This window comes from Artemia franciscana, chromosome 11, assembly GCF_032884065.1.
Source record: "Artemia franciscana chromosome 11, ASM3288406v1, whole genome shotgun sequence".
Lineage (NCBI taxonomy): Eukaryota > Metazoa > Arthropoda > Branchiopoda > Anostraca > Artemiidae > Artemia > Artemia franciscana.
In genome coordinates this window covers 33,682,381-33,745,894 of record NC_088873.1, presented here as the reverse complement: position 1 = coordinate 33,745,894, position 63,514 = coordinate 33,682,381, and the positions used below count along the sequence as shown (strand labels likewise).

The 63,514-nt window shown below is 35.0% G+C and overlaps 1 protein-coding gene across 1 annotated transcript; it reads right to left on the bottom strand.

Annotated features, from left to right (window-relative positions):
* Positions 1-16,418: 16,418 nt before the first annotated feature.
* On the bottom strand, positions 16,419-46,101 carry LOC136032601 (uncharacterized). Its single transcript, XM_065712870.1, has 7 exons — positions 46,053-46,101; positions 41,992-42,153; positions 35,117-35,291; positions 32,865-32,995; positions 25,118-25,284; positions 22,213-22,434; positions 16,419-16,551 (listed from the first exon to the last, which is right to left on the bottom strand). The coding sequence occupies exons 1-7, from the start codon at positions 46,099-46,101 to the stop codon at positions 16,471-16,473; spliced, it is 987 nt and encodes a 328-aa protein (XP_065568942.1). The 3' UTR covers positions 16,419-16,470.
* Between the last annotated feature and the right edge of the window lie 17,413 nt (positions 46,102-63,514).

Genomic DNA, 63,514 nt, shown 5'->3' with positions numbered 1-63,514 from the left:
AGTTAAATTTTAAGAAAAACTATTTTTTCAGTTGAAAGTGAGGAGAAGCGCTAAAACCTGAAAAGTTTATATGTGGGTTGCCTCTTCCTCGATACCCCACTCTTTATACTAAAGTTAGACCTTCATTCAAAATTCTTAAAGAGATACTTTTTTTGAAGTGTTTAAAACCTGAGCATGAAGAGAGATGTATTGAAAAGGAGGCTGCAAATTAAAGGAATAATATCTGTTCTCTTAAAGTTGTAATATTACTTCTTACTTTTAATAGACAAAAATTGTAGCTTTTTATGTTTAATTATCATAAAGATTGATAACTTACAACTTCTTGAAAATACATTTCTAAACTCCTTCCGAAATCCCAAGGCTATAATCAAATTCTCCAATTAATAGTGTGTGACATGTAAAAATATGCTAAACATTCCTGATTTTTAGTGCAAGTTTATTCAATTTTCCAAATAAGAAATACATTTTAACCCACCCTCTAGATTAAGCAAATACCGTTTGCAAGTAATTTTATGGAAATATTACCTGTTTTGGTATTTAATTTATAAAAAGGACAGTAAGTGAAAAATATTCCCCACCCGAATTTCCATATATTAGATCTACTGTCCACTGATTTCCACTGCGAAGGACATATATTAAAACCCGGTATACGGGGTAATCTCCAGTACCTGCAACTATTTATCAAGACCTGTTAAAGTTTTGACACATTGATATTAGACTTCAAAATACTACTTAAACATCAGATATTCATCTCTCATACGCCATCTTCTATTCGAAGTAGCCTACCTACTACCTGTATATTCGATAGACACGCTTTTATATCCATGCTAAAAGCTAAAACAAGAGACATCCATGGCTACCACTTTATTCTTATTAACAAAACAAGTCTTTTGACGTATTTTCTGATTATCCCATCACCTTCCTATTAGCTTATGAAGCAAAACAAGTTTTGTGATGTCAGGGGTTAAACCTGCCTGGATTCCATATTTGTATCTTTTTTAATCAAATTGGCATGGCTGCAAGAAACCTGTTTTGTTACATGCCATGAACGGCTTGGCCTGTTTTCGAGAGACCCAACGAAATTAGCTGCCAAGAAAGCAGTGTCCCTACTATCTTCAACTGTACCTTTTGCTACTTGTTGATTTTTACCTTTAATTAGTTATCTTGTTTTGTATGCTCTATCTTGACATAGTTCTTCATCCTTCTGGCAACAGAAATTTTTTTTTACTAGATTATATATTTTCATTGGTATTACCAAAAATAAAATTGTTAAACGTTTAAGAAAATGAAGGAAGAGCAGCAATAGAGACCTGCGTCTTCAAATAGAAGGAGATCACACTCGATCTTTTTGGGTCGAATCTTTGGTAGCGGTGACCAGTCCTTCAAGGGTGACCTCCAAAGTCTTTTGACATCATGCGTCTTGATTGACTCCATCAACTTTTCAACAACAGACACAGGTTGCGGTGGCCTATCTCTTAATGATCGCTCCGATGCCTTGAAGAGATATAGATGATAAAAGAGACGCAAAATAGTTATTCTGAAAAATGTGTTGGATCTGACTGGATAGATGTTTATAAAATTTTGGATTGTTGTTAGCTTTTCTTTTAATGAACGCTCGGACAGCTTCAAGAGAGGTTATTACACGTTTAAAGCTTGGATCTTTGGAGATGGAAAACAGTGAGAAAAAAAAGAAGAAATACAAAAAGTAAAAAAAACTTCTCCAATAATGGTTTTTGATCTGGCGTGAAAAATTTTCATAAGGCATAGAAAGAAGAACAAAATTTTAAAGAAGGGTTCTCAACCAAACTTTGATTAATTCTATAATTACTTAAATATACAAATGTTTCCCTATCGAAAATAATAGTCAGTCATTTTACTTTGAAGACGACGTGAACATTTCGGGCTCCTGTAAGACTGATTTATTGTCGAGTTACAAAAAATCGGTATATTTGAAGTTAAACTTCAAATACAACCACACTGTGACAGTTACGACAAACTTGAAATGATTTCAGTGTAAGTGATTAACGTTTCTTCATAGATTATAGGATGTTTAATAGATTAGATTAGAGAGGCATACATCCTCTGCTTTCAACCTTTGTGTGTAACAGCGGCTGAGCTTACAGAGTCCCACCACCGACTCCTACCCTAAGCCACAGGATTTTAACCTACATCAAGATCTTAACTCTTGTCCCAGAGGATATAGGATTCTAACCCCAGTTTGTAATCCACTCGGCTAAAATAGCTTTATAAAACTTAGTCTAAAAGCAGTACCTCTCCGCAACAGGAATTCTAATAGATTTGCAGGTCAGATAATCAAAGGACTGTAGCTTTATATTGGAGTGAGACTGCAGAGACAGGAAAAAATATAAGAATAGTATAAGAAAATAAGGATAAAAATGCACAAAAGAAAATAAGGTAGATGCATTAAATCTGCTGCCTTGAGAGGAGAATATTGTTAAAAATTCTCTTTTCCACCGGAAACACGTGTATTTACCTCCACTACATACTAAATAGAATCTTATCAAATTTTCCTTGAAAGCTATGAATAAGACATACCACGGACACATGTATTTGAGCGATAAGTTTGTATAGATCATTGAAGAAAAAAACTAAAAATATTTATTCATCATAGAAGAGAAAAAAATGGCTGACGAAAGTTTCCATTATTTGTTGAGAGCCGTAAAAGACCAGCATTGGTATCTTCCATAAATGTTTATAAGAGCTTTTTAGGCAACCATAATGTAGTAATTAGTACAATATTGTACAACAACTATTGACACGAAACCCAATATGGATGTAACATTTCACGTAAGATACGTTCCTTGAACGTCTATTTGGACTTTTCAACGGATATCCCTACATCCGTTGGTGACAAACATGTAAAACGGTTCCATCACAACATTTTCAAAAATGAGAAGCTTAATCAAGACAAATAAAGTACTGCGATGGCGTCTGGATACAATCACACCTAATTTACGTAAAACAGTAATAAATGGACTATCAGGCATATACAGAAATGCTGAAATTAGATCTGTATTCAGGGAGGAAACATTTTTTAGCAAAAGTATGTTTTATTTCGATAACTGAAATTTCTACTTGTTTTTCCAAACAAGTGATTATAGGACTAACTAAACATTAAATAAAAAAAACAAGTTTTTTTAACTGAAAGTAAGGAGCGACATTAAAACTTAAAACGACCAAAAATTACTTCGTATATGAAAGAGGCTGCTTCCTCATCAACGCCCCGCTCTTTACGCTAAAGTTTGACTCTTTCTCTCAATTCTTCTTTTTAAAACAGTAAAAAACTTTAGCGTAAAGAGCGGGGCGTTGATGAGGAAGCAGCCTCTTTCATATACGAAGTAATTTCTGGTCGTTTTAAGTTTTAATGTCGCTCCTTACTTTCAGTTAAAAAAACTTGTTTTTTTTTATTTAATTTCTGGACGTTTTTGAATCAATGCATGTTTTGATTTTGGCTCTCCGCAGAGGAATAATTAAAACAAAATTTGCATTTTTTTTTTTTTGGCTAAATGGCTTTCTCATAATTTTGATCGAATGATTTTGAGACAAAAAAAAGAGCGGGGGAGGAAGCCTAGTTGCCCTCCGGTTTTTTGGTTAATTAAAAAGGCAACTAGAATTTTTGATTTTTTACGAATATTTTTATTAGTAAAAGATTTACGTAACTTATAAATTAGCTTAAGTAAAGAACTTTTGTATTCTCATATTTTTATTACATATATGAGGGGGTTCCCCCCTTGTCAGATCCTCGCTCTTTACATTAAAGCTTAAATTTTGTCCCAATTCATTAAGAATGACCCCAGAATCACAAAAGCTGTAGAATAAATAGTTGAAATTACTAAAAATACTTTAGCGTAAAGAGCGAGGTATTAGGAGGAGGTGAGCCCCTCAAATGGGTAATAATTTCTGTTTGTTTTAAGTTTTAATGCTGCTCCTTACTTCCAGCTGAAAGAACTTTTTCATATTTATTTTTTCATTTTTTTTTAAATAATGCTAGTAAATCCTGCACTCCCTTCATGGAGATTTTCTTCCGCCATGACAAACTATCGATGGAAAGTTCCCCCAGCATATCCCCCTCTTCTCAACCCCTCCCCCAACCAGAAAAATCCTCCTGAAAACGCCTGTACACTTCCCAATAACCATTACTATATGTAAGCACTGGTCAAAGTTTGTAACTTGTTGCCCCTCCCACGGGGACTGTGGGGGAATAAGTCGTCCCCAAAGACATAGTTATAAGGTTTTTTGACTACGCTGAATAAAATGGCTATCTCAGAATTTTGATTTGTTGACTTTGGTAAAATAATTAGCTTTGGAGGGGGCCTAGGTGCCCTCCAATTTTTTTGGTCACTTAAAAAGGGCACTAGAACTTTTCATTTCCGTTAAAATGAGCCCTCTTGCAACATTCTAGGACAACTGGGTCGATACGATCACCCCTGGGAAAAAGAGAAAAAAAAACAAAAAAACAAAAAAACAAATAAACACGCATCCGTGATCTGCCTTCTGGCAAAAAATACAAAATTCCACATTTTTGTAGATAGGAGCTTGAAACTTCTACAGTAGGGTTCTCTGATACGGTGAATCTGATGGTGTGATTTTCGTAAAGATTCTATGACTTCTAGGGGACGTTTCCCCCTATTTTCTAAAATAACGCAAATTTTCTCAGGCTCGTAATTTTAATGGGTAAGACTAAACTTGATGAAACTTACATATTTAAAATCAGCATTAAAATGCGATTCTTTTGATGTATGTATTGGCATCAAAATTCTATTTTTTAGAGTTTTGGTTACTATTGAGCCGGGTCGCTCCTTACTACAGTTCGTTACCACGAACTGTTTGATACTTTGACATTTCCTTTTTCACTTAGAGGCTGCTAAAACTTTACGTTTTGTTTCACAGATATCATTGAATTTCAGCACAAATAAATTTGTGAGTTGCCAGAATGCACAAAACCTGGCAGAATATATGGAGAAGAGAATATATGGAAAGGTGGATGAATAGATAAAACACATCAGCAAAACAATATATTTTACACTTATCCAAGCATGTATAGGCTATTGAGTCTTATTTTAATAGTTTATTTGAGCAATTAAGATTACACACTTATATGTAATTACAATTGTTTTTGACTAAACTTTAAAATTCTTTAATTAAAAAAGAAGGAAAAAAACAAATCAAATTAAAAACATTCCGTTTGAAATAATACAAGAATTGAAAAATCGGTGACGCTAATACTGCTCGTTGATGAAAAAAAGTTTTCCATAAATCGAGATGCCGTTCTGACATTAGCTGACAAGTCAAAGCTGCTCACAGACATTCTTGCCCACAAAACTAAAATACAATTATTTTTTTTTCTAGTGTATTCCTTTGAGTGAGAGATTAAACAAGATTCAATACTAGACCTACGTTGCCTGAGGAACGTGAAGTGTTGCGGCAACCTTTGTCCGGCTTCGCTGGGTAAAATGTTGCGAGAGCAATACTTTGGTTTTGTTTCTTTGCTATCAATCAGTAATCACATGATCAAAGGCAGTTCCTCAGCGTTGAAAAAGCAACAACAAAATAGTATCGAAAGAAGGAACTAAATTGACTTTGCAGACAGTTGAATTTTATCCTTTTCAATCGTAAACATCGTGACGGATAAAACTTGGAACAATATCTTGTATAATCTAGTTGGTATTATAAAGCGATCTGTAACTTTTCAGGATCACAATACCGTAGATGATGCTCTATTAATTATTACGAAAATGCCACGTTGTTTTACGTTATCACTTGTACCCGTTGCGTAAACACTTAATTCTAGGTTACAGTGAGTATGGGTAGGCTACACCAACTAGCAAAAGTTACAAACCCCTCTTCACTAAAGATGATTATAGCCTAACAGAAGACTGTTACTTACATGTATTACCACTGGAACCAACTCGGTCTTACCATCAAATACACTGGAAACAAATAATAGGTACACCAAATAGCAAAAGTGGTAAACCCCTCATTACCGAAGATTATTCTGATCTAACAGCCGATTTTTCCTTACAAGTACCCTAAATGTCTCATAATTGGTATCGGCTTACTTTTGGTTTCAGTGTTTACCCTACTACTGAAGTTGTCAGCCCCTTGAAACTTTCAAACTAGTATATCTTATGAAGGAATTTTGTACCCAAAAATGGATGACATATATTTTGATCAGCTCATCGAGATCTATCGATTGCCGTCGAAAAAAAAATTATATCTGTCTTAGTTCAAAAGTTGATTTTTTTTGCCGTAGGCCAACTTTCTAACGTCACCACTGCGAAAAGAGCCAAGCATAAGCTCCAATTTCCTTTGCAACGATAGGACTTTTAAAGTTTAAGATGTACATCTGATAACATTTCTCTATCTCAATCCCATGTCCGAAAAAAAACAAATGATAAACTCAACCAAAATCACGAAAGTACTTTCGGAATCGTGGGAAAATGCCGCTTTTTAGCTTCTGTAAATTTTTCTATTCATCACTCAAAAATGATATATTGGCTTTGGGGCTGGGTAACTGCCACATGTATCTAATAATTATAGATTTTAGTCCATTTTCAATTTGAAAGTGGTGCCTGTCTGCTTGCCTGCTAGAACGGAGCTTTCCACTCGAATGCAGAAACATGGTTTAATGAAACGAAAGGTTGGCTGCACAACTTCAGATAATCTTCTCTGATATAGGCTATATAACTCCACTTCACTTTGCACACCATAGGCTCTGGCTCGTGGACAAGCAAAAACCATCCTTTTAGCAGGATATGCTAATTGATTTCTCCACTGTTCTCTTAAAAAATATTCAAATATCCGAGCATCCAAAATACTCGTGCCTATAATCACACGTCACTAATTATCAGAGCTAGCAAAATACGACTGCATTGAATGAATGCTTGATGCGAACTAAACTCGTTTTGTAACTGGTTCAATACTATTAATAAATAAATAAAACAAGTTGTTTTTAAATGAAAGTAAGGAGCAACATTAAAAATTAAAACGAACAGAAATTACTCCGTATATGAAAGGGGCTTTTCCTCCTCAACGCCTCGCTCTTTACGCTAAAGTTTGACTCTTTCTCTTAACTTTATTTTTAAAATAGTAACAAACTTTAGCGTAAAGAGCGGGGCGTTGAGGAGGAAAAGCCCCTTTCATATACGGAGTAATTTCTGCTCGTTTTAAGTTTTAATGCTGCTCCTTACTTTCATTTAAAAAAAAAACTTTTTTTTAAATTTAATTTCTGGACGTTTCTGAATTAATGCATGTTTTGATCTTGGCTCTTCGCACATAATTAATTAAAACAAAATTTGCATATTAAATAATTGCAATTAATCGGAAGGTTTTGAGATAAAAGGAGCGAGGGAGGAGGCCTAGTTGCCCTCCTAGTTTTTAATTAGTTAAAAAAGCAACTATAACTTTTAATTTATTACAAACGTTTTCATTGGTAAAAGATATACGTAACTTACGAATTAACTTATGCAACGAACTTCTATATTCGTATGTTTTTATTGCGAATATGAGGGGGTTCAACCCTCGTCGATACCTCGCTCTTTACGGTAAAGCTTAGATTTAGTCCCAATTTCTTAAGAATGACCTCTGAATCACAAAGGCTGTAGAATAAATAGTTGAAATAACTAAAAATACGTTAGCGTAAAGAGTTAGGTATAACGAGGAGGTAAACCCCTCATATACGTAATAATTTTGTTTGTTTTAAGTTTCAATGCTGCTCCTTACTTTCAGTAGAAAAAACTTTTAATATTTATTTTTTTTTCCAAATAATTCTAGAAAATCCTGCGCGCCCTTGAAAACATCTGAAAATATCTAAAAACCCCCCTTGAAAACATCTGTACACTTCCTAGTAACCATTACTATATGTAAACACAGGTCAAGGTTTGTAACTTGCAGCCCCTCCCACGGGGACTGTTGGGGAGTAAATCGTCCCTAAAGACATAGTTATTAGGTATTTCGACTATGGTGAATAAAATAGCTGTCTCAGAATTTTTTGGTACAAAAAAAAAAAAAAAAAAAAAAAAAAAAATTTTTGGTAAAAAAAAAACAAAAAACAAACAAAAGAAAAAAAAAAAAAAAAACAAATAAAGACGCACCCGTCATCTGTCTTCTGGCAAAAACTGCGAAATTCTACATTTTTTTAGATAGGAGCTTTCAATTTCTACTATTAAGTTCTCTGATACGCTGAATCTGATGGTGTGATTTTCTCTAAGATTGTAAGACTTTTAGGGGGTGTTTCCCCTGTTTTCAGAAATGAGGCAAATTTTCTCAGGCTCGTAACTTTTGATGAGTATAACTGACCTTAATGAAACTTATATATTTAAAATCAGCATTAAAATGCGATCCTTTTGATGTAACTATTGGTATCAAAATTTCATTTTTTAGAGTTTCAGTTATATATTGAGCCGGGTCGCTCCTATAATACAGTTCGTTACCACGAACTGTTTGATAAATCGGTTTAGTAAAACATTTTGTTAGATAATTTTTAATTAAATTTGAGCGTAAATAATTTAGTGAGTATTCCCCCAAGTCTCTGTTCAAAGAAATATTTTTATTTTTTAGATTACTTTCGATTGATTCCCGAACCCACCTGTTTTATCCCCAAATGATTAGTGATGAGTGAAAAATTATCAAAAAGTATCAAGTGGGAGGTATTATTAAATATATGCCAACCTAAAGCAGAATCAAAAGAGTTGTTGGAACTATTTGAAATTAATGCCTTGTCTATGTCTTTTTTATGCTAGTACAGCCGTTTTTCTAGATTCTGATGGGTCATGCCAACATAGTAATTTCCACAGTCGTAAGGTATTTGATAGATCTCCCTCTGGGCGAGTAACTTTATGGTAGAATATAATATTTTTATTCATTTACAAGATACATTTTCAAACAGTTCGTGGTAACGGACTGTAGTAAGCAGTGACCCGGCTCAATATTAACCAAAACTCTAAAAAAAAACAGAGTTTTGATACAAATAGTTACATAAAATGAATCGCATTTTAATGCTGATTTTAAATATATAAGTTTTATCAAGTTTAGTTATACCGGTCAAAAGTTACGAGCCTGAGAAAATGTGCCTTATTTTCGAAAATAGGGGGAAATACCCTCTAAAAGTCATAGAGTCCTAACAAAATTACAGAGAACCCTACTGTAGAAGTTTCAAGCCCCTATCATAAAAAAAGTTAAATTTTGTATTTTTTGCAAGAAGACAGATAAAGGATGTGTGTTATTTTTTTGTTTTGTTTTTTTGTTGTTTTTATGGTACTTGGTAATAACCAAGTGACATATAGCGATCGCAAATTCTTTCGGTCTGTCTGCCCGGGTTTCGCTACTTTAGGCACTTCCAGGTAAGCTAGGACGATGAAATTTGGCAGGCGTACTAGGGACAGGACCAGATTAAATTAGAAATAGTCGTTTTCACGATTTGACCCTCTGGGAGAGTGGGGGGTCGGTTAATTTGGAAAAAATAAAGTATTTTTAACTTACGGACGGTTGATGGGATCTTAATGAAATTTGATGTTTAGAAGGAGATTATGTCCCAGAGCTTTTTTTAAAATCCCGACCAGATCCGGTAATATTGGGGGGAGTCGGGGGAGCCTAAAATCTTGGAAAACGCTTAGAATGGAGGGATCGGGATGAAACTTGGTGGTAAAAATAAGCAGAAGTCCTAGATACGTGATTGACATAGCTGGAATGGATCTGCTCTGGTTTGGGGAATTGGGGGTATGGGGTCAATTCTGAAAATGAGAAAAAATGAGGTATTTTTAACTTACGAAGGAATGATCGGATCTTAACGAAATTTGAAGTTTGGGAGAATATTGCGTCTCAGAGCACTTATTTTAAATCCCAACCGGATCCGGTAACGTTAAGGGGAGTTTGGAGGAGTCTAAAATCTTGGAAAACGCTTAAAATGGAGGGATCGGGATGAAACTTGGTGGAAAAAATAAGCAGAAGTCCTAGATACGTGATTGACATAACTGGAACGGATTTTTTCTGAAAATTAGAAAAAATGAGATATTTTTAGCTTACGAAGGAATGATTGTATCTTAATGAAATTTAAAGTTTGGGAGAATATTGTGTCTCAGAACACTTATTTTAAATCCCTACCGGATCTGGTAACATTGAGGGGAGTTGGAGAGGAGCCTAAAATATTGGAAAACGCTTAGAATGGAGGGATCGGGATGAAACTTGGTGGGAAAAATGAATACAAATCCTAGATATATGATTGATATGACCAGAACGGGTCCGCTCTCTTTGAGGAAGTTGAGGGGAGGGTTAATTCTGAAAAATTTGAAAAAAATGAGCACCAGACCAGATTAAATTAGAAATAGTCATTTTTCCGATTCGACCATCCGTGGGGGGAGTGGAGGGACGGTTAATTAAAAAAATTAGAAAAAAATGAGGTATTTTTAACTTGCGAGTGGGAGATCGGATCTTAACGAATTTTGATATTTAGAAGGACCCCGTGACTCAGAGCTCTTATTTTAAATCCCAATTGGCATTTAGCCTCTGATTTTCCTTTTGAAGCAATCTATTGATTCTTAGAATTTTGATAGAGCTCATACCGTATGAGCTCATGGCTCTCGGCTCTTCTTGACCTCTTCACAAGTGCCATATGAGCTATTAGCTCTTGTTTTTGGTGAATAGTACATAAATATAAGTAGTTTAAAAAGTTTATTAAATATTCCTAAGGGGTTTCCTTCCTCTATTAGCTGTTTTTATGACCCCAGGGCAAGGGTGCCCAATGTTTATTATGTAACTTCAGAAACATATCACTTTAAATGGCATTAATTTAATAGTATATGCATTTCTCTGCAAAGCAAAGTATATGATTACCCCCGTTCCAAACCAGGGTAATCAGTCATTTATGTACGAGCCTATTAATCATCAACTATATGAGATAATGGGGAAAACCCAAAATATTCTAAGATACGGCACTATTAGGAATAAAACACAATTCCGTGGAACTAAAATGGACAGATAGCCTACAACTTTAGATTAAAAGAAATAATGTTCATGCATTTTATAGACCTACTATAGGTGTTTCTTTACTTTTATCAATATAATGTTTAAAATAGTGTGTTTTTAAGAATAATGTTATTTAAAAAAATAATATTCATATATTTTATTAGCCTACAATTAAACTCTAGTTTCGATACAAATAGTTACAGAAATAGAATCGCATTTTTAATGCTGATTTTATATTTTATTATAATATTATAATATTCATATATTTTATTAGCCTACAATTAAACTCTAAACTTATTTATTTTACTTACTTATTTATTTCTACTTATTTTATTAAACTCTAAAAAAAAAACGGAGTTTCGATACAAATAGTTACATAAAAAGAATCACATTTTAATGCTGATTTTAAATATATAAGTTTTACCAAGTTTAGTCTTACTGGTCAAAAGTTACGAGCCTGAGAAAATGTGCCTTATACTTTTAGATTAATCAAGCCTACAATCATTGTTTCTTTACTTTTAAAGGCCAATGATGTTTAAAATAATGTGTTCTTAAGAATAATGTTCTTTTTAAAAATGATGTTCTTATATTTTACAGGCCTACAATCGTTGTTTTTATACTTTTAAAGACCAATAATGTTTAAAATAATGTTTTTTTAAGAATAATGTTTTTTTTAATAATATTCATACATTTAATAGGCGTACAATCGGTGTTTCTTTACTTTTAAAGGCCAATAATGTTTTTTTAAGAATAATTTTATTTAAAAAAATAATGTTCAAACATTTTACAGGCCTACAATCGGCATTTCTTTCAAACAGTTCGTGGTAACGAACTGTAGTAAGGAGCGACCCGGCTTAATAGTAATCAAAACTCTAAAAAATGGAATTTTGATACCAATAGCTACATTAGAAGAATTACATTTTAATGCTGATTTTAAATATATTAGTTTCATCAAGTTTAGTCTTAACCATCAAAAGTTACGAGCCTGAGAAAATTTGCGTTATTTTAGAAAATAGGGGAAACACCTCCTAAAAGTCATAGAATCTTAACGAAAATCACACCATCAGATTCAGCGTATCAGAGAACCCTACTGTAGAAGTTTCAAGCTCCTATCTACAAAAATGTGGAATTTTGTATTTTTTGCCAGAAGGCAGATCACGGATGCGTGTTTATTTTTTATTTTTTTATTTTTATTTTTTTTTCTTTTCCCCAGGTGTGATCGTATCGACCCAGTTGTCCTAGAATGTTGCAAGAGGGCTCATTCTAACGGAAATGAAAGGTTCTAGTGCCCTTTGCAAGTGACCAAAAAAATTGGAGGGCACCTAGGCCCCCTCCCACGCTAATTATTTTCCCAATGTCAACGGATCAAAATTCTGAGATAGCCATTTTATTCAAAGTAGTCGAAAAACCTTATAAATGTATCTTTAGGGACGACTTACTCCCCCACAGTCCCCTTGGGAGGGGCTACAAGTTACAAACTTTGACCAGTGCTTACATATAGTAATGGTTATTGGGAAGTGTGCAGGCGTTTTCAGTAGGAATTTTTTGGTTGGGGGGAGGGGTTGAGAATAGGGGGATAGGCTGGGTGAGCTTTCCATCGAGGAATTTGTCATGGTGGAAGAAAATTTCCATGAAGGGAGCGCAGGATTTACTAGCATTATTTAAAAAAAAAACATTGAAAAAAGAAATATGAAAAAGTTTTTTTTCAGCTAGAAGTAAAGAGCAGCATTAAAACTTAAAACGAACAGAAATTATTACCTATATGATTGAAAAACGTTCAGAAATTAAATTAAAAAAAACGAGTTTTTTTAACTGAAAGTAAGGAGCAAAATTAAAACTTAAAACGAACAGAAATTACTTCTTATATGAAAGGGGCTGCTTCCTCACCAACGCCCCGCTCCTTACGCTAAAGTTGTTTACTGTTTTAAAAAGAAGAGTTGAGAGAAAGAGTCAAACTTTAGCGTCAAGAGCGGGGCGTTGGTGAGCAGGCAGCCCCTTCCATATACGAAGTAATTTCTGTTCGTTTTAATTTTGCTCCTTACTTTCAGTTAAAAAAACTTGTTTTTTTTTAATACATATAAAGCCAAACTGTTATTTGCTTTGTAACAGCTTTGTAACCTAACAAATTCCAATTCATATGAAGTGTAAAAATGATATTGCCTCAAGGTGTTGTTACCAATTATACACGTTTTCGACTTCCTTTTAAATCTAGTCGTAATACTAGGGAGATGCCAACATTCTTAATGATATTCTGGGAAACCCCTCAAGGAGGGCTAAAGCCAATGAGAAAGGAGGAAATCTTGAATATTAAGAATTATTGCTAAAAATCATCTCTTATAACTACAAACTTAAGAATCTTAGGTATTATTTATCGGTATAAGATCTACAAAATGACACAAAATTAAGGCTGTATGATTAGTAAAACCCTTTTAAATAGTAAAGAAAGAATTTCTTAAATAGCCAATTTTAAAGGAAACTGACGATGTTAAAAAACAATTCACGACCAAAAATTGTGGAATCTTGTGGCAAATCGAGAGACTACTTTACAATGTTCTACGTCTTCTAAAAGTGGTTTTATTACTACTTTTAAACATTAGAGGTGTCCCCACTAATTAATTTCTTATGAAGCTCTAAAGAAAAAAAAAATGCAAATTTGTTCGGCCTATTCATGTTACAGCTTTCAATGAAGCCAAAGTAATTTTTTCATTAAAGAATCTGCTCGTGTCTGTTGTTAATATGCATTTCACTGCTATAGGAAAATAGTATTGACTTCAAACCTGGGAGATTGACCTTAAAGGATGTGTAAGATTGCCGGTATCCCCACCTCTAGACATTCCATTCTGTTTATCACTACCAATCTTCAAAACATAATCACCAATCTAATTTGGCATTTCCAATTTATCATTAATAATTCAATGATTAATCTTTAATTCGGTTATACTCGTATCTTTTTTTTCACATGCTATAGCTTCACGGACAATGCCGCAAGTATCTTTAATATTACCATCCTTAATCTTTAAACGGTTTAAATAATACTCGTTCTTTGCATTTCTTCTTAATTTATTTACATAACTTCTCAACTCTTTAAACTCATTTAAAACCACTTTAGATTGGTTATCAAGATATTTACAATAAAAATTATTTCTTTGGCTTATTAAACTCAAAATTTTATCATTAATCCACGGTTTTCTCGGTTTCGCTTTCTTACAATTAATTTCTTTCAATAGGCAATTTTTCTCAAACACAGGGTAAAGGATATCTGAAAAAATATTAAAAACTTTTGAAGCATCATCCTTTTCACTGTAAACCACCTCCCATTCCAACGAACTAACTTCATTTTTAATTTAGCCAGATTAGAAGAGCTCACAACACATGTTGAAATGAGATTCCTCCAGAATTTCTACGATTGCTTGTTTGATACACTAGCAAAAACAAAAAAAAAACAAAAAAATTGCATTTCTTAGTTAGGAACTTGGAAATTCTGTTTAGAGAATGTTAGGAGGCCAGAATTAGACAGAACAGTTTCCACTAAGATCAGATCAATTTTGGTTGGGCAGGGGGCTTTTTTTATAAAATAATAAAAGTTTAACATTCTACTAACTTTTAACGGGTACCATTAAGCTTAATACATTTAACAGTATTAGAATCACCGTAAAGTGAATATTCTAGGATCTATATGTTGCCATCAAACTTACTTAATTTTTGTTTCTTTAGATTTTCCATTACTATTGTCACCGATGGTTCTTTATTTACAGGTCGTTACCAAATGTGAAAATGTCGAAATAACAGCAAAGTTTTCTCGAGCTTTGGAGCAAAAAAGGACGAATTAGTGATGTTGAATCAGAAAGAGATGGCAATAGCGAAATTGATACTGACGTCGGTAATGAACCTTCGTCTCCACCTCACGAAAACGTAACCTTCGGATCTGAACCTAGGACTTCAGCTCAGCAAATATCAGCAAATGCTTAAATAAATACTGACATTGAGCTTGACATAGGAAGTTTTTGACAGAAGAGGCTCGCCTTCTGATTAAACAAAGTACAATTTACTCAAAAGGCCTTTTAAACCCAATAGTAACTATCCATTCCCAGTTCAAGTCATAGGAACGAAAACAAGGAAGTTTCAGATTAGCTGGATGAATAGGTAAGTCTGGCTAGTTTTTTTGGCAGTAAAAAAAGAGGTATTTCTGTAAATGTTGTACTGTGTTTGCTTCTGTACAAGCCGGACGAGGTTTCCATAAAATTAGGTCAGCTTGTTTTAGAGCCATATGTTAACTGGAAAAATGCACTGGAAGACTTTTCCAAACATCAGTCTAACTCTTGACATAGAGAAGTTCCTATTTGGGGAAAAAATTTTCTGGCGACATTGAACAGGCAGAAAACCTCTATCGTGGAAGTTCTATGATGAAGACAAAATACTTTAGTAACAGAATTATGGAAAATACAGCAGAGAATTATGGAAATCAGGCCCCTTAGAGTTTATTATATTAAATGGTTTCTAACCTAACCAAAATACCCACTAAAACAATTAATCGAAATATACCTACATTATATTGTATATACACTATCCCACACTAAGCTGGTTATTGTCACTAATAGTTTTGACTCTTCTTTTGTTTAAGTTATGTTTTTCACTTCAAGTCAAATTGAATGTAGATAGACGGAACCGTGTTTGAATTTATTCATGTTTTTTTTTCTAGGAAATAAACCACAATAGTGTTAAATAATGCAACCACTCCCCTACCTGCCAAGGCTTAGAACCACCGATTTATTTCATTGGAATAGTGAGTGACACCATGGCTTAGACAAAAAAAAATTCCTAAATAAAATTCTTTTTATGTGCTTTCTTTCCGCCGACTCAATTTTACATGTGGAGTTGATCTGGGGAATTTTCAACCGGGTTGGAATTGTAAAGAAAGACGGAGGACATTTTATATGGGAAGGGGGATTATCCGTGGGAAAAATTATCCTTGGTGAAATTGTCTGCAGAAATAGTTATCAACTGGGAGGGGGATTCCGTTTTGTTTGAATTTAGAATTTAATTTAGTATTTGATGAGTGATAATCTCAGGCCTCGTAGGAGAGGGACATACTAAGCTGATTATCACCGAGTAAATATTGAAAAAAGGAAATAAACCGTTTCTATCAGACCAAGAACTAAGTTCATAGTAAGTAAGTGAGATAGTAAGTAATAGTTAATAGTAATTATTAGTAATTATTATAATGTTTATAATATTATTATATAGATTATTATCAATTATTATAAATTATTAGAAATTATTAGAAATTAGTAATAAAATAGTAGTAAGAAAATAGTTAATAAGTAATATTTAATTAAGAGATGAGTTAAAAAAAAACACATAGTTTAAGCTCGACAGGGATTTTCTATTCTCAATGCCATTAAAATTTCCATTACACTGCATAAAGTCATCAGATTTCTATTTTATTGAAAAGACATAAGATGGAAATATAAGCAATTATCCAAGAAACTATAAACCAAAAACCGAGACATCAGCGTTTCTAACAGCTTTCAAATAATTTGATTTTACTCTTTCCATATCTGACAAGGCCTAAAATTAGAAAAAAAAAAGTTTAAAAGTAATAGGCAAAAATATAACACATCAATAATATATTCTAGCAATTTCCATATCATATTATTGTTTAATAATACTAAAGTATAAAATATTTACTTTTCCCCATCTGACTATGGCTAGAAAAAACACCAAACAGAAGACTAAACTATAACACAATAAGAAAAAATCAACAATTTCCGTCATTCGCAAATATCTCTCACCAATAGAGCCAGTTAGTATAAGTAATTTCACAGAGCCACTTCTAAAGCTAAAAAAATGGGAGTTGGTTCCAAATACATTTTAAGTGAACAGCAAATATTTGCAAATACCTTTTATATGTCTCTCAGATATCTTTAAATTAGATGTCTCTTGTGGTGACAGTCATTTAACAGAATTTTCCACATTTTTTTTTTCAAGTTGTATCATTTATCTATAGCAGTGGTTTTCCAACTGAGGTCCAAGGATCCAGATCGAAATCCAGGAAACATTCATAAGGAGTCCGTGATGACTCCAAGCGTTTCTGATTGTATCCCTGTACGTTGGGCCGTGCTGTTTTTAAAGTTACATATATCTTATCTTTTATGCCGGCGATTTATCTCTTTCTTTCTGCAATCGGTACAAACGTTACCAACACTGCAGCCTTGTATCGTTTTTGAAACAATTTAGAGGTCCTGCAACAATGTGAAATATTGGAAATTTCGTATAATCCAGTATATCCACTATAATTCAGAGTATTCAGTACACTCCTTTTCGGAGAACGTGAGTCGCTCTTATGAATTGGGACAAAATTCAAACTTTAGCGTAAAGAGCAAGGCTTAAAGCGTAAAGAGGTGTTCAGTTTTATAAATTAAACTGAAAGTACGGAGCGACATTAAAACTTAAAACAAACAAAAAACTTAAATTATGTAAATGCAAGGGATTGCCTCGTCGCCAACACCTCACTCTTTACACTAAAGTTTTTATCAATCTTGAAAGACGCTTTTTATTGTTCCAATTAAACGAAATAGTGTTTCAGAAGTCGTTCTTAAAGAATTCGGACAAAATTCAAACTTTAGCGTAAAGAGCGAAGTCAGTATAATAATTTGATTCTTTTGATATATGTATTGGGATTAGGATCCTGTTTTTAGAGTTTTGGTTACTATTGAGTGGGTTGCTCCTTACTTACGGTTTGTTGCCACATACTGTTTGAAAAATCTTATAGACAAGAAAATGATTCAAAATCAAATTTTCCTAAGCGTAATGAAGCGGCAAAACCATTTTAGTTATCAATGCCTCAGTTTGAAGTGGATTTTTACGGAAAACTAAAATTTGGGGATAGAAAAGGGATTCACTGACACGCCACTCGATCGACTCCGATTCCATCTGAAAAACTGCCACCATAGATCTATTATTTCTATCTCTGCTACTTAATCTTATTTCTGGGTTGCCAAATAAGGATTCAGGGAAAACCTTGTTTTGTTTCTTTCTAATTGCAGGTGATTCTTTGCTTCTGACTTGTTTTGCAAGCTGTTTCAAGACTTGATTTAAGCTTGCAACAAAGCAAAAGCTGGGGAGCTAGCAGGCTTGAAGCAAGCTTGTTTGAGGGCTTTCGTTTGATTTGAAATTAGGAGAATTTTGTATGTATTTTAAACCACCATACCCATTCTTCTTAGATCTGTCAAACTTTGGGATTTTTCCCAGAATCTTTAGACTTCTATCCTGAATTTGGGATCTTAGAAAAGGCACATATTAAACATTACTTTAAAAATATGTTAATTCTTTATGTTGTCATTATTTAATACAATAGGATGTTTGGACCTAGTTTCAGCAGCTACGAAAGTACCCTTGAGCTCTTGAATTTGCCCACCTTATTTGATCAAAGACATGAGCTAATAATGAAATTTGGGAAATCACTATTAATAAACGGGGAGCACCGATCCATACTTCCAACATCCACATCAATCAGCAGACATACTAGGCATTACAACAAACTAGAACCAGTCAAGTGCCGTACGAACAGATTCGCAAACTCCTTTGTACCATATTTCGTAAGTGTATTTAATTAGTGACCATTATGTGACTGTGAAAGTAGCGTAATTTAGCGTTCACTTTTGAGTGCTATAATAGCTATTTCAATAGACGAATACAAATTTCCAAATGTAGAATAGTTTGTTCGCTAGCGAACCTTGGGTCGTTCAATTTTTAGTTAAAGCCGTAATTCTACATACCCCAAAAATTACTAGAGGCATATGTCTGCCAAAAAACAGCTCCATCTGTTAGTGAACAAATACCGCCGGATATATCAAGATAATATCAAACAGTTTGTGTTAGCGAACTGTAAGTACGGAGTGACCCGGCTCAATAGTAACCAAAGCTCTTAAAAATAGAATTTGATACCAACAGATATATCAAAGGAATTGGATTTTTATACAAGTTTTAAATATATAAGTTTTATTAAGTTTACTTATTTTCATCAAAGGTTACGAGCCTCAGAAAATTTGCCTAATTTTTGAAAAAGGGTGAAAGACCCCCTAAGATTCATACAATCTTTCTGAAAATCACACCATCAGATTCAGTGTATCTGAAAACCCTAACGTAGAGGTATCAAGCTCCTATCTGTAAAAATGTGAAATTTATACGTTTTGCCTAAAAAAAGATCACGAATGTGTGTTTATTTGTTTTTTTTGTTTGTTTTTGTTTTTCCCCAGTAGTGATCGCATCGATCCCCCAGTGGACCTAGAACATCAGGAGGAACTTTATTCTTACGATAATTAAAAGTTCTAGCGCCCTTTTTAAGTGACCAAAAAACTGGAGGGCAACTAGGCCCCTTCCCAGGCCAAATTTTTTCCAAAAATCGTCCGATCAAAATTATGGTTTTGTTCAGCATGGTTGAAAGGTCTAATAACAATGTTTTTGGAGATAAAATGATCCCCCACAGCCCATGGGTAAAGGTCTTTAATTTATAAAATTTGCCCATTGTTTACGTATAATATTCGTATAATATTAATATTTTGGGAAGTATGCATACATTTTTTGGGTGGGGAGGGGAGGAAAATTTTTTTGCTGGGGGGGGGACTTTGCACGGGTAGAATTTTTCATGGAGAGGGAATTTTCCAGGGGTAGAACTTTTCAGGGGAAATTATATACTGAGGGAATTTGCAATAATTCCCATACGAAATTTCTTTATTTGTCTTGATTTCTCTTTACCGACTCAATTTCACGCGTGGAGGTGTTGTGGGTAATCGTTTGGGGTAAATTTCCACCAGGATTGAATGGTCCAGAGGATATTTCCGTGAAGACGGGTGTTTTTCTGTGGGGGTAGAGCCAAATTTCCTGGCGTTATTTAAAAACAAGCAGAAATTAAATCTAAAACAAAACAAACAAGTTTGTTTTTAAACAAACAAAACAAACAAGGAGGGCAACTAGACCCCCCACTCTGTTTTCCACAATCGCATCCGGTTAAAATTTTGAGATAACCGTTTCGTTAAAAATAGTCCTAAGATCATAAGACAATGCTTCCGGGATCGGCACCCCCCCCCTCGCACAGCCTGGGCACATGTATTTCAAATTACACCCCGGGGGCATATAAGGTCTATATGGAAGGGGTGGTCGTAAAAACTTTGTAGAAGGCTCATTTGATTGGTAGTTTAAAATTATGATCCCCTTTTTAAGATGCAGAAGTGATCAGAAAGCAACTAGTCCCCTTCGCCCTCTTTTCCCCAAATGCATCCGATCGAAATTTCGAGATAGCTATTTTGTTCAAAATAGTCCAAAGTTCTTAAAACAATGCCTACCTGGTTAAACAACACCACAGAGCCAGAGAGCAAGGATTCTGAGTTAAGCCCCGGGGACACACAGGGTTTGCATAGAAGGGATGGCCGTACAAACTTTGGAGGAGGCTCATTCAGCTGGGAACTGAAAGTTTTAGTTCCCTTTTTAAGAATAAAAGGTGATCAGCGGGCAACTAGCCCCCCCCCCCATTCTCTTTTTCGCAAATAAATCCGATCAAAATTCTGAGATAACAATTATGTTTAAAATAGTCAAAAGATCATGCAACGCTGCCTCTGGGGTTGACACAGCCTCAAAGAAATAGGAAGCAAGGATTGTTATTTATACCTTGGGGGGAGAGGGTTTAATGTTTTTATGGAAGTGATATCGTATGAGCTTTGGAGAATGCTTATTTGATTGGAAATTGAAAGTTCTAGTTCCCTTTTTAAGAGAAAAAAGTGATCAGGGGCAACTAGCCCCTCCACTCCTATCCCTCTTTTCCCCAAATACACCCGACTGAAATCTTGAGAGCCATTTTGTTCAAAACGGAGCAAAGATTATATAACAATGCCTCTAGGGTTGAAACAATTCTTCAGAGCCCGAGGGTAAGGGGTATAAGTCATTCCCCAGTGGCATAATTTTTTTTATGGAAGAGTGGTCGTATTGGTAGTCGCAAGAATTAAAACTAGTACGAGGGCAACTAGCCCACCACATCTTCTTTTCCTTAAATTCATCCAATCCAAAATTCTGAATTATCCCTGGTCAAAATAGTCCAAATATCATATAACAATAACTTCAGGGTTGGCACCAACCCCCCAAAATCTGGGGGCAAGGGTTGTGAGACATGCCTCGGTAGCATATAAGGTTGTTATAGAAGGGATAGTCGTATAAACTTTGGAGGTGGATCATTTGATTGAAAATTAAATGTTTTAGCCCTTTTTTTAAAGAATAAAAGCGATGGGATGGCAACCTCCCTTCTGAACTCTTTTCTCCCAAATCAACCCTATCAAAGTTCAAAGATAGCCATTTTGTACAAAATAGTCCAAAGGGCCCAAAGGTAAAATATCTATTTATCAAGGGTTGACAATCCCCAGCCCCTGGACAATGGCTATTAGATACGGTAGGTGCCAATTGTTAAGATACAATGTTTTGTGTCCCTCTTTAAAGTCTTTAATATATAAGAGTAGGATATTTTTCATTTCTATTTTATCATTTGAATTGGTGCATTTTCAATCTTAATTTTCCGTTTCTTTGATTTTTTTTTAAAACAAATTAACACATAATGCCATTGTCTTGTTCTATTATGCTAGTATCTACTTAGAAATTTATTCTTAACATGTGTAAGGTCTTCTGAGAAAGCATTTGTACACTTGTCATTAAATTATATGGACTGTAAATAAGGTTTTCAAATTTAATTATAGCAGCCCTTTGCAATCGGACCTTTTTAAACAACACATTTGAAAAGTTTTACTTGCCCTTCCATCCCTTTTCGAAGGAATTTTATATCTAAAATACGGCAAGGTGAAAAACAAACACAAAAACCCCTTCAGAGTAAGTCTAAACCAACCAAACATCCGCCTTATAATTACGCCTGATTACGTAGAGATAGAGAGAGAAAGAGAAAGAGAAAGAGAAAGAGAAAGAAAAAGAGAAAGATAGAGAGAGAGAGAGAGAGAGAGAGAGAGAGAGAGAGAGAAAGAGAGAGAGAGAGAGAGAGAGAGAGAGAGAGAGAGAGAACAATTCTAAAGATATTAACTAAACAAAATAACCAATTCTAAAGACGGATTCTTAAAATATTTCTAAAGATATTAACTAAACAAAATAACCAACGTTCAAGACCATAAAGTCACGCTGAACAGAGTTTTTTTTTAACTTCCTCGTAGAACCAATCAACCAAAAAAAAAACCATACGTTGCTCCAATAAGAATCCGTCGTTACTTGATATTTGAGCTCCATAAGGAGTTTGTCAAGAACTCCCAGTCGACTTGGTGGTATATACTCTTCCTGACGTTTAAAAGCAATTTTTTCTAAACTCCGAACGAGCTCTGAGTACTTTTCAACAGCAAGCCGTGAGGCTTCTTCAAGAAAACCAAGCTGGTGATATAGTGATACCAACTCGGGCCAATTTCGTAACTGAAAACCAAAATGAAAGAGTAACTCTCGTACAAAAGAACGGTTTCGACTTTAAGTAAATGTAGTCCGACTAAGGCTGCATCCAGGAAAAGGGTTAAGGGGCTCGACACCCCCCCTCCTCTTCGCTGCAAGTGTTTGTCCGACTCATAAAGACGTAGCAAAATGCAAACAAAAATGTGGTTTTTTTTTTAATCGTAACCCCCCGCCCCCCGAACAAAATCCGGATCTGTACTACAGCCTACAGAAATTCAAGAAAGATAAACTATTGTAAAGCAAACCTACTGGAGATAAGATTCTTTTTCAAGTAAACTCTGTATTGAAGCCTCGGAGTGAATTAGTGTTTGTGAACTCAATAATGGGAGCTCTATAAGCCAAAATCCAGATAAATGTTGGTTAGATTAAAAAAGGGTTTCAGACAAATCTTTACGCAGTGGAAAACTACTACTACTAACAAAAACTCACTGCAGCACGTCACCGGGACCCAATACAGTTTGTACCGCTCCTTGTCAACACTAATTAATTCTCTACTCCCCTAATCTGAAGTTTCAGTTTCTTAGAAGTCCTTCCTTATGACCTATATCCATTCCTTTGTACCCATCCCAAAATACGCAGGGAAAAGACATATGTGCAGAAATAACTAAATAGATGTCTATTTCTACGAAGACGGGCAGGGGGGTGGATCAAATTTGTAAACCGAAAAACTATTAAAAAGTTGTGTGAAATCTAAATTGTGTGAATTCGGAATTTTCAGAATTTCTTTGAAATTCCTAAAATTTTGAAATTTCGTGTGAATTCCGAAATTTCTTACGAAGCTCTCTGCCCTATGGGCGTGTCCTCGGCTGGAATCAAAATAAAAGCAGGGATAACCTGCTTTTCGTTTGACAGCACATGGATATCCATCGTACAACCTTCGGCAATCTGTTACTTTAAACATTTGGAATCTACCAAGACATATTATGAGAGGGTTTACAAGAAAATTAAGCATTTATAAAGATTTTGAAGCTAAACCTAAATAGGATATTTGCGAATCTTAGCTTTAGAGGAAGCATGCAATCGACTTTAATTCTAAATTGGCTATGCATGAGTAAAAAAAACCTTACATCAAGAGAACGGAGAACACGCTTAAACATTCCTTTTACATATTAAAACGTTTTAGCATCCAAATGTGCCGAAAAGTCAAAAAAAAATTCCTACTACCCGAAAAACTCGAAATTTTTTATATAAACCACGTAATGACTGCCAGGCGCTTTTATTTCTTTTCTGTATATTCTGTTCATTTTCAGATCAAAGTATTTTTTTTATCATATTTTTGTTTTAATTGTTTTTAGTATCTTAAATCTTTCCGAACAGATCTTTTTATATTTCTCTCTTTAAATATTAATTCTTTGTAGTTTCATCTAAGCGATTCATAATCATATTTCATACTAACAAGTCTTACTTGTAAAACTTCATGCAGAAACCACACCTACCTCTTGTTCAAATAATCAATAGCCATAATTATTGTATTCCTTTGGCTATTGCAAAAAAACTCAAAATTTTAATTAGTTAATGAATATTTCCATTAGTTAAACTATTCTCTAGTCTGCAGTACGATACTATTATATCATTTGTTCAATATTTACATTTACTACTCACAACTCAACCCAATCACTGGGTATTCAATGGATATTGCGCTGGGTTACGGCTGTTTTTCCTTGGTCCATAACAATTATGAAAGCGTACACCCAAACACAATCTACAAAATTATCTACGGATCGATGGCCAACGAGAATAGCTACAGACAGCGGCGTATACAAGATTTTTTTATTGAGAGGGGGGGGGTTAAAAACTTACAAAAACGCATCAAAAATTGTTTAATTCATTTTTGTTACGTTTTTACGAGTCGGACAAACATTTCTGGGGCAGGAGGTCAAATCCAACCCACCCCCTAGATACAAACTTGGCTACAGGGAAGCTTTTTCAGTTTTTCTGTTGAGGGTGGGTCTGGGGTTTCATTAGTGTCATTATAAAAGAAAATCCTTTTTATCAGTTTCTTTTAGATGACCTCACTCTAAAAAAGGATTTCACACATGATGAAGGTAATACTTGTTGGGTCTTGACGAGACAGGTGGAGGTGGCCTACTTTTCTACTGCTAGTATAACGAATAAATTACCTTTTTTCAATTTTTCTAGACGGCGCCCCCCCCTTCCCCTTAAGAGGACTTGACACACGATAAGAGTATTCAAGATCCACATGAATCTACCCGGAGTATCATCCATCTATGCATACTCTTCTTAAAATTAAGCTTACGTTAATTAAAATTATTGAATTCTATTCTTATCGTTTTTCCATTTTATGTCATTTTCTCGACGTCCTCTTCTAACGAGAACATGGTGCTTCCTCCAAAAAGGAAGAAAAATTGTGATAAATTGTATTTGACTATGAAAATTGAGCAAATCGTGGACGTTTCTTAAGTTCAAAAGGTTTGCTCTCTTTTTGATAAATCTAAATATAAATTAGTATATTAAAAAGCCACGACGAAGGAAATACATTAGTTCATGCTAGAAGGAAACTTTAATATAAATAGAGAAGAAAAACTATGCAAGCAAGAAGAAATTAGGATGGTTAACACGACTTTCCTCTTGCTTCGGAAAAAAAAGAAAAAAAAAAATCAAATTCACCTTTACAGAAAAAAAAACATACCGAGTAGGACTTTACAAGCCAAGCCGGTAAGAAGACATCTGAACTAAGAATTCGAAAGGCACATGTACGATGACACGCCGTTTCCAAAGACCTTTCGGCTGCTACTAACCTAGCCTCGAGCAGTCTTTCAACTTGCTCAACTGGCCGGGAAGATACTATTTCACGGACTGAAAACAAAATATAAAATAACTAAAAAAAAATTTTTGCATAACAGCAAGACTTACCAGCATAACAGCAAAATTTTGGTTCTTTCGAAAAAAACAAAGAGGTGACATTTTAATTTTAAATTTTACACCTTTTTAAGGATGATTCATATCTAAAAAGCAACAAAACATAGCCTTAACTTAAGTTTAAGCTGCCCAAACTCTATTTTCGGCGCAAAAAAAAATTATTCTCAATGCTCACATGTTCGGATTTATCATAAAATATTTGAGTTTAGTATACGAATCAATAAGTATAGCAAGAGAACAATTGGATAACCCAAATAAAAAAAAATAAAATAGCCTGAAAGCTAAGTTTATATTTTACAATTTTTATTTTCCGTGCAAAAAAAGAGCTTGGCTCGCAACACTCCTGAAAAGACAACTAATTTAAAGACCAAGAAAAAAGAAAAAGCGGTCTAACCCGTTTTCTGGTGGTCCATACCCCTTAAATAATTTTTTTTTTTGTCTTTCAGTCTCCTTCATCCATGACTTATGGATGTAAAATTTCAACCAATCAAATATGAACAGATTTTCAAGTTATTTTTGGGCACACTTCCTCATCCCTTTGGCACAGGGAACAGTCCCTGAAAGTTTAAAATAGTCCATTAGCTAAGACCAAACATACCTACCTTTTTCTACTAAGATCTATCAATGAACAACTAGTATTTCATTCTAAGGGTTCTTGCTCGTGATGCTGGTGGGTTATGTCATCCCCAGAGACATATTTAAATGGCTTTCCGACAATTACGAAGAAAATGCTAATTTTGAAATATTACTAATTTTAATTTGATCAATTTCTTTTCTGATTATTTGTCATGATTATTACAATTTTTTTGACGTTCTTGACGTCGGTAGCCAAACGGGATAACTTATACAAACTAATGTGTTAGTAGCAATAAACTCGAATAGGGTATATAAGGTCTTGACAATCACACTTCATTCTTTTTTAATTCAGGGATGATATTGCTTAACTGGCAGTCATAGAAGGCTATGAACTCTAGCTGTAAAATTACATAAAAAAACTAGTTTTTTTTTAACTGAAAGTAAAAAACTTTCAGTCCTTACTTTCAGTTAAAAAAACTAGTTTTTTTTATGTAATTTCTGAACGTTTTTGAATTAATGCATGTTTGATTTTGGCTCTCCACACATAAATTATTAAAATGAAATTTGCATATTAATTCCTTTTTTGGCTAAATGGCTTTCTCTTAGTTTTGATCAGACGATTTTGAGAAAAAGGGATGGGAAAGGAGGCCTAGTTGCCATGCAATGTTTCGGTTACATAAAAAGGCAACTATAAATTTTGATTTTTAACGAATTTTTCTATTAGTAAAAAATATATGTAGCTTAAGAATTATCTTACGTAACAAACTTTTATATTCTTTAATTTTTATTATGTATATGAGAGGGTTTGTACCCTCGTTAATACCTCGTTCTTTACACTAAATCGTAAGTTTTGTCCCAATTCTTTAAGAATGACCCCTGAATCAGAAAGGTCGTAGAATAAATAGTTGAAATTACTAAAAATACTATAGCATATAGAGCGAGGTATTTATCTCCTCCTAAATACCTCGCTCTTTATGCTAAAGTATTTTTAGAACCCCTCATATGCGTAATAATTTCTGTTCGGTTTAAGTTTCAATGCTACTCTTTACTTTCAGTTGAAAAAAAACTTTTCCATGTTTATTTTTTCATTGTTTTATTTATAGTAATTTTAGAAAATCCTGCGCCCTTTTCATTGAATTTCTGTTCCCCCATGACATATTTCTCCATGGAAAGATCCTCCCACATAGCCCCCTCCCCTCAACCCCACCCCCAAAACCAAAAAAAATCCCCTGAAACCGACTGTACACTTCCCAATAACCATTATTATATGTAAACACTGGTCGAAGTTTGTAACTTGCAGTCCCTCCCCCAGGGACTTTGGGGGATTAAGTCATTCCCAAAGACATAGTTATTATGGTTTTGACTATGCGGAATAAAATGGCTATCTCAAAATTTTGATCTGTTGACTTTGGAGAAAAATGAGCGTGGGAGGGGGCCTAGGTGCCCTCCAATTTTTTGGTCACTTAAAAAAGCCACTAGAACTTTTCATTTCCGTCAGAATGAGCCCTCTTGCGAAATTCTAGGACCACTTGGTCGATACGATGACCCCTTGGGAAAAAAACAAAAAACAAACAAATAAACACGCATCCGTGATTTGTCTTCTGGCAAAAAATACGAAATTCCACATGTTTGTAGATAGGAGCCTGTAAATTTTACTACAGAGTTCTCTGATACGCCGAATGCCATTGTGTGATTTTCGTTAAGATTCTGTGACTTTTAAGGGGTGTTTCCCCCTATTTCTAAAATAAGGCAAACTTTCTCAGGCTCGTAACTTTTGATGACAAAGATTAAATTTGATGAAACGTACCTATTTAAAATCAGCATGAAACTCTGATTCTTTTGATGTATATTTTAGCATCAAAATTCCGTTTTTTAGAGTTTCGTCTACTGTTGAGCCGGGTCGCTCCTTACTACAGTTCGTTAACACGAACTGTTTGAAAAGAAAATAATTCGGTATTTCGGGGCTTCTGACATTATTACTCCTTTGCGGAAGTTAGGCTCAAAATTGGAAAAGGATTATATTTTTTTCTCTGGGCCCCTTCCACCTCTTAGTTCGTTTATTTTCCCGTTAGTTTTTACGTGTTTTCGCTTTACAGTTGTGTTATCTCTTAGAAGTTCTTTCGTTAGTTCAGTTATGGTTGTGGCCTATATGTTTTATCGCTCGTATAGTGGGGTTATTTTCAAATTATACTCCATAATAGAGAGGCTCCGAACACCCAGCATTGTATATTAAGCTCTGAATTTGACGTTTTTTTCTAACGTGACCAGATTCGTCCTGCGCCCTTTTCATTAAATTTTTCTTCCCCCATGACTTATTTCTCCAAGGAAAGATCCTCCCACATAGCCCCCTCCCCCAACTCTACCCCCAAAACCAAAAAAATCCCCCTGAAAACGTCTGTACACTTCCCAATAACCATTATTATATGTAAACACTGGTCAAAGTTTGTAACTTGCAGCCCCTCCCCCAGGGACTGTGGGGGAGTAAGTCATCCCCAAAGCCATAGTTATTATGGTTTTCGACTATGCTGAACAAAATGGCTATCTCAGAATTTTGATCCGTTGACTTTGGGAAAAAAATGAGCGTGGGAGGGGACCTAGATGCCGTCCAATTTTTTTGGTCACTTAAAAAGGGCACTAGAACTTTTCATTTCCGTTAGAATGAGCCCTCTTGCGACATTTTAGGACCACTTGGTCGATACGATGACCCCTGAAAAAAAAATCACGGGGATGACCCCGTGATTTGTCTTCTGGCAAAAAATACAAAATTCCACATTTTTGTAGATAGGAGCTTGAAACTTCTACAGTAGGGTTTTCTGATACGCTGAATCTGATGGTGTCATTTTCGTTTAGATCATACGACTTTTAGGAGGTGTTATCCCCTATTTTCCTAAATAAGGCAAATTTTCTCAGGCTCGTAAGTTTTGATGGGTAAGACTAAACTTGATGAAAGTTATATATTTAAAATCATCATTAAAATGCGATTCTTTTGATGTAGCTATTGATATCAAAATTCAATTTTTTAGAGTTTTGGTTACTATTGAGCCGGATCGCTCCTTACTACAGTTCCTTACCACGAACTGTTTGAAACTTTGAAATCTAAAGCTAATGTTAAGAAGACCAAGTCATGCAACTAGGACTAAATGTGGATGAAGAGGTGATGAAGAGAGCCAGGAGACGACCAAGGAATGGGCAGCTTCACTTATTTAGGCAGCATTATTAGCAAAAACAGTGGATGCAGAAAAGGTGTAAAAAGGAGAAGCCAAGGAGAACAGTATCTTTTACAGTTGAAAACTTTGCAAGAACAGGAAGATAATTTCTAAAGTATAACTGGGTTGCTGGAAGAAGCAAAAATGCAGTTGTCAAGTTTAGCTTGAAACATGGGCAATTCAAAAGGGCGAGGAAGACCTTCTAGCTACTTTCCACAGGAATTGTCTAAGGAAAAGTTCAGATGCTTGAAGTTCACAAAGGGATGTTGAGGGCGGTTACCTCCGAATGTAGGGTGATATTTTAGACTTTGACCCCCCCCCACCTCCAAAATATTTCTGCAACTCGTAAACTGGTCGTAAAAACGCATATAAAACACTATTTCTCCTAAAAACTAAATTAATTTCAGACTCGTAAACTGGTCTTCCAAAGCAGTTAAAAACCCTCTAACACCCACCCTCACCAATCGTTTTTTGATTTTTTTTGGAATTGTCTAAGGAAAAGTTCAGATGCTTTTTTGAATAACCATATATCAAATGATAGGCAGTGAAAATGTGGTTCGATTACCTTTTTGCGGATGAGTTATGATAGGTGTATGATAGAATTGGGCTTTTCGGGCATCCATCTACGGACCAAATAAAAGGGAGGACATCTACGAATGGGTCGAGAAGAGGTCATAATAAACAGTAGAAAAGAAAGTTAAAGAAGGGAGTAAAGAGTGAAGCTTGAAACAGGTTGGTGCGTACGCAGCTGTACAACAAACAACCTAGCTCATTTTCTGTTGGTTCTCTTCAGAAGTTACTGAGTGACATTTATTTTTCCATTTTATTTGTATTATTATCAAAAAGGAACATCAATATAGGTATTTATCACTGTAGACTGATTTGAGTTGGGGGAGCTTACAGTTTGACAAATTCCCAACTAACATCTAAATATGAAATGGCAGTTGAGGCGAAATCACCAGGCTTGCTGTTAATAGCTAAATTTGAGCTTTAATCTAGGTTTTTTGCGCTAAAACAAAAAGAAACAAAAGACTCTCTAGATTAGGAGATCAAATCCACCCGGATTAACCATTTCTTAAAAACTGGATCAATACAACGGTGCTAGGCTTATCAACCCCACTGAAAATTATCCCAAATTCAAAGATTAAGCAGGCACAGAGAAAATACTACGAATAAAAAAAAAGAAAGGAAGAGATTATGGAATATTTTACCAATATTCCAAAATGTAGGCCAAATACGTGTTGTAGAATGTCTCATAGTATTTGTTTTTGCAATACCAATCTATTTTAATACTTTTTTTGTGTTATCATTGCAGAATAAGATAAAGTTTAACATTGCGGTTATGGGACTGGTATCAACTCCAAAGACAAACTTAACAGACATTTGGAGATTTTCGAATGAGACAGATATCTCAAAATCTCATTCGATATCAAACGCATTAGAGGAAGGCCAGATTTCAGAAAAGGAAGAGAGAGGGAGGTGTAATACCTTCTAGTAGCTTTCGGCCTTTGAAAAGGATAGAAGAACTTTCAACTTTTAATAGAACAGTCCCCCTTTTAAGTTTATAAAATAGTCCTTTCTGTTAGAAATAGATGAGAAAAAAAAGTTTTTGACACTTTTTTGGGCTGCATTTTGAGGGGATATAAATATCTACTCCCTTTTGCATTAGGACCCCTTAGCCAAAAGTTTCACGTAAGTTTAAGGCAAATTGGAAAGATTCGGCCCTTTTTGGAGCCCATGCTATAAGAGGAGGGACCAGTTTCAAAGGAACCGATCATTAAATAGTTTCCTTATACCTTACTTAGTCCCCTTGGCCCAAGGGCTTACGACTGTAAGTTTAAAATTGGTCAGGAAAGACTTTAGGCCACTAACCCCTCCCCCTTTCCATAGCAAAATAATTATTTTTTTCCAAAAAAAAACGATTCTAAAGACTGACTCCAATACACTCCTAAGACTAAACCTCCCCCCACCCTTTCCACTCTAAACTATACCTACAAAGAATTGACATTTGACATAATTTTCAGTCCTTATCCCAGGCGTTGTGGAGGTTAGGTCATTCTTGGATGTAAATTCATTGATATTTTCAACTATTCAAAAAAAAGGAGCCTTGAAACCTTGACCAGACGTCCTTAAGCGTTGCAAAGGACCATATATCAGATGGGGTTCTAGGACAGGGGAAAAATTTTCTGAGGAAAAAACGTGAAGGAAACAAACCATATCAGTAGGAGACGGTCTGTCGTTGCCTATAGCAAATGGCCATAAAGCTTCAATGCATCATTATAAATATTTTTTTACCAGAGGTACTTCATATGGAAGGGATGGTCATAGAAACCCTAGACAGAGCTCATTAAAAGAAAACAGAAGTTCTTGTACTCATTTTAAGAAGAAAAAGATCATATATAACTAGCCCCCCCCCCCCTTCCCGGCATACTAATTGGACCATTATATGATGAACTAAATAGTTGTTTCACATTTTTATTGGGATGTCTTTAGGGAAACTAGGGATATGAGAAGGGGGCTCTTTGCCCTCCCATCTGTTGGTTAAACATCAGTGATATTTTTCACAAAAAAAGCTCTAATTTTTTTAGAAAAGAGCTATAAACCTCTAGAGTAGAGTTCTCTGATCATTTTATTGTTAGGGAAAGGCAGGTGCCTCAAAAGGTAGATTTCAATGCAAAAAGATCCTAACTCTCACTGAGCCTTCAGATAAATACATAATTAGTTCTAAGGAAGGAGAGGTGTAGGGGGAAATTGATGTATAATATCTTTTGACTTCTAGAAATATTTGTCTACACCTTTATTATGAAAGTAAAAATAATATTAAACCCAAAACGAGCAGAACTTATTTCATATAGGAGAGGGATGCCCCATTCTCATCCCCAACACCCCCCTCGTAAATATATAAACTTCTGAGAATGCTCATTTGATCAGAAATTGAGAGTTCTAGTCCTCTATTTAAAGTCAGAAGTGATTGACAACTAGCCAGTCCCTCTCCTAAAATTGATTTTGATATCTGGTCCTTTGAATACCCCTTAGAATATTTGATTGAAATTGTGCGGTACTTATTTTGATCTTTCTCTATGCCTGCTCAATTTTGCGTATGGGGGAATTTTCTATGGGGGGGGGGGGGGATTTGTAGGGGGACACCGGCATCCAATTTTATGAATTACGAAGCAAATTATATTAGTTAAATGAAGCTTTAATATAGAGGTTAGAGATATTTTTCTGCAATAAGAAGGGAGATATCTCTTTACAGTACCCTTATTTAAGCTTAGCCTAAATTAAGGGTGATGAAAGATTCTCCCCTCCCCCAGCCTCCCCAATACCCCGTCCTAGTTCATCAGAAGCTCATACAGATATAGCCAATTTGGGCATATCCTTTAGGCATCTAGCATCCCTCCTCCCAACTTAACAATGGCCCACCGTCCTTCCTTCACAATAGCTGATGCACAATTATACTTTTCTTTGTACTTTTTATTTGTCTTAATTTCCTTTTGACTGCGCAGTTCTTAGCTTTGATGGATCTTTCAGGAGGGACATTACAGGGGGGTGGGAATTTCCTGCGAAGGAAAGGGAATAAGCCGAGCCCCAAAAATAACATTTATAACATAATTTGAAATCAGTTTCCGAAAACTATTTCTAGATCAACAAAGTAACATTAAATAATAATAATAATGAATAACATTAAGTAATAATAACAATAATAATAATAAACCCACAAAAATTAAAACGAACCAGAAGGATTGTTCAATCGTATGAAATGAAGAGTTTCACTTTCTCCAGTAAAATCATTCTTGAGCGACCTCAACAGATTTACGTAGTCAGATGTCAGGGCATCAATCACGATAGTTGTCTTGATGTCAAACCTGCGAAGAAATGAATAATTAAGTAAAATCATAATTAATTTAGACAGTAGCAAAATAAACCACTGGGACATTTGCCGTTACACTATACTAAAAATAAAATATATCACAAATACAATAACGAATGACCAATACAAAAAAAAAACAGCAAATAATACAAGATGAATCATTGCATACAAAAAGGAGGAAGAATAAAACACAAAAATGGAAGTGCAGACCAATTCACAAGAAGCTCTTTCGATTTCATAATCAAGATACAGTAAATAAATAACGTAAACTAAGTAATATAATATATAAAGTATTATCATTTTTTCTTGTTTCTTATAGTTTTTTTTTACAGATTTTCATATAAATGACCTATTATTTTCAATTTAAACTTTTTTAAGTTAATCTTATCAAAACATCATTAATTAAGGTCATTTTTCATAAATTGAAAACAACACAATGAGTGAATCATTGAACGAAACTAGAAAACAAAACAGACAAAGAAAGGGCAAAAATAGAAGCATGAAACAACTATAACAAGAAAAGAAGGAACCTATTTTAATGATTGTAAACAGTGCGTTAGAACCTGAAACGACAAGAAATTGCCCTATACATGAAGGAAACACGTCCCACTCAATCCTTACTATAATTTGACAAGCGCTTTACTGAAAGCATTTTAGAATAAAAAAAATAGTGTCAGTTGGAATCACATGTGTTCTGTTTGCCAATTGCCTTTCTCAGCTGAAAATTTGAGCAGAAAATTCCATTGTACGCAAATATGAAAAAAAAATTATACAAACGTTTTTTTTTAGAACATTCGCTTCTAAAATAACGGAATAGTTTAGTCTACAGACTACAGAATAGGGGACTGAAGGGACTTCGAGTTGAAAATTTGTTGATTCAATCAGTTTCGGTTAATTCTCTATTTCATACGTAGGATCTTCCTAAACACCAGGGTGGTTAGAACCCTTGAGTTCTTTGGTCCTCAGACTAACGTTTAAACTTTGTACCACAATGTTTCAAGGAAAAGAGTACTTTTAGGCGTGACAAATTTTAAAATTGAAACTTTTCACCCATCAGCCCCCAATCCCTCAGAAGTTAGTAAAAATATATTCCTCAAAATTCATTGAGATCGGGAGATAAACATCCCTCTCAATAATTCACTGAAACACATCCCGCAAGAAGTTTGAAAGCTAGGGCTTACAGCGTACTTTTGGGAGCTAAACTTTGAATCTCTGTAGTCTGGAAGGCTAAGAGCCCTTAGCCTTTCGCCTTTTAGTGTATAATTTTTCTCCAATAAGAAGAGAACTGTCAACCAATTCCACCCATACAACACGGTTATTCCAAATGATTCGTTGAATTTGATTTGTTGAATTTTTGATTCGTGAAATGAACGTTGAATTTCTATTCGAACAAGAAATCGAGATTCTACAACCACTGGGGCAATAAAGTCACTCTGACAAAAATATATATAGATAAAAAGATATATAGATAGATAGATGGCCTCCGTAACCATTCTTTTCGAAAAATAAGAAAAGCTGCTTTTAATACATTAAGACTGGAAACCTCAGCTGCTTTTCTCAGATATACTGAATTTGCTGGTTATGTTTTCGGCCACCCCTCCTTTTGGGAGGAGTTTCCCACTTTTACAAAACATAGGCACATTCCTTTACGCTAATATTTTTAAATATTCTTAATAAATTTTTAATATTTGGAATCAAAATGAAAAGCAGATTCTTTCTATGTACAAATTGTTACAAAATTTTCTTTTTTAGTTTCGGTGACTACTGGTATTATTTTATGTTCGACTTCTCCTACGTTTCCTTTAATTGGCCAGTCTTTGTATTTTTAAAGAAATTAGAGTCTTGTAAAATTACATATTTGTTCGCAAATAGCAAATAAATCGTAACAGAACAACCTATAAACGATAATTCAAACCTAAGAACCTAAAAATAAATTAACCAGCCTACCAGCAGGCTTACGTCAGACTATATCATAACATGTATCATTTTATAATTTATAATATAGAGTATATAAATAAATGAAAGAAACCGCAAGCCTAAGGCATAAAGCACAAATCGATCTAAAACCCCACCCCTGGATCCAAAGCAAAATTGTTTGTTTAATATTTTTGCTTGCCTTCTGGCAACAGAGATTGCAAGCTCATAGCCCTTCATATTTACCAACTGGGCAACAGTTTCTTGGGCTGAGGACGGTACATTAGGGTTCAGAACTTGTCTCTCCATTAACTGAAGTAGGCTAAGTTGGGCAACAGTAATATCGTATTCCTTTTTCAAATCTGAAAGCTCATAAACTTCAATTAATAATAATAATAATTTATTTATAACCCACAAAGTACATTAAACTGTGGAGTAAACACACAAAAAAAGAAAAAACAAGACAAAAAACATAACAACATAAATAACATAGCAGCATAACGACATACAACATAAATAAATTACCTCCAATCAAAAAATGGCCAAAGAGGGTCAAAAACACCGACCATTTGCCGAGTTTTAAAACATATATCTTTAGATAAATGTTTCAGTCGCGAGGGCGCATCAACGATGTCAAATTTAGAGACGACTGTATGATTCCGATACCACCGAGGCAGACGCAGCAAATACTTGCAATACTTAAAATATCCTGAGCGTATTTTCTTTGTATCCTTCTTGCGAAGGAGGAAAGCAAAACCAGAAAGATAAAAAACAGCAGGGGCACAAAAACTAGAATAAAGACGGCATAGTCCATTTCGGTTATACCAACCACGATTTGGTGAAATTTTCGCGTATCCAACCCGCATACTTTTCAGCACGCTGGACGTAATAGCGGAGCAAGTAGACGAAAGTGACGTGGAAAAAGAGAGACCCAACCATTTAATACTTGCTGAACATGGTATAGTTAAAGAACCCAAGCAAAGAGGTGATGCTGGTGGAGGACTCCCAAAACACAAAAACTCACATTTGGAGGCATTAACTGAAAGGCCTACTGTGGATAGTGCGGCTGAAAGCCGGTAGAAGTTGGTAATTAGACTATTTTTTGTCCGGCTAAGAAGCAGAACATCATCAGCATATGCAACGTGACTAATGCCTAAATTATCATTGTAAAAAATTGACGGTTGAAGACGTTGGAGACACGAAGCTAAAACACATTTAAAAATGCTCGGGGATAACACGGCACCTTGCCTAACGCCTTTTTTAACAGAAATATACTCCCCTACCGTACCATTCCACTTCACCCTAACTGAAGAATTAGCATACCAATACTTAAGCACGGAAACAATAGAAAGGTTAACACCCGAGGCTGCTAGAGAAAACAAAGCATTTGAATGAATTACATTATCAAAAGCACTAGATATGTCAACAGTCAAACAATACAGGGGACTTTTTTGAGCAACAGCTTGTTTCATTAGCCTACCCACAATATGGTGAGCTTGAAAACAGCCCATACCTTTTCTAAAACCAAGCTGGAAGGGAGTAAAATTGCACTTGGAATTAATGGCCGGTAGCAGTACATATTCAAATAGCTTACTAACAAAACAAGACACAGTGATAGGACGATAATTAGAGCAAGCACTGGGGTCCTTACCCCTCTTGACTATGGGAGATATACAACCGGACAAAAAACTATCTGGCACGACGGACTGTGCCAAACACATCTGAAACAATAATTGCAAATGCTTCAGCAGTTCAGGACAATCATAAGCAAAAAACTTGAAGCAAAGACCATCACTATCAAGAGACTCAGACTTATTCACTTGCATAAGAGCTCGGAGTATAACACCAGATTCCACCGACAACACTTGAGATTGGTTGATACGAATTGGGAGGATTGAGTTTACAAGCTTTGTAAAATGATTTTGGAGATTAATATTAAACGAAAGCAAAATATTTTTATAATAAGAAACGAAGTCACATAGCCGAAGAGACGAATTAATTGGAGGTGAACACTTAACACTGTTTATAACACGATCCCAGGATTTCTTGTCACAAGGACCATCCCAGGCATTCAGTCTCGCTCTACGCAGGGAATATTTGTACTCTCGTTTGGTTTTCTGTTTTATTTGATGTACTGAACCAGAAGAAGGACGATTACAGGCTATCCACATACGGAGCCAGAACTTAGCTTTTTGTTTAGCTATCTTCACTTTAGGATCAACTTTCCAAAAGGGATTGCGAGTACCCGTTCGCACGCACTCGGAGGGTACAGCTGTTTTAGCGGCAGACTTTAGACAGAACACTATTTGCTGATAATACGAGTTGATATCTATCCGCGTTGAAGTTGCAGATACAGATGTTTGCAATAAGTGGAAAGGCACTTTAATAGATGATAATAACTGGGACAATGTCAATACATAAAGTGGAACATTGGTATTTTCCCAATTTAACTTTGAGAACCACTTGGGAGAGTTACGTTGCACAGAGGTCGCCATGGAGCAAGATAGTTGGCACGTGATTGGTAAATGATCGTCGTCGATTTTAGAGTCTTCCACATGAACTATTGATGAAAGTAGAGTTGAATCTGAGACAATTACATGATCAAGGTTGGAAGTAAGACCACCACGATTGTGAATATAAGTAAATAGAAGATCTTTATCAGCAAGATGGAATCCTCCAGGTAGTGATTCGAGAAAGATTTCAGATCGGTCGGAATTAGATAATAAGTCAATGTTCATGTCACCGGCGAGAACCCATTTGGTATTTTGTTTTGAAAGGTCGCTAAGTAGTGTTCGTAGGCGATTACATGCTTGTGAAAAACTAGACAATGACTGCACAGTCTTTTTATTACAGGGGAAATAAATGTTTATAAATGCGGTATCACCACATTTTATCGCTAAGATGTTAGCGTCGCTTTGCAATAATATCGGCTGAGTCTTGTGTCTGAAATAGATGGCCAGACCTCCTGATGGTCTTCCACGGGTTTTTTGGGCGGCTCTCAAGAAGGTATAATGGGTCCGAGAACGCTTTAGGCTATCAACATTCACTTTAGAGAGAAGGTGCTCCTGTAGAAACACAATATCATTTTCAAGTAGCTCACTTATCAGTAGATCCTTGTCTTTTGTACCATTAATATTAAGGGAAACAAAGCTAAACGGAGTTTGAGCATTCATTTATTAGCGTTGTTGAGAGCCGATCGGAGAACTTTGCATTTCAGGCTAAAACTTACGTGTTCCATAGTGCAATTTGCACATTTTGGTGAGGCTTGGCAAGGGTTTTCCTTGGAATTCACATGAGGGCCAGAACATCTGGAACACTTGGGATGTGCTGGTGAGCTGGGACAAGCTCCAATCAGGTGATCAGTACTTTGACAGTGAAAGCATCGACGCGGAATGGATTGAAAGGGCTTAGCGCGAAAAATTTCATATCCAATACGGATTCCCGACTCCAGAACCGCATTCAGAGCGGTTTTGTCGACGAACTCGAGGTGAAAAGTACGAGAGTCGCCGATTTGACTAGCACTAATAAGTCCTTCCACTGAGGCCTCCAAATCAGCTCTTGAATAATTATGGGGTATATCCCGGACCACAGCTAAAGGCTTTTTATCAATGAATTGAATGAATTTCTCCCCTCCAAAATGAATTTCTTCAGAAGCAACAAAACACTCAGCGAAATCCACGTTTTCTCGTTTTGCTAAATACTGGCAACTATCAAATGATTTTCAAATGTTTTTAATTCACTTCGTTAATAAGGGTCAAATCTTGCAATCAACTACCCTCTTTCCGTCTTTGGATTTAACTAAAATTTCATATAGGTTTTGCCTTCCGTGGAGAGTTACTCCGTTCAGCTTTCGCTCAACCATTAAAGCTTCTCCTAATGCTTTCTTGTGGTTTTCCACCAAGGCTTTTGTCGACTTTGCCACTGAATGCTGGAAGGCTTCTAGCAACGACTACAAGACTGTTTGTTCCATCTTGAGCGTTTTCTCTAGATCTTCCCCTTCAGAACTATGCTTGGTTCTTGACATTGTGTGGTAAGGGACGAAGTCAGTCCTTGGAGCTCCTGCTTCCCTCGAATGCTTTTTCGTCTCCTTGTCGTCCGCCAGCGCAACACGTAAAATTACAAGGGCTTAACTTATGAACGTGTAATCGGGAAGAACCCAGAATTAGAACTCGAAACTGTAAAACAAGAAAAGAGCAAGAGAAAAAAAGCAAGAAAAAAAGAGAAAGTTCTGTTCGGAGATAAACCCGTAAACCGAAATCAGAATGAAAAGGAAAAAATGGATTTCAGTTCAGAAGTAAACCCGTAAACGGAAATCAGAAAAAAAGAGTGGACTTCTTTTCAGAAGCAAGCCCGTAAACAGAAATCAGGAACAAAAAGAAAAACAAGAAGAGGATCTCCGTTCGGAAGTAAACCTGTAAACAGAAATGAAGAGGAAACTAGAAGGGGATTTCTGTTCGGAAGTGAACCCGAAAACAGATATTAAAACAAAAATAAAAGTGGATTTCTGTTTGGAAGTAAAATCGTCAACAGAAATGAAGAAAAAACAAGAAGGGGATTTCTGTTCGAAAGTGAAACCGAAAACAAACATTAGAACAAAACCAAAAGTGGATTTGTGTTATGTAGTAAACCCGTAAAAAGGAATGAGCAAGAAACAAGAAAGAGATTTCTGCTCGGAACTAAACCCGAAAACAGACATTAGAACGAAAAACAAATGTGAATTTCTGTTTGGAACTGAACCGGTAAACAAAAACCAGAATATAAGAAAAGTGGATTTTTGTTCGGAAGTAAACCCGAAAACAGAAATTAGAACGAAGAATAAAAAGTGAATTTCTGTTTGGAATTGAATATGTAGACAGAAATCAGAAAAGTAAAATAAAAAAAGTTGATTTCTCTTTAGGAGTTAAACTATAAACAGAAATCAGAATTTAAAAAAATTGGATTTCTGTTCGGAAGTAAAACAAAAAACAGAAACTAGAACGAAAAACAAAAAGTGAATTTCTTTTCGGAACTGAACCCCTAAACAGAAATCAGAAAAATAAAAAAAAAGAAATGGATTTCTGTTCGGAAGTAAATCCTTAAGCAGAAAGGAGGAAAGAAAACAAGAAAGAGATTTCTTGAAGCGATGTCCTGAGGGCAAACCACACAAGCGCCGACCAAAACGTCACTATTGCCATCCTAACTCAACGTCACATGCAACAGAGGAATGCAGGGGAGGTAAACGAAAAACCAAAGAGCCAAAAAGGGAAAGGGTATATGCAACTGATCTGATGGAAAAGCTATCAAAACCGAAGTCAGGATATGTTATAAAGGCTCGCTGCGATGCGCAAATACTACCTTTAATGATCGACTCATTAAAGCCGGGTCAAGAGAGTTTACCACCATCCCTGGGAAAACTTTGAAATACGTAAAAACGGAGGGCCGCAAAATAGAATGATCCGTCAGGCTTCTGACGATACAGCTTATGAAACACAAAAGAATAATCCTTGATGTACTGACTGAAACAGGGATCTGCCCCACATTACTCCAAAAAATTCTGCTGGGAAATTTTTTTACGAGATTCGAAGAAAAGGTGCTTCCGATTAACGTCCAGGTAGAGCTCAAGCCAGGCAGAGATCATCAAGAAATCATAGTTGTCTCAGCTTAGAACCAGAGCTCCATAAAGCGCCGACTGTGGTTCTGTATGATTCTGAGCCCTGCGATGTCATCAGTGAAAAAACCACAAGATGTTTTAGCTCGGGACAAACGATCCCTCAGACAGAGATCACTAGTCTGCCTCATTTTCTGCCACAGATCAATCTAACCCCAACAACAAGGGACTAATTTTAGAAACCAGATCTGGAGCACTTTCTCAGCTCCAAGAAGACGATTCAACCTTGAATTTTGAGAGGGAGAAAGCATCGTAGGAATTCAATGGCTCTCTTCCTCAGCAGTTTTTATTCAAAGGCGGGATTTATTATCGACTTTGGACTGATCAACAAAATTTAATTATTCATATATATAAGTACCGTTACTTTTAGTTTTGATGTGATTTTTATCTTCATTTTGGCTTATTTTTGATTTCAATTATTCTTTGACAGTAATTTCTGATCGTTTAAATTTGGATTATTATAGGACTTTTTTCTTGTTCATCTCAAGTTTTAAACTGGATGGTTAATTTTTAATTATTTAACTCAATAAGTGTGTAACGTACATTCCCAACTGGCTGTGATGGTTGACGTCACATCGTTCTTTAGCAAACATTCACCATACTTGACATAGTTTCCTCACGCCTGGCAGAATTTTGCCACGCTTGGCACAATTCCACCATTCTTGGTACAGTTCGAACAGTTCCACCACGCTTGGCATGCGCAATCCAGTGTACAGGATTTCTGAGAGTGAATAGTTCCTCAATATTCCACCCTTTTCTCTTGATAGTTTACTTATTCATGTGCAAGCCGTTTACTTTAATTGTTGCATGTTGATGGGGGCATGTGCAATGGGTTATGGGCCTTTTGACTCCGGTTCTGAAATGCTTCTTTTCGAAGAAATTTTATGATAGAAACGAGGATTCGTCTTCTTATTTACTAATCAGGATTAGACGGGGAGTATGAAAACACATACCATACAAGTTCATATATTGATACGCAAGTATAGGCACAATCCAACGCACAAGGACACACACACACACATTCGATCGACATTTATATACTTTTTGTGCGATGAAAGCTGCACCAGACTTATTTCCGCAGGAATTCTTTCGGAAACAGTGCTGGGGGAGGGAGTAAACGATAAAAAATTAAAAGACCACGTCAATTAAACTAAACATATCAGATATAATAGCAAAGTTCGTTAATATTAACTTTTTTGTGTTAAGGGTTCTTTTCCAAAGTTGAAATAGGATGGCATAAAAACTTCATAGATTTCAATCACACTCCCCCTACGGTCATCCTAAAAAAAAAGTTAAAAACACTCAAAAAAATCAAAACAAATCAAAAAGTGTTACCAAACTTGTCAAAACTTATGAGATGTCAAGGACCAAACACAAGAGAAAAGAAAGCAATGATTATACCTCGACATTCCTCTCATGACCCAAAATGCCTTTTCTGAGGTCTGGTCTTTCAACCCAAGTATTTGAGGCATGTACCAATTCCAAGCAAGTCATCGTGAGCAATAAGCACTGCACTTTTTGACTGAGGCTACGACTATTGGCTTCAGTCTCTGTTTTAAGTCGATATGCTTGTTCATACATAACATTAGAAGCTATAAGAAAATAACAATTATCAATATACAAATATCTCCAAGAAAATGTAAGAACTAGTAATAAAAGACATAAAACATAGCAAAAACGAAGATAAATATATATTTTTAAAATATAAGAATTAATAAAAATAAACACTTTTATAAATAATGTATACATTTATGCAAGCAGAGCAATAATAATAAAATATATAATATATTGCAATAATACTCTCATTTTTTAGATAAAAAGGTAAAAGAAAAAATAAATAATATATACTAGAGTAGGAAAATTATAAGAAAATTGGATAGCAATGTAAAATCATAAGGTCGAAAAGTCGGGTTTTTCAACTCAACGATTTGAGGTGTGAACCATGTCAAAGCAAGCTGTTAGTAACGTATAGATATACCGTCTTTAAATCCTTTAGAAAAGGAGCAGAACACCAGATCTCATAAACTTGTTCAACGATTGGAGATTACGGCAAGAATATTGGTTACAGTAATTCAAGTAACTATTATTAAGAAATAGGTGATTGTACACAAAAAAGGTTTTTGTTTTTGATGCATAGAAGATACAACAAAACTGATTTTGAGAGTAAAAGCTCTATTTCCTAACTAACAATGTGAGTGAGAAGAGAGTACATTTTGGAAAAAAGCAAGTTGATACACAACTTGTTGAAAACAAGTTGAGAACCAACATATGAGAGAAGCTGATTTAAACTAATCGATTGTTTTGGCTTGGTTTGAGGGTACAAGTTGTAAATCCAAGCGGCGAAGAAAAATTTCACTAACACCTTTTGAATCAGCACAGATAATTTACTGACTCAAAACTTAAGAGAATTTATTATCTATTTCATTTACCTGGCCTACAATTAGACCATACGCAATCAGGTCCATGTAACTCTTCCACAACAGTTAGATTGGAAGCATTTTATGTATGGCCCAATCTGTTTGACACTTTTTTTTACCCATTGTCTTAGAATTTTAAGAATTCCTTCTATAAACCATGGAAGATGTGATATATAAAATACAATAAGCACAGAAGGCCAAAAGTGAAAATTACGGTAAATATAAAAAAATGATATTAAGTAGATAAAATCCTTGAAGGTGATAAAATCTGAAGCGGATATAATGATCAATGATAATCTGAAACTTATATAAAGAAGCTGATATAAAGGATCTGAAGCTGATATGTATGATCTAAGCATAAAAGTTTAGTGGTTTCGATATGTATTTCAAACTGTGTGTCATTTATTTTTCCAACAATCGACAGCAACACAACAATACAAATGTATGGCAGAAGATTAATCATGGTTTGAAAATAAAAGTGATAAAACTAATCATCCTTCTCAAATCCTTAAAACAGTTTGGGTGTCGTTTGTGTTTTATTGAAAACGACATATATTTTGCACAGTATGGCTTTATTTTTCCAGAAATAAAAAAAAATAAGAAACAATCAGATTACCATAATAATCAAAATGACTGAAAAGAACTAATAGAAGCGAACTTATTGTTGGATAGAAGGTTGCACTAATTCCTGAAAATTCCAGAAATTCTTGATTTTTCTGTGTTACAACTGTTCAACATGTTATTATATTTGGTTTTCAATAAAGCGTAAATGGCCTTTAAAAGATTTAGGGCGGAAGCAAGACTCTTTTAAATTTCTGGTCGTTTCAAGTTTGACTTGATTATTCATTTTGATTTCCGCTAGTTTTAGGATGTGTTAATTCATCTATAGCAGTAACTGTTATCTTGACGTTAGATGTCATTATTAATTTTAATTTATGTTAAAATTAAGTTTCATTTATTCATTGATGGTAATAGTCACCAGTTTCAAGTTTGAATTATTACAGTCCTTTATTTTTGCTCGTCTCGTCTGCTTGCGTTTACTCGTCTTGTAATTTAATATGGCTCTCTACTTTTCTTTGATAAACTGCTCTTTAAAAAAAAACCCATCTTTTAGTTTAAATTCGTTCGCTTTTAATCAACATAGTTTTATCGTTGGTTAACATTAAGAATATTTGAAAAATTTTCAGATTTTCTGCTTAAGAATCAAAATATTGGATTGTAATTTAAATGTTAGACAAAATTTGACATTTCAGTCATAGTTTTCGATCAACAGTAGCTTTGTATAACACATCTGTGATAATGGATTTACTAGCATATTTTAGATAAATCAGTCTCATTTCATTTTGGGCAATGCCACACCAAGGCATTTCTATGATCATGATGCCCTCCTCATAATATTTAAATTTTGCAAGTACAAATTTTACCTGAAGCATACACCTGAAGGGAGTATGCTTCAAGTAAGCTTCAAAGGCCATTAGTTTGGGGTATCTTTTTTCGATCTTCCTGCAGGCATATTTTATACTTATTGAAAAATAGTGTCTAAATACAACACCTTATACACCTTTTACACGAGTGTGACGTCATTTATCTAGCTTTTATACGGCTCTAAAGTATGGTCGACCAAAGGATGCACGTTATGCCCATAACCCACCAAAATATTACCATGTTTAATCGGTAGGGCCTGCGCCCCATGTTCGGAATCATGGGGGTACATGGGGAGGCCTTATTATCATACCAAATGAAAATCTGCGTGATTTTTGTCCTACGGTTCGTAAGCCATCCTAACCTTCATCTTGTGGCTACCTTTAAATAAACGCGTATTTTAATCCTCCGTTTCATTTAAATAGTCATTTAATGATCTACTTTGTTATGGATTTTTTTCTTTAAAATTACAGGTCTCTGTCATTATCAAAAAGATACTTGTCTGTAATAAAAATATAGTATTAATGAAAAAAGGACGTCAAAAATCAATCCAACCCGATTTACTTCCTCAATTTTTTCCTCAATTGAGGCTCTCTTCGTCCTGGAGTTTTAATTGAGGTGTTCACAAGGCTTGACAACTGAAATCAGATTGGCACAAAAAAAATTCAATTTTTCTGGCTAATAGTGGATAAAACCACGTTTTTCTTCCGAAATTCATTGTTCTCGTTAAGGTTAATCTGAATATTCTAGTTGCTGTGAAAATTTCAGACCAATCGGAGAAAAAGGTTGTCTAATCTATTTTTAAACCATTTCACGAATTAATACCACCCACTTTTCTTAAAAATAATTTTTTTTTTCTTAGGTTTGTATGTCCCAGCATCCTTCATCATAACGTTATTAACTGATGGGGGATAGACCATATTTGGGCCTATTTTGGGCGTCACAAATCGATCGAACATTTTTTTTCTTAATATAGCCGTGTCTTAATTACCCTTCGTTGTTTTTTTTAATTCACTTCGTTTTAGCTGCATGTCATGTAAGAAAAACAAGACAGTCAGAGAAAAAAAAAACTTGTTGACATAGTTTCAGGCGTAACATATAGATGAAACCAATATTCAAAATACTCAGCTTTCATTCAAGTCTATCTAGCCGTGGAAGTTGTATACCTATCTGAGGCGAACACAATTTTGGAGGTCACAGACTAATGCATCCAACATTAGTTTCGAATCTATTTTCATTGCAAGAACCTACCTGGCGAAGAAACTTGCGAATGTCATTTCAAAGCTTATTGCATAGAAGAAAGAATATGACTTAGTCTTTTTGTGTATCTCAAATTATTTAGCCTTTTTGGCCGGGAACAATCAAAACCACTCAAAGTGAAGTAGCTAGGTTACATAAAAATAAGGGTCTTACGAAATAATTTTGAGGCCACTCTCGAGTTTTAATGTTTATTTCTGTCCATAAGAGTTATTTTAATTCATCTAACTACTTCACGTAAACAGATTCAAAGTTCAATTTAGGCAAACTATTCAAATGTTTTAAGTAGAAAGGAGGCATACATTTTTTGCATTACATCTGAATAAACACAAAACTTGAAGACTTCTTGCCTCCTCCCCCCCCCTAATGCTCCAAAGTTTCAGCTCAATCCTCACCTGTCGTTCCCAATATTTCAGATTTACCAGTTTGATAACAAGAAAACATATTTTCTTTATATCTACCTCTGTCCAAGATTCAAGGTTTACTTGGTCCTACAAATCCCATTGAAAATTTAACTCAATTCCCAAACTGTTCTGGAGATATTACAGATGCGGCACGTTAATAAAACGGTTAGCATGGTTTCTCTTGTTCTAAAAACAGCTTCACTGCAAATAGATTTTAGTCCAATAGGGGCTAATAGAGCTAAAATTTTAAATAGATTCGACACCAGATCTTTAAATCCTTTCCCTTACATTCCTTCAAAATTTTCAGCTTGATCCCCAAAGATAAAGCAGATACGATATTTTCATCAGGCAGCAATACATAGTTTGTCTTGGTTTAGTACAATGCTAGTTAACCATGAATAGATCACGAGTCTCAGAAAGGGTTATAGTGCAAAAAAGCTGGGTGAATCGAAAAAATCCCTTCTCCCCCTGCTCCTTCTCAATAAGTATAAATTTCAGGCTAACTTGGTCCATATAAAATTCCCTGAAAGCTTTAACATGATATCTCAGGCCATTTCAGAAATATTGCTCATACGATAAGTTCATAGCTTCGTACCCAATAGTGTCTTTGGATTTACCTCGCTACAAAGTTGTAATTCCCAATGAAGATTCTAGTGCAAAGGCCATGAGATGCTTTGGAAACCATAAATTTAGCCACCCCCTCCTCCAGCATAAAATTTGAAGTCTCCTCCTCCTCCTCCCTTCACTACCTGAAATTGGAGCTATATTTCTAAAGCTGGTCTCAAGATATTGCAAATAAAGTTATTGTTACAGGTTAAATACGCATAGTGTTTTTAGATTTACCTCTGCCCCCTTCATCAAGTCAAAATTTGAGATTTATTTGACTCCACAGAACCTCCCAAAGTTTCGACTCAATTTCCCGAACCGATCTTGAGATTACCTGTACCCCCTTTTGTTAACCCTGGTATACAAATTTAGACAGTAAAATCATTCCCTATCTCAACCGTTAGACAAAAACGGACCGAGATGCAAGTGCCCCGGAGAACCTTGAAATAAGAAGAAATTTAAGCGACGTTAGATTTTTTTCACGAGTAGGCAAGTTAGATTTCTCTTAAACACAAAATTTGGCTTCACCTTTGTAACAATAACTTTTAAAGAATCTAATTTTAAATTAATTTATTCTAATACATATAGTATACAGAAATTGGTTATTAGTAGTGTAATGTTAATATTAGATGATTTTAGAAATTACAAGTTGATTTCAAAGTTGGTTTCGAAGTCACAAGTTGGTTTCAAAGGCATTTTGAGAACCTTTCTGCCAAAATACGTGTTCCAGGGCAATGTACACTGGACCGCTGATGGCAGATTAAATGGGAAGAGAAAGAACTGTCTGTAAGTGCCGATAATGTAGTAGCTAAAAAAATACTGAGTTTGATTATACTGTATAAACTTATATACAATGACCTAGGTAAACTTAATTTCTTCCACTTTATATTACTACTTCACTGAAAATACTTTCGAATCTCACAAGGACTTAGATTACCAAAATTTTAGTAAATTCTAGGCAAAACCTAATTAATCCTTCGCTGTTCTCTCCCCAAAGTTTAAATTGGAAAACCTAATACCTCCTCCACCCAAAAAAAAAGAAACTCCATGGAAGTTGTAACTTGATCTCCCTAGCCTTTTTTAAGATAGTGCAGAGAATGAGCATAGAAGGTCACTTGTTTGAGATTTGTCAGGATTCAACACGAGGGCAGAGTGAGCTTCGGCGTTCTGTCCCAAGGCCAAACATGACCAAAATAAATTGCACCACAATGTTGACTGAAAAGAAATCTTTAATGGTAAAAAAAAGTTTTTTTAACTCTTTTAAAAGTCTCTCAGATTTTTTAGGTGGTCACATAAAAACAGCTTAAAAGAATACCCGACGAAGATTTTATCAAAAATTTTATATATTTATGTCGCCTGTTTCTTAAACAGCCATTACTCTTTCATAATAATTTTTTTTTTAACTGAAAGGAGCAACATCAAAACTCAAAGCAAACAAAAATTCTTCCGTATATAAAGGCGTTGCCCTCTTCCTCAAGACCGTGCTCGTCACAAGAACGTTTTTTGGCACTTTTAGAAAGTCTTCCTAATTCAAATTAAACGGCCCTTGAGTTTCAGGAGTTGTTCCTATGGAATTGGGACAAAAACAGTCAAACTTTAGCGTAAAAAGCAAGGTATTGAGCAGGAGATCAACCACTTCATATACGGAATGATTTCCTTTCGTTTTGATTTTTAATGTTGTTCCTTACTTTCAGTTAAAGTAATTTGTTTTTGTTTATTCCTTATCGTTTTTCAAACAAACAACGATTAAAGAAACATTCATGAATTGCCTCCACTCAATGAAAACTTCTCTGTAAGAATCCCTCCAGACAATACCATCATAGTTTAAAAATATTAAACAATGGGTAAGTTTTGTAACTTAAAGCCGTTTCTATAGGAACTGTAGGGGTGGGGAAGTTGTCATACTATCCCCAAAGGGTTAGTTACTCAACCTTTCAACTATGATAGATAAAATGGCTATAGGCTAACAATATTTATACTGAACAACTTTGGAGTAGAGAGGACGTGGAAGGGGGGCTAGCTATCCTTCTACCTATTGGTCACTCTAAACACTAGAACATTTGATTTTCGATGTAATGAATCCTCTCCCGATATCCTAGGCGCATTGGTTAAATGCAGTCACCCCTGGGAAAAACATAACAAAAACATAAAACACGCATCCATGATCTTTCCTTTGGAAAATAACAGCAAAATCCTTCAACTTGTATATAAGAGCTTGAAATCCTTACAGTAGGGTTCTCTGATATGCTCAATCTGATGTATTGATTTTCACCGAGATCAATTGATACTTTTTGGTGGTTTTTCTCTCTTTTGTTAATTGATAAAATTTTCTCAGGTTCTTGTCTTTTAAAGCTAATATTAAACTTTATTCACCTATTGTTTCTAAACCTGCATTGAATTACGTAATTATGTAATTATGGAATTACTAATTACTTATTATTAAACCTATTCACACTAAGATTTTACTTGCACCAAGCCAATCAGAATTTTTCATAGTTTTTCAGCCAACCAGGAAATTCCGTGAGAAACCTGAGTGGCTCAAATTAGGGCTAGCTAAATCTCGATATTAGCGTCTCATTGTCAACGGAGAAAAATAGGCTACATCAGCATTTGAGCACAATGAAAAGTCTGATATTAATGTTTAAAAAGTTTACTTCCGTCGAAAGAATGAAAAACACTCAAATTTTAGACGAGACTACCCAAGATATACTTTCAAACTTCACAAGTGTTCAGCACTAACTGTTTTTCAAAACCATGTCATCGAAGCAAGAGTGTCAACTTTGATGTCAAACATTGAGGACGCATCTCCATACCATAGTTTCCTTTATTAGTTGCAACCCAATACCCTTTAGATTCGATGCATGTATTATGCATGTACGACAACTAATCATGCATGAATGTTTGTATTATGTATGTGTATGCATGTGTGACTTGTGTGTATCACACACGAAGCATAATATGTACGTGTGTGTATTATACACACATCATAAATACATGCTAGCATGCATTGTACGAATTATAAATGTATGGCAGCTATTGTGGGGGTGCGTATATAATACCCATATCAAACTTACATTCGCATATATATATATATATATATATATATATATATATATATATATATATATATATATATATATATATATATATATATATATATATTTGTATGTATGGGCTATATATGCATGACAGTTCTATGATTTATCGATTGATGTATTTATCTACGGTATGTGTCATGTATGTGTGATGAATGCATATATGACAACTATGTAAAATGAATTCTTTTAAATAAAGTTTCGCCTCAAGCATACATCTTAAACGAAAATCTGGACAACTTCACTAATTCACAAAGCATTGTCGCAAAGATGATGGCTACAGTAAACAGGTAAAAAGTAGAATAGCCAAGAAATGGACATTTTTTTGGGAAAAAATTTGGAAGATAAGTCCTCAAACTACTATTAGGATACTGAAAGTCACAATAATGATAAAAATGCAGTATATCATGGAAATGTGGATGCTTTGAAAGACTGAGGAAGATATGCAAAATGCTTTTCAGAGGAATTGTCTAAAGGTGGTTTGAGGAACTCGTTTGAATAACTATAAATCAAACAAGAAACCACACCAAAAATGTTATATTCCACTCTTTAGGCCTATTTTGAAGTAAGGGTTAAGACGAATAAGTCAAGTTTTACGAACGAAGAATGGTAAATAACCAAAATCTTTTTTTTTGTTCTTCTAAAGGACCAAGGGAAATCAAGGGCTTCCTCGAATAGGGTAAGAAGAATTCAAAGAGATATAATAGAGAGAAAACTGGAATTTTATAGGAGGGAGTTAAGTGGAATACTTTGAACAGATTCAGGTGAAGAGGGAGCATATGAATGGAGGAATCTAGAATGGAAGATAAAACCATATATAAAATGATTATGGTCACATGTCACTAAGCCAAAATTTCCCTAAAATTCTCACAACTAATTCCAAGAAAAAAACATTCCAAAGTTAAAGATATATTTTAATTTTTGAAATTGTAATTTTTCTTCGTCCGGTACTAATAGTAAAAAACAACAAGCAGAATAGGGTAATTTCATTACCAGGACAAACATAGAAGAGTTGATAGGTATATAACTGATCTTACAGTTGCTAGGCAGCAGAGGGTCTTAGAAGTTTCCCATATAGAGCATTCTAAAAAGCAGAAAAAATCATTCAAAACAAAAGTAAGATCTCAAAAGTTTTGGGTTTGTAAGGAACAGGATAATTTCGCTCTCAGGTCATGGGATACTGAATTTGTATCTACAAAAAAAAAATCCCAAGTTGCTTCAAAAATTTTGAGTAATCTAGCGATTGCATAATACAAATATTTCTTTAGTCAGCTTTTTTGAGCTTCCATGAAGAAATAATACTAACACTGTTTCAATTTTGGTTTTACATTTGATTCTCATTGAGAAGCTTTATTGTTAAATATCTTTATAGTTTTTGTTTAGTTTTCCTTGAATTTCGAAGAGAATGGTTATTGCTTATGTATGTATTTACTGCATCAAATCAAATTTAATTTTGTTTTCTGAATTATACGAAGACTCTGGTTCCTAGCAAACATTAGCTCTTTACTCTCAAGCTTTATTTATACAAGCAATCGTAGCTTAGAATAAAATTCCAACTAAATTGCGCTAGTACTTACAACGAAAACAAGGAATAAAAAAAAAAAAAACACGAGACTATTGCTTATTAAACGCTGACATGTAAAAAGAAACGAACGAATTTGCAAAACGGTTTGTTCTTGGAGTAGGCACTTCCAGTCTTAGTCTGCTAGGTGACCTTGTATCTATTTTATTCCTCATTACTGGTGGTAGTATCTCTATGTTTTTCACTGCTAAGAAGAAATTGGCTAGATTCACAGATCAAACACAAACGACGTTCGTGAAGAAACGGTAGTTGTGGGACAGATATTTAACTTATTAAAGTTCTAAAAGTGAAAACATATAATTTTTATTTAGTTAGTTAGCAAATTATGTTCTGATCTTGGCAAGGCATAATGGTTTTGAGAGCTACTCATGCTAGTTTCTGCTGGTTTTGAGTTGAACTCGGTTATTTATTGTAATTCTGTTCGTTTTGGGTTTCATTTATTCATCGATGCTGACTTGCTGTAGTTTTACACTTGGTAGATTATTTGCCTTTATTTTTGCTTATTTTTGGTTGAATGAAGTTTTTGTTTTTCTTTGAAAATTTATTTTGTGGGAAAAGTTTTTTTAATAAATTTCATTTCGTTTTATATTGACATAGTCTTTTCAGGGAAAAAGAAAATAATAGCGTAAATCTTTTCGTTTTTTTTTAGAATTTATAATTTGGCCTGCTTTTTGCATACTGGAGAAACTTTTTTCACTAATTTTTAACAACACAGAGCCTTTTAAAAATCTGGACACAAATAGTAGCATTTAATTAGTTTTATACCTCCTCTACAGATACAATTACAGGACTGTTCACCTATGCTGGACAAAATACCTATCTTAAATTTTGATTCGTAGCGATTGGAAAATTATGAGCTAAAGAGGAGGGCAGATTGACCTCCAATCGATGTTGAACAGCCCTGGAATAAGACAAGTTTTACGGCTGAAGGATGTCATCTTGATTTCATTTCATCAAAAATTATGCAATTTTGTTTTTTCTTGACGATTCATCTGGTGCCGAACGAAAAGAAAATTCTCCTTTAATGGGATGAAAAAAGGATATAATGAAATATTTAAAATGAACTGAAACTTCACGAGGGGGAAAAGGGAAACCTTACAGTAGACTGAGTGGAGAAATGTCCGCAGCTGTGTTAGTCTCAGGTGGCTTGGTTCTGCAATGAACATTAGTAGTCGGAGCAATTGACTGTTTCTGAATTTAAAATCCAATTTATTTTTGAGCTAACCTGCCTAAAAAAAACTTCATATCATCTGTGTGTCGGCCTTTTTTGTATGCTCTTTCGCCACAACCGACCGCCACAACCAAGGCCACGATGGATGTCACAGCTCCATAAAAAGCTAACCATTTTTGGTTTTTGCTGTTCATAGAATTAGTTAAAAAAAACAAAGGGTGTTTAAAAAAGAACGCAGGATTTGAAAAGCCTGCTATTTTTATTTGTTGGTTTTTACAAGTTGTTTTTATTACACATACCTAGTGTAATTTTTTGATGTTGTGCTTTTGTTCTCCAATTTCATCTTTGTAGTCTATAGCTATAATCTTGGAAAGATATTGTATGGAACAGCAAGTGTTGATCGTTAAAAATCCCTACAAAAGTGGGGAAACTTTCGTGGAAACTGATGAAGCCAAAAGTGTTCGTAGGCTAATCAAGATATTTGATAAAAAATCAGGGTCAACACAATAAATCAAAAGCCCGAGTTACGTTTTGGCGATTAAGTTGGAGTAGGGGTTTAACTGTCCATTTTTTCGAAGATGACTAAGTAAGGGTCGTCACGTTGAAAGGATTTCGTTATCTTAAGATGCTTAATAATTTTCTTTGACCCCAGTTGAATCAACTGAACACTGAAAATGTCTGGTCCCCCCCCGAAAAAAAACAAACAAACTGGCAACTTGCTACACTCCAGGAAACACAAACGCTTCACAGTGTGAAAACTTCCCAGAAAGACTAATACTGTTACTAGGAGACCAGCCTATCCACCGAAATCTAGAGTACAGAGTACAAAGTACAAAGTTGATGGGGAAATGTGTGAGCAAGTGATGATTAATTTCATGGACAGAACTAGTACTTGTGGGGCTCATATGGGTAGTCGTACGTCCGATATTGTGTTTCACGTATAGTCTCAACTGCACTGAAAGAAACTGGTGTGTTTTGTGGGTTTCTTAAAAACAGAAATATGTATTGCGGATTCAAAGCCGGGGTTCTTAGGACTAAGCATTTTGAATGTCTGATGAACATTTGCCAACAACTTTTATATCGATCAGTGAGTACACATTTATCAAAATATCAGAAAAAATGTGAATACGATAAAGAAAAAATGACAGCAGACCAATCGTATATATACAATGGTTGGTTCCATTAACTTAATAAAAGGAAAAGTAAAAATTTGTATAAATAATTTAATTAAATTAAACTGCTAGCGGCGGGTTAGCTCCATACCATTGATTGGTTTTGTACAACAAAACCATTCACCCTCTCATTTCTTTTTACTTTTATACGCTCTTTTATGCGTTTGCTGGTGTGAATAAGCAAAATCTGTAAAATAAACTAAATCATTGTCCTTGTTTTCTTCTTCGTCCTTTTTTTTACTTGAGAAGTTCTTATTGTTCCATCAAGATTTTTTCCTCTTTTGTGATGTTTTTTTTTCGTATTTTGGAAAATCAAGCATCTGCTTGGGTTCTAAGATAAGCTTCTATTTCTTTTTTAATTTCTTCTCCTTTTTCCATAGCTTAGAAATCTATGTGAGCTTTAAATATTTCCATTATTCTGAGAAAAGCTTGAATTCCTTCTATTGGGTCTTTTCCATTTACAATAGCTTTGTAATCCGCTTGGTATTCGGTAGTCTTCCGTATTTTTGCAATAAGGAACAACTCTTCATCCCTGTATTCTCCTTTCTCTAAAGCTTTCTGAAATTTCTCAACCTTGCTAAGCTCGGTCTTAAAAGCTTCTAAAAGCTTGTCTACCATTTGGCTTCTCTTCTTAACACTGCGAGAAATTTGTTTTTCTTCCTTCTCTGTGGCCTTTTTGGGTTTCTCTTTACACTCTTTCCTTGTCAGCTTCTTAGCACTTCTTAAGAGACTTGAGCACTTCATTATATTGTCTCGAGCACTTCTCCGTTTCAGCTTGTAAATATTTTTTATGGCTCACCTACAGCATTTTCTTATGGCAACTGATACTACAGCACAGGAGGCTGGAATTCCAATGAAAAGACATTTATATATTAATGATGACCACAGACTAAGAAATCAAATTTATATGGTAAATTTGACGTCATGATTGTCACACTGACGTCATTTTCAAATATAAAAGACTGCATGCAAGTAAATAACCATAATGACGTCGAATTAAAGTCACATCCTAGTATTGCAATGATGACATCTACTAATCATAGCAGAATAGCGCTGTCTAAGTAAAAAGCAAAGTGGGTATAATGCGTTATTTACTAGTTATCTTCACTAGTTAATCTTAAAAAACTAGTTATCTTCACTAGCAATAAACAGTTTTGACCTTTATATAATTCAAAAAAAATTATTTTTTTAACTGAAAGTACAGAACAACATTTAAACTTAAAACGAACAGAAAACTTAAATTATGTAAATGCAAGGGATTGGCTCGTCGTCAACACCTTGCTCTTTACACTAAAGTTTTTTAGTAATTTTGAAAGACGCTTCTTGTTGTTCCAATTAAACGAGCATAGTGTTTCAGAAGTCATTCTTAAAGAATTCGGACAAAATTCAAACTTTAGCGTAAAGAGCGAAGTCAGTATAATAATTTGAGTCTTTTGATATATGTATTGGGATCAAAATTCCGTTTTTTAGAGTTTTGGTTACTATTGAGCGGGTTGCTCCTTACTTACGGTTTGTTGCCACGGACTGTTTGAAAAATCTTATAGACAAGAAAATGATTCGAAATCAAATTTTCCTAAGCGTAATGAAGCGGCAAATCCATTTTAGTTATCAATGCCCCAGTTTGAAGTGGCTTTTTAAGGAAAATTTAAATTTGGGGATAGAAAAGGGATTCACTGACGCGGCACTCGATCGATTCCGATTTCATCTGAAAAAATGCCACCATAAATCTATTATTTCTATCTCTGCTACTTAATCTTCATTCTGGGCTACCAAATAAGGATTCAAGGAAAACCTTGTTTTGTTTCTTTCTAATTGCAGGGGATTCTTTGCTTCTGGCTTGTTTTGCAAGCTGTTTCAAAACTTGATTTAAGCTTGCAACAAAGCAAAAGCTGGGCAGCTAGCAGGCTTGACGCAAACTTGTTTGAGGCCTTTCGTTTGATTTAAAATTAGGTGAATTTCGTATGTATTTTAAATCACCATCCTCACTCTTCTTAGATCTGTCAAACTTTGGGATTTTTCCCAGAATGTTTGGATTTTAATCCTGAACTTGGGATCTTAGAAAAGGCACATATTAAACATTACTTTAAAATTATGTTAATTCTTCATGTTGTCATTATTTAATACAATAGGATCTTTCCAAATGTAGAATTATTTGTTTGCTAGCGAGCCTTGGGTCGTCCAATTCTTGTTGAAAGCCGTAATTTTACATACCCCAAAAATTACTAGAGGTATATATCTATCAAAAACTATTCCATCTGTTAGTGAACAAATGTCGCCGGTTACATCCAGATAATATCAAACAGATCGTGGTAGCAAAATGTAAGTGACGAGCGATCCGGCTCAACAGTCACCAAAACTCTTCAAAACAGAATTTGAGACAAACAGATATATCAAAAGAATTGGCTTTCCATGCTGATTTTAAATGTATAAGTTTTATTAAGTTTACTTATATCTATCAAAGGTTGCGAGCCTGTGAAAATTTGCCTGATTTTTGAAAAATGGGTGAAAGACCCCCTAAAATTTATACAATCTTGCTGAAAATCATAGTCGAAAACCAAAATAACTATGTCTTTGGTATGACTCACTCCCCCACAGTCCCTGGGGGAGGGGTTGCAAGTTACAAACTTTGTCCAGTGTTTACATACGGTAATGGTTATTGGGAAGTGTACAGTTGGGGTGGGGTTTAGGGGAGGGGGCTATGTGGAAGGATCTTTCCTTGGAGGAATATGTCATGGGGGAAGAGAAATTCAATGAAAAGGGCGTGGAATTTTCTAGCATTTCTATAAAAAAGAAACAATGAAAAAATAAGCATGAAAAAGTTTTTTCAACTGAAAGTAAGGAGTAGTATTAAAACTTAAAACGAACAGAGATTATTACGCATATGAGAGGTTCTAAAAATACTTTAGCATAAAGAGTGGGGTATGTAGGAGGAGATAAATACCTTGCTCTTTATGCTAAAGTATTTTAGTAGTTTTAACTATTTATTCTACGGTCTTTCTGATTCAGGGGTCATTCTTAAAGAATTGGGACAAAAATTAAGATTTAGTGCAAAGAGCGAGGTATTAACGAGGGGACAAACCCCCTCATATACATAATAAAAAATATAAGAATATAAAAGTTTGTTACGTAGGTTATTTCTTAAGTTACGTATATTTTTTACTAATAAAAACGTTCGTTAAAAATTAAAAGTTTTAGTTGCCTTTTTAAGTAACCAGAAAACTGGAGGGCACCTAGGCCTCCTTTCTTACCCCTTATTTGTCAAAATCGTCTGATCAAAACTAAGAGAATGCCATTTAGCCAAAAAAGGAATTAATATGCAAATTTCATTTTAATAATTTATGCGTGGAGAGCCAAAATAAAAAATGTATTAATCCAAAAACGTTCAGAAATTAAATAAAAAAAAATAGTTTTTTCAACAGAAAGTAAGGAGCGATATTAAAACTTAAAACGAACAGAATTACTCCTTATATAAAATGGGTTGTCCCCTCCGCAATCCCTCTCTCTTTACGCTAAAGTTTTTAATTGTTTTGAAACGTAGAATTGTGGCAAAGAGTCAAACTTTAGTGTAAAGTTTAACTAAAAAAAACTAAAAATAACTAAAAAAAATCTTTGCATAACAGCAAGACTTAAAAATTTTGGTTCTTTCGAAAAAAACAAAGAGGTGGCATTTTATTTTTAAATTTTACACCTTTTTAAGCATGATTCATATCTAAAAAAAAACAAAACATAGCCTTAACTTAAGTTTAAGCTGCCCAAACTCTATTTTCGGTGCAAAAAAAAAAATGATTCTCAATGCTCACATGTTCGGATTCATCATAAAATATTTGAGTTTAGTATACGAATCAATAAGTATAGCAAGAGAACAATTGGATAACCCAAATAAAACAATAAAATAGCCTGAAAGCTAAGTTTATATTTTACAATTTTCATTTTCCGTGCAAAAAAAGAGCTTGGCTCGCAACACCCCTGAAAAGACAACTAATTTAAAGACCAAGAAAAAAGAAAAAGCGGTCTAACCCATTTTATGGTGGTCCATACCCATTAAATAATTTTTTTTTGTCTTTCAGTCTCCTTCATCCATGACTTATGGATGTAAAATTTCAACCAATCAAATGAGAACAGATTTTAAAGTTATTTTTGGGCACACTTCATCCCTTTGGCACAGGGAACAGTCCCTGAAAGTTTTAAAATAGTCCATTAGCTAAGACCAAACATACCTACCTTTTTCTACTAAGATCTATCAATGAACAACTAGTATTTCATTCTAAGGGTTCTTGCTCGTGATGTTGGTGGAGTATGTTATCCCCAGAGACATATTTAAATGGCTTTCCGACAATTAACGAAGAAAATTCTTATTTTTAAATTTTATCCCATACCAAGGTGAGTTACAGGGGTACCCAGGGACAAAATGGCGGGGGAAAAGGGTGGTGAGCCTTTTCCGAGTTCCTACGCCCAGCGTTTTCATACGCAGTGGCTAAGGAATAAAAAATACATGGGGACCTTATCGCTCTATATCAGTGCAACACCACTGCCTTGACTAATTTCTTTGATTAATTAGTCAAAAAGAATTTCTTGAAGAATTAGTCAAATTAGTCAAAGAAGAATTTCTTTGTCTAATTTGATCAATTTCTTTTCTGATTATTTGTCATGATTATTACAATTTTTTTGATGTTCTTGACGTCGGTAGCCAAACAGGATAACTTATACAAACTAATGTGTTAGTAGCAATATACTCGAATAGGGTATATAAGGTCTTGACAATCACACTTCATTCGTTTTTAATTCAGGGATGATATTACTTAACTGGTAGTCATAGAAGGCTATGAACTCTAGCTGTAAAATTACATAAGAAAAAACTAGTTTTTTTAACTGAAAGTAAGGAGCGACATTAAAACTTAAAACGAACAAAAATTACTCCGTATATGAAATGGGTTGTCCCCTCCGCAATCCCTCGCTCTTTACGCTAAAGCTTTTAACTGTATTAAAAAGCAGAATTGTGGCAAAGAGTCAAACTTTGGCGTAAAGAGCGAGGGATTGCGGAGGGGACAACCCATTTCATATACGGAGTAATTTCTGTTTGTTTTAAGTTTTAATGTCGCTCCTTACTTTCAGTTAAATAAAACTAGTTTTTTTTTATGTAATTTCTGAACGTTTTTGAATTAATGCATGTTTGATTTTGGCTCTCCACACATAAATTATTAAAATGAAATTTGCATATTAATTCCTTTTTTGGCTTAATGGCTTTCTCTTAGTTTTGATCAGACGCTTTTGAGAAAAATGGATGGGAAAGGAGGCCTAGTTGCCATGCAATTTTTCGGTTACATAAAAAGGCAACTTTAAAATTTTAAATTCTTAACGAATTTTTCTATTAGTAAAAAATATATGTAACTTAAGAATTATCTTACGTAACAAACTTTTATATTCTTTAATTTTTATTATGTATATGAGAGGGTTTGTACCCTCGTTAATGCCTCGTTCTTTACACTAAATCGTAAGTTTTGTCCCAATTCTTTAAGAATGCCCCTGAATCAGAAAGGCCGTAGAATAAATAGTTGAAATTACTAAAAATACTATAGCATAAATAGCGAGGTATTTATCTCCTCCTAAATACCTCGCTCTTTATGCTAAAGTATTTTTAGAACCCCCTCATATGCGTAATAATTTCTGTTCGTTTTAAGTTTCAATGCTACTCTTTACTTTCAGTTGAAAAAAAAGTTTTCCATGTTTATTTTTTCATTGTTTTTTTATAGTAATTATAGAAAATCCTGCGCCCTTTTCTTTGAATTTCTGTTCCCCCATGACATATTTCTTCATGGAAAGATCCTCCCAAATAGCCCCCTCCCCTCAACCCCACCCCCAAAACCAAAAAAATTCCCCTGAAACCGACTTTTAAACTTCCCAATAACCATTATTATATGTAAACACTGGTCGAAGTTTGTAACTTGCAGTCCCTCCCCCAGGGACTTTGGGGGATTAAGTCATTCCCAAAGACATAGTTATTGTGTTTTTTGACTATGCGGAATAAAATGGCTATCTCAAAATTTTGATCTGTTGACTTTGGAGAAAAATGAGCGTGGGAGGGGGCCTAGGTGCCCACCAATTTTTTGGTCACTTAAAAAGGGCACTAGAACTTTTCATTTCCGTCAGAGTGAGCCCTCTTGCGACATTCTAGGACCACTTGGTCGATACGATGACCCCTGGGAAAAAAAACAAAAAAAAACAAACAAATAAACACGCACCCGCGATTTGTCTTCTGGCAAAAAATACGAAATTCCCCATGTTTGTAGATAGGATTGGGGCTTGTAAATTTTACTACAGGGTTCTCTGATACGCCGAATGCCATTGTGTGATTTTAGTTAAGATTCTGTGACTTTTAGGGGGTGTTTCCCCCCTATTTCTAAAATAAGGCAAATTTTCTCAGGCTCATAACTTTTGATGACAAAGACTAAATTTGACGAAACGTACTAAATTTAGTCTTTAGTCTAAATTTAGTCTAAATTTAGTCTGACGAAACGGACTAAATGTGGATGAAGAGGTGATGAAGAGAGCCAGGAGACGACCAAGGAATGGGCAGCTTCACTTATCTAGGCAGCATTATTAGCAAAAACAGTGGATGCAGAAAAGGTGTAAAAAGGAGAAGCCAAGGAGAACAGTATCTTTTACGGTTGAAAACTTTGCAAGAACAGGAAGATAATTTTAAAAGTATAACTGGGATGCTGGAAGAAGCAAAAATGCAGTTGTCAAGTTTAGCTTGAAACATGGGCAATTCAAAAGGGCGAGGAAGATCTTCTAGTTACTTTCCACAGGAATTGTCTAAGGAAAAGTTCAGATGCTTGAAGTTCACAAAGGGATGTTGAGGGCATTTACCTCCGAATGTAGGGTGATATTTTAGACTTTGACCCCCCCCCCCACCTCCAAAATATTTCTGCAACACATAAACTGGTCGTAAAAACGCATATAAAACACTATTTCTCCTAAAAACTAAATTAATTTCAGACTCGTAAACTGGTCTTCCAAAGCAGTTAAAAACCCTCTAACACCCACCCTCAGCAATCGTTTTTTGCCTTTTTATGGCACTTGGTATTAACCAAGTGACATATAGCAGTCGCCAATTCTGTCGGTCTGTCTGTCTGTCGGTCTGTCGGTCTGTCGGTCTGTCTGTCGGTCTGTCGGTCCCGGTTTTGCTACTTTAGGCACTTCCAGGTAAGCTAGGACGATGAAATTTGGCAAGCGTATCAGGGACCGGACCAGATTAAATTAGAAATAGTCGTTTTCCCGATTTGACCATCTGGGGGGGGGGGGGGAGAAGGGGCCGGTTAATTCGGAAAAAATAGAAAAAATGAAGTATTTATAACTTATGAGCGGGTGATTGGATCTTAATGAAATTTGATGTTTGGAATGATATTGTGTCTCAGAGCTCTTATTTTAAATCCCGACTGGGTCTGATGACATTGGGGGGAGTTGGAGGGGGGAAACCTAAAATCTTGGAAAACACTTAGAGCAGAGGGATCGGGATGAAACTTGATGGGAAAAATAAGCGCAAGTCCCAGATACATGATTGACATAATCGGAACTTATTTGCTCTCTTTGGGGTAGTTGGGAGGGGGGGAGTAAGTCTTAAAAATTAGAAAAATGAGGTATTTTCAACTTACGAACGGGTGATCGGATCTCAATGAAATTTGATGTTTAGAAGGATATCGTGTCTTAGAGCTCTTATTCTAAATCCCGACCGGATCTGGTGATGGGGGCGGGGAGTTGGGAGGGGGGAAACCTAAAACTTGGAAAACACTTAGAGTGGCGGGATCGGGATGAAACATGGTGGGAAAAATAAACACAAGTCCTAGATAGATGATTGACATAAACGGAACGGATCCGCTCTCTTTTGGGTAGTTGGGGGGGGGGGTTAATTCTGAAAAATTAGAAAAAATGAGGTATTTTTAACTTACGAATGGGTGATTGGATCTCCACGAAATTTGATTTTTAGAAGGATATCGTGGCTCAAAGCTCTTATTTTAAATCCTGACCGGATCTGGTGACATTGGGGGAAGTTTGGGGTGGGGAGACCTAAAATGATGGGAAACCCTTAGATTGGAAGGATTGGGATGAAACTTGGTTGGAAAAATAAGCAAAAGTCTTGCATACGTAATTTACATAATTGGAACGGATCCGCTCAATTGCGGGGGGGGGGGGGGTAATTCTGAAAAATAAGAAAAATAACGTATTTTTAACTTACGAAGGAGTGATCGGATCTTCATGAAACTTCATATTTAGAAGGACCTCGTAACTCTGATATCTTATTTTAAATCTCAACCGGATCAAACGTAATTGGGGGGGGGGGGCAGTTGGGGGGACCGGAAATCTTAGAAAATACTTAAAGCGGTGAGATCAGGATGAAACTGGATGGGAAGAATAGAAACCTGTCTAAGATACGTGACTGACATAACTGGACCGGATCTGCTCTCTTTGGTGGAATTGGGAGGGGGGAGGTAATTTTGAAAATTGAGGTATTTGTAACTTACAAAAGGGTGACCAGATCTTAATGAAATTTGATATTTAGAAGGATCTTGTGCTATAAAGTTTAACTTTAGGTTCTGACCTTCTCACAAGTGCCAAATGAGCTCTTGGCTCTTGGCTCTTCCGACCTCGTCCAAATGAGCTCTTGGCTCTTCCGACCTCGTACCATATGAGCTCTCGGCTCTTCCGACCTCGTCACAAGTGCCATAGAAGCTCTTAGCTCTTGTTTTTTTTGAATTGTCTAAGGAAAAGTTCAGATGCTTTTTTGAATAACCATATATCAAATTATAGGCAATGAAAATGTGGTTCGATCCCCTTATTACGGATGAGTTATGATAGGTCTATGATAGAATTGGGCTTTTCGGGCATCCATCTACGGACCAAATAAAAGGGAGGACATCTACGAATGGGTCGAGAAGAGGTCATAATAAACAGTAGAAAAGAAAGTTAAAGAAGGGAGTAAAGAGTGACGCTTGAAACAGGTTGGTGCGGAGAAGGAGCGTACGCAGCTGTACAACAAACAACCTAGCTCATTTTCTGTCGGTTCTCTTCAGAAGTTACTGAGTGACATTTATTTTTCCATTTTATTTGTATTATTATCAAAAAGGAACATCAATATAGGTATTTACTGTAGACTGATTTGAGTTGGGGGAGCTTACAGTTTGACAAATTCCCAACTAACATCTAAATATGAAATGGCAGTTGAGGCGAAATCACCAGGCTTGCTGTTAATAGCTAAATTTGAGCTTTAATCTAGGTTTTTTTGCACTAAAACAAAAAGAAACAAAAGACAGTCTAGATTAGGAGATCAAATCCACCCGGATTAACCAATTCTTAAAAACTGGATCAATAAAACGGTGCTAGGCTTATCAACCCCACTGAAAATTATCCCATATTCAAAAATTAAGCAGGCACAGAGAAAATACGACGAATAAAAAAAAAAAGAAAGCAAGGGATTATGGAATATTTTACCAATATTCCAAAATGTAGGGCAAATACGTGTTGTAGAATGTCTCATAGTATTTGTTTTTGCAATACCAATCAATTTTAATACTTTTTTGTGTTATCATTGCAGAATAAGATAAAGTTTAACAATGCGGTTATGGGACTGGTATCAACTCCAAAGACAAACTTAAAAGACATTTGGAGATTTTCGAATGAGACAGATATCTCAAAATCTCATTCGATATCAAACGCATTAGAGGAAGGCCAGATTTCAGAAAAGGAAGCGAGATGGAGGTGTAATACGCTTTAGTAGCTTTCGGCCTTTGAAAAGGATAGAAGAACTTTCAACTTTTAATAGAACAGTCCCC

Excerpts from the sequence above, each read along its gene's own strand:
- LOC136032601 (XM_065712870.1), bottom strand. The coding sequence starts at position 46,101 with ATGTTTTCTTGTTATCAAACTGGTAAATCTGAAATATTGGGAACGACA. Across the intron at positions 32,996-35,116 it reads GCAATCTCTGTTGCCAGAAG|GTTTGACATCAAGACAACTA; the intron begins GCAAGCAAAAAT and ends ATTTCTTCGCAG. Across the intron at positions 25,285-32,864 it reads ACGATTGAACAATCCTTCTG|TCCGTGAAATAGTATCTTCC; the intron begins GTTCGTTTTAAT and ends TTTTGTTTTCAG.